The 71,425-nt window shown below is 39.2% G+C and overlaps 3 protein-coding genes, 1 long non-coding RNA gene and 1 pseudogene across 16 annotated transcripts in view; 4 read left to right on the top strand and 1 right to left on the bottom strand.

Annotated features, from left to right (window-relative positions):
* YBX3 (Y-box binding protein 3) overlaps window positions 1-4,563 on the top strand; it is a 22,491-nt gene extending 17,928 nt beyond the window's left edge. For 2 of the 4 annotated variants that reach the window (XM_036457839.2, XM_036457838.2), the window contains 4 exons: window positions 301-398; window positions 2,104-2,275; window positions 2,930-3,029; window positions 4,001-4,563. In XM_036457839.2, the coding sequence (XP_036313732.1) occupies window positions 301-398; window positions 2,104-2,275; window positions 2,930-2,995 (336 nt within the window). In that variant the 3' untranslated portion in view covers window positions 2,996-3,029; window positions 4,001-4,563. Of the gene's footprint in view, window positions 247-300; window positions 399-1,159; window positions 1,246-2,103; window positions 2,276-2,929; window positions 3,030-3,979 lie in introns of those variants that run through there. The other 2 variants (XR_006742787.1, XM_036457840.1) reach the window with 2 other exon arrangements.
* Window positions 4,564-11,142: 6,579 nt separating this feature from the next.
* Window positions 11,143-52,474, top strand: STYK1 (serine/threonine/tyrosine kinase 1). Of its 9 annotated transcripts, XR_004991375.2 has the most exons (12): window positions 24,677-24,967; window positions 25,186-26,100; window positions 34,966-35,103; window positions 35,524-35,658; window positions 38,695-38,961; window positions 39,679-39,860; window positions 41,529-41,612; window positions 46,606-46,814; window positions 48,613-48,653; window positions 49,039-49,135; window positions 49,594-49,701; window positions 51,694-51,835. XR_004991375.2 is itself a non-coding variant. In XM_036457849.2 (11 exons), the coding sequence occupies exons 3-11, from the start codon at window positions 35,040-35,042 to the stop codon at window positions 51,896-51,898; spliced, it is 1,284 nt and encodes a 427-aa protein (XP_036313742.1). In that variant the 5' UTR covers window positions 11,143-11,159; window positions 12,559-12,616; window positions 34,966-35,039; the 3' UTR covers window positions 51,899-52,474. The 9 variants fall into 9 exon arrangements, 8 of the variants coding, with proteins under 8 accessions (XP_036313742.1, XP_045443708.1, XP_036313741.1 ...); XM_036457849.2 differs by lacking the exons at window positions 24,677-24,967; window positions 25,186-26,100; window positions 49,594-49,701 and adding exons at window positions 11,143-11,159; window positions 12,559-12,616 and having other exon boundaries at window positions 51,694-52,474; XM_036457848.2 differs by lacking the exons at window positions 24,677-24,967; window positions 25,186-26,100; window positions 49,594-49,701 and adding exons at window positions 12,854-12,885; window positions 21,207-21,265 and having other exon boundaries at window positions 51,694-52,474.
* On the bottom strand, window positions 45,255-46,295 carry LOC118728407 (annotated as a pseudogene).
* A 3,205-nt stretch (window positions 52,475-55,679) lies between the features above and the next one.
* On the top strand, window positions 55,680-64,001 carry MAGOHB (mago homolog B, exon junction complex subunit). 2 transcript variants are annotated; one of them, XM_036457877.2, is made up of 5 exons: window positions 55,680-55,866; window positions 58,442-58,500; window positions 59,405-59,515; window positions 61,356-61,438; window positions 63,647-64,001. In XM_036457877.2, the coding sequence occupies exons 1-5, from the start codon at window positions 55,773-55,775 to the stop codon at window positions 63,744-63,746; spliced, it is 447 nt and encodes a 148-aa protein (XP_036313770.1). In that variant the 5' UTR covers window positions 55,680-55,772; the 3' UTR covers window positions 63,747-64,001. The 2 variants fall into 2 exon arrangements, with proteins under 2 accessions (XP_036313770.1, XP_036313771.1); XM_036457878.2 differs by having other exon boundaries at window positions 55,711-55,866; window positions 58,398-58,500.
* LOC118730142 lies at window positions 59,522-60,616 on the top strand. The gene is made up of 2 exons (XR_004991376.2): window positions 59,522-60,442; window positions 60,517-60,616. It is a non-coding gene; the product is annotated as an uncharacterized LOC118730142 (long non-coding RNA).
* Window positions 64,002-71,425: the final 7,424 nt, after the last annotated feature.

Genomic DNA, 71,425 nt, shown 5'->3' with positions numbered 1-71,425 from the left:
CAGTTGTTTTTTTTTTAAAAGAGATGAATGGAGCACTTTAAATGTTAAATTAATATTGTGAAATGAAATTAGTTGCTCTGGAGTAAGGCAGAATACTGTTATAAGTGGGAATGAGTTTTTCTTTTCTATCCTTCATGAAGATCTAGTCAGAAAATAGCTTACTGTTACAATTAGTTGATAGTTCCCAGCTTTGTAAGGAAGCATTTTTCTTACTTTTCAAGAATTCTGAATACAGCCGTGTGCTCTGTGTTTCCTGTATCCTGTAGCACAGCACTCATTTCCAGCCCTATTCCCTTCTAGGCTGGTGAGATTGGAGAGATCAAGGATGGAGTTCCAGAGGGAGCTCAACTTCAGGGACCGGTCCATCGAAATCCAAATTACCGTCCGAGGTACCGTAGGTACGTCACATTTCACGAAGGCGTGACCCGCTGAAGGACTGGGGAGTGACCGCAGAATGTGTGAGGATGTTGTGGGTCTGTTCTGAGGACTTATTATGTAATGGAAGATGTGTCCAAGTTGAGGGGAGACTCTGCAGCATATGTTTTCAGATGGCCTGTGACACTTGCTCCTTCCTTAAATAATAAAACTTATAGTTATCCCTGTACCAAACCATTAGTTGTATTTGATAGCATTCTTATGTTTTAATTATAAATTAATACTTATTTTCAAATAATATTGAATGAAATAAGCAGAAATTAATTGATGAGTAATTCACTGGTAGTGCTACAAATGGAGGAAGATTGAGTGCCACAGAGTATTTGGGATACTACATATTCTGTTAACTGAGCCAGTCTAGTGTAAGAGTTAAATCAGGCTATGGATCAAGTTGTCTGATTCAATTCCCAACCTGCAGATGGTAGCTATAACTCCTTTGACAAGTTTCTAAACTTTCTAAGACTTAGTAGTAGGCCTATAAAATGGACATTAACGGCTATTCTACAGTTGTCATTAGGGTTAAATGTATAAAGAAGCATCTGAGACAATTAGTATGTTTGCTGGTATAATAACTGCTCAGTAAATACCACTACCCATGATGTTAACATTAGTGAAGGAGCGGATTATTTTGTGTTCTGTCCCTGCAAAGATTGCAAATTGAAATAGATTTCCTAAGATCCTTTTCAGCTTTTTGTATTATAAGCCTTCCTGTTTGTTTATTTGTCCTGTCCTTGAGGTAAGTGAAGAAGCATTTCATTCCTAAATCACAGGGAGACCACCTTGAAGTTGGGCAATAGGGGTTGATTGAAAGGAGAGTATTAGTAAGTGTAGAATTTGGGGAAAGGATTTGTGCCATTCTGCATCCTTTCTTCTCACAATTCATTCCAGTTTTAGGCATAATCACTCTATAAGAACTGATTACTAAGGACTTTCAAATAAGGGATATTTCATAGAAATGTCTTCATGAAAACTGAGGAGACAGGAGCAGTATTTGAGTCCAGCTCTGTCGATTCCCAGCTGTGTGATCCGGGCAGAGTTACAGTTCATGAAAACTGAGGAGACAGGAGCAGTATTTGAGTCCAGCTCTGTCGATTCCCAGCTGTGTGATCCGGGCAGAGTTACAGTTGACCTTTTTTGACCTATAAAATCAGCCACCCCATGTGATTCAAACAAGTACTTACTCTCTCTGAACCTGTTGGCTTTCTTACTGCGAGGCTCACTCACAGAATTGGTGTTGAAATTAAATCACTTCACGTGTAAACATTCCAGCACAGGCTCTGGCACGTGGTGGCTGTTTTCTTCCCGTGTTCAATCCCCATAGTCTCCACGAAGCTCTGTTCCTGGAGGGCAACACTAGACCACTTTCCTTCTTTGGTTTTCCTCTTAGAGCCTGTCAGAGTGTCTGGTAGGAGTACAGTATGTGTTCAGGGTATGTGTATGCACTACAGATAGGTATTCAGGTGAAAGGGGAAAAGGATGGGATTTTCCCCCCCCCCCCCCACCAAAACTTTGTTCCACTTGTTTTATTAGCCTGTGCATAATTCTAGTAATAAGTACCTACCTGGTCACTTGGACTCTTTAATTTCTAGAAACGAACAAAACCTATTTTCTTGAGAGTCCCTGTTGCGTTGCACTTTTTCTCTCTTTGTTTTGTGATCTCTGTTCTAGGGGACCTCCTCGCCCACGACCTGCCCCAGCTGTGGGAGAAGCTGAAGATAAAGAGAACCAGCAAGCGGCCAATGGTCCAAACCAGCCGTCCGTTCGCCGTGGATACCGACGCCCGTACAACTACCGGCGCCGTCCCCGTCCTCCTAACGCTCCTTCACAAGATGGCAAAGAGGTAAATGCAGCCAGCCGGAGGGGGGTGGTGCCGGATCATTCTTCATCATGTCAAATGTCAGCATCTATTCTAAGAGTGGTTTTATAGTGTGATAGTCTATACTTAAGTATATGTATATATAAAAATATGTATCTTTACATATAATAGTTTATGTAAAATGTCATTTATAAATAAATTATTTACACATAAGATTTTATATATAAGTAGTATCCACATATATTTTTATATATCTATATTAACATTTTGCTTAAGGTCCATACATATATAGAGTATTCTCTGCACGTCACACAAACCAAATATTTGAGTTTTAATTAAATTGACATTTGAATGAATTACCCACTCTGGCGGGGATTCAGAGCCAAAAACGTGTAGGGCTGTCCAAGTAAAGGACAGCATTTACAGAGAGGAACCCGCCTGTAAGTGTGTGGAAAGTAATTGTTTTGTTACGGAGAGTGGCCGGGTTTAATTTGCTATTTGGAAGTCATTCTTTGTGATACTGATTTTTGACTCATACTTGAGAGTAGATAAAATTTTGTACGGCGATTTGCTTCCATAGGCAAAAGGACTCCAACTTTTGAGACTTTTTAGTCTTGAACTTTCCACTGTCACCTGAATTGCTTCATTTCTGGTTTGTGAATGTGTTCTGTGTTTTAGAGCAAGGCAGGTGACGTGCCATCCGAGAACCCTGCTCCGGCCACCGAGCAGAGCAGTGCTGAGTAACATCAGGCTCCTCAGGCACCTTCACCATCACTAGGTGAGAGCTCGGGCAGCCCAGGCTTACGTGGGTATTTATTTTAATTTTTTTTAATGTCATTGATTTCTCAACCAGAGCACAAATCAGTCTGAACTATCGATAGTTCTGTGATTTACCTGGACCATTTCCTCATCTCCATTGTGATTTTGAAGAAAGTGGTTAAATATCTGAGATTTACTTTTTTTTTTTTTTTTTGCTAAGCTTTGGGGACATAAGCATTCAGACAGGTAATGAGAGCCAAATTCTTTTTTCTAGACAGACAGGTTATTTTAGACAGACAGTTTTTAACTATTACAGTATTAATATGGTATACTAATAAGAAAGTTTGGAAATTTTACTTTTATGACACCTAGTGGCCAATTTGATCATTTTCAAGTGCCTGACCAGGCCTTACTTTAATATCTGGAGACTGATTTGTAGAATAAATTAGAGGTTTTGTGTGTGTTTTTTTCCCCTTTGACAAGCAACATGATTCACTTGGAGGCAGTGGGGACAATGTGTAGGAGCACAAAGGCCTCTACAACCAGTGCGGGATCTGCTGCTCATTTGCTCGGTGATCTTGAGCAGTTCGTTTACCCTCTCCCTCGGCAATGTCTGCTGCTGGGGAAATGGGAACACCAACAGACTTTATCCACCAAGGTCCTTGCAAAGATTTAATGAGATAACACCTGGGAAGTGGTTAAACAGCAGTAAAGAATAACCTCTTTGTAAAGGTAGCTTGTTAAGCTTCATTGTGGTTTCATTATTATGTACTGACTGTTCTCATTTATAAAAAATATTTATGGAAAAGAGTTTTCATTAAATCAATGCACAGTTTACAAATCTAGAGAATATAAACATGTACATTTTGCTTACAGCTTTTGAAATACTTTTTTTTTTTTTTTCAAGAAAACAGGCTATTTTTGTCTTTTTATTCTTTAACTCTTCGTCATTTTGTCACTTTTTATAAGTTCGATTTTAATTTTTTCCAGGTGACCTAAAGAATTAATGACCATTCAAAAAAAAAAACGAAACAAAAAGCAGACATGACCTTACCAACACCAAAGAAACAGCCAAGCAATAAAGTGGAAGACTAATAACCAAGATGTGGACATTGGAATGTTTACGGATTATTCTTTACGAAACAAGTACAAAACGAGAATGTCAGCCAATGTTTCCAGCAATTTTTCTGGAATCCCTGCACAGAAAGCAAGAGAGCAACCTCCCCAGTTTCGGCAACCACTAGGTTTATATTTTTTTCCTGGTTTTTACTGTTTTGGTAATATGAATTGAAAGAAGAAATATTAATACCACATGGGGAGAACCCCAACCAAAGAAATCTGAAATATATAGTAAATGCTTTTTTGTTCCCTTTTCTAGTTCATTTTGGATGCTGGTGCTAAACTTCCAAGTGTCATGATTTAAAAAGAAATTTTATGCTCTTCTTATTTATTTCTAGATGAGGGGAGGATAACATTTTTGCTTTCTTATGCGACTCTCTGAAAATGTGCAGCATGAAGTTCCTCAAAAAATAAAATTTTTATCCTTGAAAGGAGAAGGTGTATAACTGGAGTATGTTTTCCTGTCTCAGCGTGTGTTTTATCTCTCCCCCCCCCCCCCCCCACCTCCCAGTTAATTCACTTGACTTAATAGTAAGCTCAAAACCAAACTAAAGATGCTCTCACGCTATTTAATAAATATTAGGTATATTCTTTTGCGATGGTGGTAGTTGTGATTGGAATGTGGGTCGGAATGAACAAGTTGGTGTCTGAGTTCAGCAGTTGGGCGTCCTTTTGTTTCTCTGGTCCTCTGTGTCTTTGGAGTAATCTTCACTGAGGTGAGTGGATGGCATGCAGGTTAAACGGCTTCCTTTAAATATTTTTTTTTTTAATTGATTTTTCACAGAGAGGAAGGGAGAAGGATAGATAGTTAGAAACATCGATGAGAGAGAATCATCGACCAGCTGCCTCTTGCACACCCCCTACTGAGGATGTGCCTGCACCCAATGTACATGCCCTTGACCGGAATCGAACCTGAGACCTTTCAGTCCGCAGACCGATGCTCTGTCCACTGAGCCAAACCGGTTTTGGCTAAAGGGCTTCCTTTAGATCAGTGGTTCTCAACCTTCCTAATGCCACGGCCCTTTAATACAGTTCCTCATGTTGTGGTGACCCCCCAACCATAAAATTGTTTTCTTTGCTACTTCATATGAATTGTAATGTAAACATCTGTGGTTTCCGATGGTCTTAGGCGACCCTGCTAAGCAGTTCTCAAAACTGCTGCCTGCACCAACCCCACTCACAGCTAGTGCCGGAGCCACTGTTGGCACCCACTGCTGTCCTGATTGCTTGGCACGGTGCTGTGAGCAGGTACAAGTGGTGGCTGGCTGCCCTGATAGCCCCTGAGGAGTGATCGCTGCCACTTGCACCTGCTGAAGGTGCAGACCCCTCATCCCTGCCACTGCTGGTGCCAGCCCCAATTGCTCTGCTCTGTCAGAGCAGGGGAGCAGGCTGCAGTGGGAGGGGCAGGCAGGGGCGCAGAGGATGGACAGAGACCTGCCCCTGTGCCCACCACAGCCTCATGGCCTACAGTTCCTTTCAAGGTGCACGATTTTGTGCACTAAGCCCTGGTTACGGTATAAATGTCTTGTTTAATAGGAAAATCAGGAAAGGAAATAGGTGCTGATATAAATCTCTGAAATAAGTTGATCTTGTCAGTGTCAAGGGTAAGACTTCATCAACTTTGTCTTTTCCTGGGGTTTTATCTGGTAAACTAGCTTGATTTCCTTCTGCAATTATTTCAGGATTTTAAAAGTCTTTACATGGTAAGATTTACTTATTGGAGAGATCACTATGTCAGCAATATGAAAGCTAAGACAGGAATGGAAGCCATTTGGAAGCCTGTTCTCCAAAGAGGACATACAGATGGCCCATATACATGCTAAAAGATGCTCACCATTATAATCATCAGAGAAATGCACATTAAAGCCACAATGAGATCACCTCACACCTGTCAGGATGGCTGTCACCAACAAATCAACAAGCATTTCAAAGATTGGAGAAAAGGGAAGGAACTCTTACGCACTGTTGGTGGGAATGCAGATTCTTGCAGCCACTGTGGAAAGTAGCATGGAGTTATCTCAAAATATTAAAAATTAAAAATGCCTATGACCCAGTAATTCCACTTCTGGGAATATGTCCTAAGAAACACAAAACACTATTTTGGAAGAATACATTCACCCGTATGGTTATTGCAGTGTTATTTATAACAGCCAAGTTTTGGAAGCAGCCCAAGTGCCCCTCAGTAGGTGAGTGGATAAAAACCTTGTGGTACATTTACACAATGGAGTACTACTTGGCTATAAAAAAAGAAGGAAATCTTACCTTTTGCAACAGCTTGGACCTGAAGAGTATTATGCTAAGTGAAATAAGCCAGTCAGAGAGAGGCAGAAACCATGTGATTTCGATTATATGTGCAATCTAATGACCAAAATTAACAAAATAGAGATACAGAGAACAGAAGGACAACTATCAGGAGAGGGGAGAAGCACAGGGTGAAAAAGGTGATGGGGATTAATAATGATAATAGTAATTATAAATATATAAACCCATTGGTGATTACCAGAGGGAAAGGGGAATAGGGGAATACCTGATCCCCAGTAGGGAGTGTGCAGGAGGCAGCTGGTCAATGTTTCTCATCAATGTTTCTAACTATTCTCTCTTCCTCTCTGTAAAAAATCAATAAAATTACATTTAAAAAAAAGAGTAAATGGTGGTAGAAAGAAACTGGACTTCAGGTGGTGAACATATAATACAACATACAGATGATGTATTATAGAATGTATCCCTGAAAATCATAATTTTATTAACCAATGTCACCCTAATTCAAAAATATTGGGTCGGCAACTAAGTAATTGCTGGTTTCACACATGGCTTCAGTTGAATTTTTAGGTTTGCAGATGTAGTACAAATGTAAAACACATTTTGTTATTTGATAGTTGGCTATTCAGCTGTTAATCAGTAAAAAAATTTTTTTGATCTGTTTTGTAGTTTTCGTTTGGCGTTCGTTGAAAAATGGAAAATCAAAAGGAACATTTTCGTCATATTTTGCTTTTTTATTTCCACAAAGGGAAAAACGCATCGCAAGCTCATAAAAAGTTATGTGCTGTTTATGGTGACGAAGCCTTAAAAGAACGGCAGTGTCAAAATTGGTTTGCCAAATTTCTTTCTGGTGATTTTTCACTCAAAGATGAAAAACGCTCTGGTTGTCCAGTTGAAGTTGATGACGCCCTAATCAAAGCAATAATCAATTCAGACTGTCACAGTACAACACGTGAGATTGCAGAGAAGCTTCATGTATCATATACATGCATTGAAAATCACTTAAAACAACTTGGCTATGTTCAAAAACTCGATACATGGGTTCCTCACGAACTGAAAGAATCACAGTTAACGCAACGCATTAGCAGCTGCGATTTGCTAAAGAAACATAATGAAAATGATCCATTTTTAAAACGACTGATAACTGGCGATGAAAAATGGGTTGTTTACAACAATATCAAGCGGAAAAGATCGTGGAGCAGGCCAGGTGAACCAACTCAAACAACATCAAAAGCTGATATTCATCAAAAGAAGGTTTTGTTATCAGTTTGGTGGGATTACAAAGGAATTGTCTACTTTGAACTCTTACCACCCAACCGAACGATCAATTCTGATGTCTACATTGAACAACTAACGAAATTAAACAATGCAGTTGAAGAAAAGCGGCCCGAATTGACAAATCGAAAAGGTGTTGTATTCCATCATGACAATGCAAGGCCACACACATCTTTGGTCACTCGGCAAAAATTAATGGACCTTGGTTGGGATGTTTTGCCACATCCACCATATAGTCCTGACCTTGCACCATCTGATTACTTTTTGTTTCGATCTTTACAAAACTCCTTGAATGGTAAAAATTTCAATAATGATGATGATGTCAAATCGTACCTGATTCAGTTTTTTGCTAATAAAAACCAGAAGTTTTTTGAACGTGGGATTATGATGCTGCCTGAAAGATGGCAAAAGGTCATTGATCAAAATGGGCAATACATTACAGAATAAAGTTATTTAGTTCCATGAAAAAATTGTCTTTGATTTTCTTTAAAAAATCCGCAATTACTTACTTGCCGACCCAATAACTACACACACACACACACACACACACACACACAAAAAGCCTATTACCAAAATTCAGCCAAGAAAAGGGAGTGAACTCGAGATAATATTGATAGAAAAGAGGGATGATAGAAATTTAAAAGAAGGTCTTCCCTAGGCTTATTCGATGGGACATCAGCCTGAAGACTGAAGGGTCCCAGGTTTGATTCCAGTCAAGGGCACGTGCCTCGGATCCAGGCTTGATCCCCTGTCCTGGTCTGGACTCATGCTGGAGGCAACTAGTCGATCTGTCTCACAGGTATGTGTCTCGGTGTCTCTTCCCTTCCCTTCCACTCTAAAAATCAATGAAAAAATATCCTTGGGTGAAAATTAACAAACAAAAAAAATAAAAATAAAAGGTAGAAGGACTATACTTAATGCCATTTGATGGGATAGAATGGGCTGAAAAAGTAGTAAGTGTTGATGCAACATTTCAGAGCTTTCTAATGTGCAGTTAAGTGGATATACTCAGCTTGACGCTTATAGCCCCTTAGGGAGATAAATAACTTTTCTGAAAATCATACTAAGAGTATTAATTAGTATCAATCTTGAGAGAATTATTTAATGGCATAGATTAAAGCCCTGCTTTTATTTATTATTATTATTTTTTTTTTTACCATTATCAACGAAGTAGGTAGACTTTTAAAAAATTAACTCGTAATTGACCATACTTCAATAATTTAGCCAAAAAGGTCAGAGATTTGATTCAGGATTATTATGGCTTATTTAGTTTTTTTTTTTAAATCCTCATCTGAGGATATTCTTTCCATTGATTTTCAGAGAGTGTGTATGTGTGTGTGTGTGTGAGAGAGAGAGAGAGACAGAGAGACATAATCAATGTGAGAGAAAAACATCTATTGGTTGCTCTCCTTATGCACTTAACCAAGGATTGAACCTGAAACTGGGTATATGCAGAAATAACTACCTGTCAGGGATGGTGGAACTGAAACATTGCTGAAAATGAGTCAGGGGGCTAGAAATTTGAGACAGAGATAATTATTGAAATTATAGGGAAATGAACACTTAGAGAGAAAAGAGAAGCAACAGATTTCTAACCACCGTATTCATTAGTGTAATGTGTGGGGCCTCCTGTTTATATCTTCTGTTGAACTAGCTCTGTATTTAGTACGTACTTAGTTGTTTTCTGTGTCTTGCTATTTCCAGGGTTTTCTCTATCTCAGAAATGTAAAAATTCATCATTTGTTTGAAGTGCTCAATAAAATTTAGGGAGTAAAATTTTGCCTTTCCCTTTTGGTTAAATATGCATATTTTTAAAAAAGTTCTTATGTCCTAGAGGTCATAACTTCTATCATTATGATGGCTCCTTGATAATATCAAGATTTTTGAATATTTTGTGTATCAGAATGGCTATCTAGCAATATGCAATTACAAAAATGAGTAAGCCACAATCTCTGCCCTCAAGATTAGTGCTTGAGGAAGTAGAGTGGGAGATCACATAATTTAGAGGTCCTACCACTTCATCTGGCTTTTATTAATCAGTTATGACATAAATGATGGGAAGAACAATTGACTGATGAGACCTCACCATTCAAAAAAATTGAGGTAAAACTTATGTATCAATAATATAACAGAAAATTAACCAACAACCATTTTAAATGTACAATTCAATGACATTTAGAACCATGCATCCCGTTTTAAAAGAGCTCTAAACGAAATAAACATTTTGATAGAGAAGACTAGAGAACTGAAGAACCTGAGTCTCTACATACTCCTCATTACGGTGTACCCTAACTTTCTCTTCTAGTGGCTGCCCCTTTCTGCTTGGTATGCTATCAGTGCTCAATCCTGTACTTCTTAAACTGAACTTGTTTTATGGGTTAATACCTAACTTTTTTAAAGATGAGAGTTTTTTTTTTTAATATATTTTATTGATTTTTGTACAGAGAGGAAGGGAGAGAGATAGAGAGTTAGAAACATCAGTGAGAGAGAGTCATCAACGAGCTGCCTCTTGCACACCCCCTACTGGGGATATGCTTGTAACCAAGGTACATGCCCTTGACAGGAATCGAACCCGGGGCCCTTCAGTCCCCTCCCCTCCCCTCTTCTTCTCTCTTCTCCTCTCCTCTCTTCTCATCTCCCTCTTCTTCTCTTTCCCCCTCTTGTTCTTTTTTAGTGTTTCCTGTGATTGTAACTTCTATGTGGGCAGGTAACCTAACTACCTTGCTCACCTCTGCACCCCTGGTCCGGAGAGTATTTCAAAAGCACGTGTTAATGATTAGTTACATAATTCTGGGGTTTATTTTATTTTATTATTTTATTTTATTTTGTTTTGTTTTATTTTATTTTATTTTATTTTATTTTATTTTATTTTATTTTATTTTATTTTATTTTATTTTATTTTATTTTATTTTATTTATTTTATTATTTCCACTTATCCCTCATCCATTCCCTCCTGCCATAGCAGTGGTCCAACTATTTGGTACACCCAGCAGAAACTCGGTTGCGATTGTCCCCGGGACGGGACTCATCATCAAGCTGAATGGCAGATCCTGACCATTTTCAGCTGCGCTGGGGTCGGACCTGAGGTGGCACTGTTGCGCTTTATCAGGGTTCAGCAGTTTCACCTGGACTGACTCTTGCTTTCTACCCGACCTCCTACCCCTCAGTCACTCGGGAAGGAAATGAGTGTGGAGGCCAGCACCCAGGCCAGCTTTCACAGCGCCAGCAGAGGCTGCCCGCGGGCTGGTGTGTGGTGAGCCCCAGAAACCGCAGTGCCCACAGACTGCCCTGGTGGGGGAGCCCGTTCCAACCCCATCCTTGGCTGGCAGCCACTCCCCTTGGGGGAGGAGGGAGCGAAAAGCATTTCCTTGAGGCTGGCACACCTTGCCCTACCCATACCGGTCATTTTTATTTATTTATTTATTTTTTCCTTCTCTTGCTTTCTTTCTGACTGGGCCAGTTCATCTGAAACCAGAGTGATCGGAGGAAGGACACGGTAGAGAACAGAGGTTTGAAGGGTACCAGGGTGAGGGCGGGTAGGGGTGGACATTGGCATGATTAGGAAAGAAAAAGGGGGAGGAGGCCAGAGTGGGATGGTTGTGAGCGGCTGCGTTGCATGTGAACAAACAATAATCACGAGGTGAATGAATCTGTGTTTCTTTGGAACAAGCATATCTTCTGGGGTTTTGCTTTCAATGTTTTTATGACGAGAGACTGAACTTGCCTTAGCGATTTTGGCAAGCAGCAGCCCGAAAGCCCAGGGGTAAGGGGCTTGGGTGCATTCCTGGGGAGGAGCAGTCGGAGAGGGGAGGTAGAGAGAAGCAGGCACAGGAATTACTGTCACAGGGCTATATAGCCATGCTCAGCTTCAGCTTTCTCATCTGTAAAGTAGGGTCATTGTGATGATCACTGTGAGTGAGATAATGCCTGCACAGTGTGGCAGGCTGTACCCTGTTGACTGAATTTCTGTTTTTTCTTCCTCTGTCTTTTTCTTTCTCTTTCCTTTTTCATCATCAGTCTTTCAACCTCGGCCGCATGTTGTCTCCTTTCTTCCCCTTTAATTTGAGTTTGTGGCCTCTTTCTGCTGCGAATCTTCTCCCCATCAGAGCTTCTCCTATATTTTAGCCCAGGCTTACTTTCCTCTACTTAGTGAGAGCCATCAGTGGTTGTGGAGATAAATGCTGCTGTAACCTGTAGCACACCGATCTCAAACTGCAACTGGAAACGGGCATTGTGCCTGCAGTCAGGGGAAGGAAAGGCCCAACAGGCCCTGATCTCAGGCCTAGGGACCCTACTGGAGGGGTCCAGATTGTGAGAGGGTGCAGGCCAGGCTGAGGGAAATCCCTCCCCCTATCCCCTCCCCCCTCCCAGTGCATGAATTTGGAGGTACTAGAAGCTAGGACTTCCAACATATGAATTTTGGGTCAGCACATTTTAACCCATAACAATGCCTAGTTCTCTAATTACCCACATGCTGAAAGTTAGTTGAGCGTCACATCTATTTCAGGTTTCTTCTGCAGAAACTTGGTTTTCCCACCTTTTGCAACTCTTCCCAACCAGCTCCTGCAAGCATGTGCTCCAAACTCCTACAGGCAGCTTTGCAGCTCTGTTTTGCTCTAACCTCAGCGAGTTATTTTCCTGTTCTTGCATTAACAAATTACCACAAACTTGATGGCTTCCAACAACACAGATTTTGTCTTACGGTTCTGGCATACATAGGCAGGTCTGTGTTTCTTCTGTTGGCTTGAGGGGAGAACCTATTTGCTCGCCTTTTCCAGTTTCTAGAAGCTGCCTGCATTCCTTGGTTCATGACCCCCTTCCTCCATCTTCAAGCAGCATCAAGTCTTTCTCACATCCCTATGCTGACAATACTTCTTCCTTCTCCCACATTTCAGGATCCTTGTGGGGACATTGGACTCAATGGAGAACCCAGGATAACCTTCCTATTTTAAGGTCAGTTCTTTAATCCATCTGTAATCTTAATGTCCTGGTGCTAGTTTAACACTATTGAAAACCAACGGATTCACAGTTCTGAAGATTTGGACATAGACATCTCTGGGGGCCATATCTGCCCGCCACGCTGAGCTGTCAGTAACTAGGTTTTCTTTGTTGGGTTTACTGTTCTGTTTTCACTCTGAGGAGTCAATATTTTGCTTGCTATGTATAGTGCTGACCAGGAGTGCTGACCAGGACCTGGGGCCAGAGAGGAGCCTGCAACTGAGGTATGTGCCCTTGACTGGAATTGAACCTGGGACCCTTCGGATCAGCAAGCTGATGCTCTATCCACTGAGCCAAATCAGCTAGGATGTGATTGCATTTTTCAGTCCTATATTTTCATACTTTTGTGGACTAAATTACTGGCAAGAATTATAAATGAAAAGGAAACCCATTTTAATATTTCATTCTACAGCAGTTAACATAGCCTCAGCCACAGTAAACAGGCCCATCTTTATATATTTAACAGTGGCTCTTACAGTTGTCTGGTAACAAAATACATAGAAATATGGTGCTATTGCTATTTCTAGAACATTGATCTAAATGAAAATTATCGTATGTATTATATACAACTTTAGGTTGTGTGAGAATTCTACTAAGAACAAATTGTAGCAGATGCAAAAGGTGAAGGGGGGAAAATGTGATTCTAAAGGTACATCATTGTGGCTACAGGAAAATCTCAATAACACACATATAATACTCAGAATTTAAGCCAGGTAGCTTTCTGAAAAAAGCTTCAAAATTATCAGTTTTTGTCTTATAATCAGTTGTTGAGTGATTTAACCAGATATACTATGTTATTAGGTGAATAGAGGATATTATGTTGAGTGACTCCAGGAGATATAATATGTATTACATTGATATGCCTGCAACTGAATGATGAAAAATATTTGCCCAAGATGATAATTTGGAGTTCAGAGAAAATGATCCTACACACCTTTATTTTTCCTGATAATAATCAGCTATGAGAACCAAATGTATGTTGAAACCATGCCTACTGGTGTGTGTCATTAGAACCAACTTCTTCAGAGTCCCTTTTAAGGCAGATGGGACTGGCGGGGCCAGACAGGAAAGCTCCTGCTGATTCTTATCTCGGTGTTCACTGATGCCCCTTCCACCAAGCTCCAAATTAGTGCTGCCTCTGGCCAGCGAGAGGGAAGGACTTGCTTATCTGAAGAGTAGAAGTCACAGGCTTGGCTTGTTTCAAGGAAGGCCGATGCCTACATAAGCCTTGTCAAAGCCCTTTTCCTCCAGCTTCTTGCCCAGGACTTCACCAATGAGGGCCAGGCTCCCCACTGGCTTCCCCCCCATGGGTTCTGCCATGAAGTCTTCCTGCTTTTGGGATCAGGATTAATTGGCATTTCCAGCTCCCATAGTGGCTCCTCTAAAAAATGGCTTTTTGACATGAAGTTGAACTTGCTGTCTTTGCATGTCTTCTTGGAGCCCAAGCAGTTTCCATAATACCAAGTGTCCTCAGTTTCACTTTCATGTCCTCACGCACGTTCTACTCTTAAGATGAATGGATTCATAATCAGGAGGTCCCACATCCGATTAGATCTCTGATTTATTTTCCTGACCCAGGGCCAGTCACCTTTTCACTTAGATCGTAGTTTCACATGCAAGATGAGGTTGTTAAAGCAGCCATCAGTTATTCTGAAACAGCTTTCTATTATGAATTCAAAGATAGCTTTGAAAGCTAATTCAGTTTTGTGGAATTAAGAAAAAAAAAAAAAGAAATGTACCGTATTTTCCGGCATATAAGACGACTTTTGAAATGAAAAAAAGTCAACGAAAATCGGGGGCAAAAGACCAAAATTGCACAAAAATTACCTGCAGATCTTGATGGCAAAGTAAGTCTTTTCTTTGAAGTGGGGGGTAGTCTTATACAGCGAATATAGGCCTAAACCTATGTTTTAACTGTAAAATTAGGGGGTCGTCTTATACGCCAGAAAATATGGTAGATAAACCAAATGTGATTTTATAATGATCTATAAACCATCTCCTCTTTACCATCACCAATTTTATCTTTCTAAGTCTACTCTTCTTGAGCTGGTATTAAAATTGATTTTTTAATTCACTGAGTTAACATTGATTGAGAAACAGAGACACTCTGACTTAAAAAATGGAAGTATGAGCTTGGGTTATCTACAAACTAAGTAGCAATAAAAATTTTATAATATCAGCAAGACCACTGATTGTGAGTTCATAGATATGCAGATCAGGTGTGAGATAAATCACTCATAAAAAGAAGTTCAATGAACCCTGTGCTGAACACATAGATCTCTCTGTGCTAGCTGGAAATCCCCATATCTTCATATCTGAATTATGGGGTTCAAATATGATATTGGGCCAAAACCGGTTTGGCTCAGTGGTAGAGCGTTGGTCTGCGTACTGAAAGGTCCCAGGTTCGATTCCGGTCAGGGGCATGTACGTTGGTTGCGGGCACATCCCCGGTAGGCAGCTGGTCGATGTTTCTCTCTCATCGATGTTTCTAGCTCTCTATCTCTCTCCCTTCCTCTCTGAAAAAATCAATAAAAAAAAATGATATTGGGGTTTTCACATTTATAGCTTTTATTTAAACCTCAACCAAACATATTTTGGGTACCCATGGAGCAGTGATCTCTGTAGGTTATATATGTAGAAGCATTTAAATTGATAGAAAAGTGACAGTTTGGATATTCTCTCTAATTCCACCATTTCATGGCAACCTGAGAAATGCAGACCAAGGCTATCAAAGAAAACAAACTAGGTCTGATGGTTAGAGATACAAAATGTGGGGCTTTGCATACTTAATCAGGTGTGAAAGGGTCAGTGGTGGCCTTATATGATGCCCTGGTGCTAGATAAGACATGTCTGGCCAGTCTTTAGGAGGCATATACTGTCTAACTGATCTAGAACTGATTTTCTCAGGGACAGGAAAGTCTGTGGTATCACCAAATCGCACACCAACTCTTGTTTAATCTTTAAAGGTCCTGGAACTGTAAATGTTATCATCAACAGCAAATGAGACTTGTCCACCGGAAACTGCAAAGTATCATAGAAAGAAATTAAAGAAAATCTAAATAACTGGGAAGACAACCTGTGTTATTATGTAGGAAGACAATATTGGTAAGATGGCAGTACTCCCAGAATTTATATATAACATATATAATTGCCAAAATTCCAGGTGGATTTTTTTTTTTTTCTGAAAAAGGTCAGGCTGATTATAACATTCACATAGGGAACAGAAGAGACTTGGAATATCCAAAACAGTCTTCAAAAAAAGAACAAAGTTGGAAAACTCATATTGAGTGATTTTTAAACTTACTATAAAGCTCAGTAATTAAGGCTGTGCTGTTGGCATAAGGATACACATATGGACCAACAGAACAGAATTGAGAGTCCTGAAATAAACCCGTATGCCTATGGCTGTTTGATTTTTGACAAGGTGTCAACACAATTCATTAGGAGAAGAAGTGTCTTTTAACAAACTGTGATAAAAACAACTGGATATCCACATGCAAAAGAATGATGGTGAATCCCTGCCTCACACCATATGCAGAAATTAACTCAAAATTGATCAAGACCTACATCTATAAATTTCTTTGAAAAACATAGGTATAAATCTTCATGGTTTAAATTAAGCAAGTTCCTTAGCTATGACACTATAAGCACAAGCAACCCTCCCCAAAATAGATAAATTGGACTTTATCAAAATTAGAAATTATTGTGCTTCAAAGGATACTATCAAAAGTAAAACGCACACTCACACACACACACACACACACACACACACACTCAAAACCCCCCACAAAAAACAAACAGACAAAAATATTGCATAATGGTTTAGTATGTTTTCTTTTTAAAATATATTTTATTGATTTTTTTACAGAGAGGAAGAGAAAGGGATAGAGAGTTAGAAACATCGATGAGAGAGAATCATCGATCAGCTGTCTCTTGCACACCCCCTACTGGGGATGTGCCTGCAACCAAGGTACATGCCCTTGACTGGAATCAAACCCGGGACCTTTCAGTCCGCAGTCCGATGTTCTATCCATTGAGCCAAACCGGTTTCGATAGTATTCAGAATATATAAAGAACACTTACAGCTCAACAATAATAGACAAATAGCCCAATTTAAAAATGGGTAAAGGATTTAAATAGACATTTAGATACCCATTTCACATCAGTTAGGGAAGCTATTATAAAAAATTGAAGACTTGAATAGTACAAAAAGGCAACCTGTGATGTTCATCATATATATATATATATATATATATATATATATATATATATATATATAGAGAGAGAGAGAGAGAGAGAGAGAGAGAGAGAGAGAGAGACACTTCAGAAAGGAATGGAGAGGGGGAGAGAGAGAAAGAAACATCAATGATGAGAGAAACTTATTGATGGGTTGCCTCCTGCATTCCCCACACTGGGGATCAAGCCTGCAACCTGGGTATATGCCCTGACTGGGAATTGAACTGTGACCTCCTGGTTCATAGGTTGACATTCAACCACTGAGCCCTGCTGGTCAGCCATGATGTCGATCTTTATTGCCCTCTAACATTGGAGCCCCTGTTTCTCTGACCTTCTGACTTTAGGATTTAAATAGTGATCCCTGGTTCTCAGACCTTCAACCTTGGACTGAATTATGCCACTTGTTTTCTTGGTTTGGCAGATAGTGGGATGTCTTGGCCTCCAGAACCTCATGAGCCAATCCCTCTAATAAATCTCCTCATGACACATATCCTATTGGTTGGGTTTCTCTAGAGAATCATTATTAACACAATAGACGAATCTTGAAACCAGGTGAATGTGAAAGAAGCTACATACAAAAGGCCACAAATTGTGTGATTCAATTTATAGGAAATGTCCAAAATAGGCAAATCCATAAGGATAGAAAACAAATTAGTGATCACCAGAGATTGGGCATTGGGAAAGTGATTGCTGTTGGTACTACCGGTAGTTCCTTTTTTGGGACTGATGAAAATATTCTAAAATTAGGAATGCTGCTTACAAAACTTTGTGAATATACTAAAATCACCAAATCGTACATTTTAAAAGGGTAAATTTTATGGTACATGAATCATATCTCAATAAATAAAAACCTAAAGCAAAGTTAAAGATAATTCTAATTAAAAAAAAAAAAAAAAGTTGCCGAGACCGGTTTGGCTCAATGGATAGAGCGTCGGCCTAGGGACTGAAGGGTCCCAGGTTCGATTTCGGTCAAGGGCATGTACCTTGCATATCCCCAGTGGGGGGTGTGCAAGAGGCAGCTGATCGATAACTCTCTGTCATTGATGTTTCTAACTCTCTGTCTCCCTTCCTCTCTGTACAAAATCAATAAAATATATATTTTTTAAAAAAGTGTGTGGCTGCTGAAACAGCTCTTAAAAAAAAAAAAAAGTTTATGAGAATCTACCTGGGAAGCAGATTCTATAGCCATAGGACCTGGTTGAAGATCCAAATCCCTGCTTACTAGCTCTGGGATCTGGAGCAAGTTACTTCTCTTTGACCCAGTTTCTTTATATGTAAAGTGCTTAGAACAGTGCCTAACACATGGCGAGTGTTATATAAATGTTTGTCACTTTAACTGTATGCCATAAAATGTACTAAGCCATAGTGGGAAGCAAAATGCAGTATCAAGGAAGCAGTGCTGGGCATAAATGTCAGTTAAGGAGGAGCAGAGTAGGGGTGGAGCTTAACGCTCCATTTGATTTATTGTCTGAACTCTGCCCTATCTGTCTCATGGAAAGAGACTGGGTGAGTGGAAAAGAAGAGAGAAATAATGTGGATTGAGGGTACAATACCTTCTTAGCAGGGCACTGGCAAAAAAGGTTTAAAAATATGTTAGGGGATACATACAGAGGAGGAAACCAGAGCAAGGGGTGGAGAACAGCATTTAATATAATTTTTTTGTTCAGTTTAAAGTATTATTGGATGAAGATGCATGTCCAACTCAAAAACAACTTGCAAAAAGATTAAACAATTTCTGATCGTTTACAAGCAATGGGAAATATTTTAAAGGAAAGGAAATGGATGTTCTTTGTCTTTCACATTGAAATCACCACCTTTAAAGCATTTAAACCAGCATTCACAAATATCTTGAGATGGACCATGTTTACCATAAGCTTCCCTAAGTATACGATAACTTTCAGCAGCACTTTTCTTCAAAATAAAGTAATGAATTAAAACTTCCTTTAAATGCCCCCCCCCCCATTTTTTGGTACATAATTAGACATTTTTAAGCATAAAAATATCTATGATGTTAACACATTCAGAAAATTTGACATATGAAGTTTTAAAGCTTGCTATCAATACAACAAAATACATATTAAATCACATATATATCAATATATGTGTAATTCCATCTATTGAAAAAAATCTGCAATATAATAAATGATAAACCTGGTATTTGAAATTACATGGATGTAGAGGAAAATAAATTGGGGATTAGTTTATAGGATAGTTAACAAGACTATGTTCTTTCTTGAGTGTGGTTATAGTGTATTAACTCAGATGCATAGAAACAATGAACAAGGCAAAGATAAACTTTCTTAAGGCAAAGATAAACTTTCTTACTAAAGAAGTTATGTGCATGGGGCACCATTACCTGCCTAGTTAGGGGTTTAGGATCAGATCACCCTGTGAGGTTACTTTCCATAGAACTCCCATCCCCAACCACCACTTTTTTTTCATTCAGTTCCATTTTTTGATCATAAATCAATCTAAAGGATGCATTTAAATTCAAAAACTCTAAAGTAATTTATAAAAAAAGAACAGGATAGTTGAAAATTTAAGATTTGAAAGAAGCAGATACTTTACAGAGGAAGAAGAGAAAATTATAGTAGAAGCCCAGATAAGATTTACTATAAGGATGCATTAATCTTAGATCTCAGGAAATAATTACCTATTCCTGTGTGATATGTAGACTTACGAGTATCCTAATTATGGTATTATGTCATGACATTTCTGCTGCATAGGATGAAGTTCTTATCAAAAAAAAAAAAAAAACAAGGAGAGGTCATTTGAAGATGTCATAATTAGAAAAGGGATAATAATAATTATTACAGAATATTTTTATTCCTATACTTACAGAAATAATTACTATACAGTAGCTATTGTGTTTAAATATCATTTACTTTTTACACTGACTCTTCATGAGATAATATTGTAAACCTAGTTTAACAGATAAGAAAACTGAGGTTTAGGAGAGCTTAATTTGCTCAATAGTACATAGCTAACTAGTAGCAGACCTGGGTATACTGGGTTTCAGAAATGAACTGGGCTAAGCTTCTGAAACTTGTAATAAAAATGAAAGTGAACTGGATCCTAGAAATATGCCCTTTGGTCTTTATTGTGGAAGATATAAAAAGACCTTTAAAAAAAATGTCTGAAAATAGCATTTTATATGTATAAATTCGGAGCAGAGAAGTAGGAGCTAAGGCAGATGGCTGAGGTTGGCAGCTGTTGGGCTGCAGTGTGATTATCTACACTAGGGGTGTCGAACTCAATCAGAGAAGGGGCCAAAATCTAAAATCCAGCCTAAATTGCGGGCCGAATGGTTTACTGAACAGTCATAAACTGTCATTATGATGGAAACGCAGCGGAGTGCAGTGATGACAGCGTGGTGCGGGCCACATTGCAAGGCCTGGCGGGATGGATTTGGCCCGCGGGCCTTGTGTTTGACACATGTGATCTACACTAATAAAAGAAAAAGATGTAAATTGACCATACATTCGTAATGCCCCCAGCCAATCATGAGTGGGTATGCAAATAAACTCAACAAAGATGGCAGATTAATTTGCATACATAGGCACCAAACAGCCAGGGGGTGCAACACAGCCATTCTGCACCGGGCCAGCTGTTCCAAGCCTCTGGGCAGCGTGGGAAGGTGGAAAGGCAGCTCCAGGCCAGAGCAAAGGTGATGCCAGCAGCCAGGGGAAGGAAGTCCCATTCTTGCATGAATCTTTGAGCATCAGGCCTCTAGTATGAAGATAAGAAGCCAGCTATAATAGTATTGCAAATTTCTGCTTAAGAAAATACACACTAACACAACTCACACACCCACATCCACATCCATGAACATCCACACTGGTTCTGCACTTTTAGCTCATTGAATTTGTTTTCTAACTATTCTCTCAATATTTAGCTAGTCCATTGGCAGTTTCATTGCATTACACCTATTTTAAGAAGAAAGGGATTTTACCCACATTTATGCCATGATTTGCAGGAAAGGCACATCCCCTGGAGACCACTGTGATGGGGCAGTCATAGTTAAAGTTAGAGAACCTCCAGTACAATGTAATACTCAGAAACACTAAGTTGAAACCCTTGGTATGAAAAATAATTATGGCACACTAATGAATTCTTGCTAGACCAGGAATATGTAACTCTTACCATTAAAGTACATGTTTATTTTCTTATTAATTCTCAACAGATTCCTTTTTCAGGTAAGTGAACATGATTATCTTAGTTGTAAAAATTAGGAAACTAAGGCTTTACAAGGTTAAGACACATTCATCCTACATCTCTGACACCAGTCCCTGTGTTTTCTCTACCACAGCTTCCTGGAAATGATACATTAACTTTGTTCTTGGAAGTTTCAACTTGACTCTTTCCCATGTAGGAAGGATAATGCCTTTATCAAGCAACAGGAAGAACTTAACTCCAGGTCTTCACCTTGACTTTAGGACAACAGAGCCTTCTAAGAAGCCATCAGTCTTGATTTAGTGCTTCTTCCTCACCATTAATTCTGATCACTTTGTCTTTGGGAAGATTTCTTCCACTACCTTCTGTCTTCTTTGTCACCCTCAGCCAATTTTCTTCTTGGATGTCTCTGCTTTCAAACACTACGTTGGAGCCCTTGGTCTGAAAAGTGATTATGGTACACAAATGAATTCTTATTAGAACAGAATTCCTGTTCTACCTTCCAGCCTTTCTACCTTCCCATTTCCTTATTATGAAATAATTAAGACTTAAAAAAAAAAATAAATCTTTATTGTTCATATTATTACAAAAGTTCCTCATTTTTCCCCCCTCCACCAGGTTCCCACCCCACTCTCTGTCCTTTCCCTATCCCCCATTGTCCTCATCCATAGGTGCACAGTTTTTGTTCAGTCTCTTCCTGCATCCCCCTCTCCCCTTTTCCCTGAGAATTGTCAGTCCGCTCCCCTTCTGAACCTCTGATTCTATTATATTCACCAGTTAATATTATTCATCAGGTCTTTTAATTCCCTTGGTTTTTAGATTCACTTGTTGATAGGTACATATTCATAATTTTTATCTTTATTTTCTTCCTCTTCCTAAAGGACCCCCTTCAGCAATTCATATAATTCTGGTTTGACGGTGATGAACTCCTTTAGCTTTTTTTTATTAGTGAAGCTCTTTATCTGACCTTCGATTCTGAGTGATAGCTTTGCTGGGTAGAGTATTTTTGGCTGTAGGTTCTTGCTATTCACCACCTTGAATATTTCTTGCCATTCCCGTCTGGCCTGCATGGTTTCTGTTGAGAAATCAGCTGACAGTCTTATGGGTGCTCCTTTATAGGTAACTACCTGCTTTTAATATTCTCTTTTTGTCTTTTGCTCTTGGAATTTTAATTATGATGTGTCTTGGTGTAGTCCTCTTTGGATTCCTTTTGTTTGGGGTTCTTTGGGCTTCCTGGACTTGTAAGTCTAATTCCTTCACCAGGTGGGGGAAGCTTTCTGTCACTATTTCTTCCAGTATGTTTTCAGTATCTTGCTCTCTCTCTTCTTCTGGGACCCCCATAATTCTGATGTTTGTTCGCTTGAAGTTGTCCCAGAGGTTTCTTACACTATATTCAAATTTCTGGATTCTCTTGTCTTCTTGCTTCTGTGGAGGAATGTCCTCTGGCTCTTTGTGTTCCAAATCTTTGACTTGATTCTTGCAATCTTCCATTCTGTTTTTAGGACTCTGTATAATATTTTTTATTTCAGAGAATGTATTCTTTATTTTTAGTTGATCCCTTTTCATATCTTCATAGGTCTTGTTTATTTTATCGGCCTTTTCTAGGAGATTCTTGAAAAACCTTATGAGCGTGGTTTTGAACTCTATATCCAGTCGCTTTTTGTCCTCCATTTCTTTCGTTTGTGATCTCTTTCCTTGGCTTGGCATTTTCGCTGCTTCCCTGAGTTGGTAGGGTGGCAGGATCAGATGTATCTATGCCAGGAGACAGCCTTATTTGACTAGACTTGGAAAACTGCAAGAACCTCTGTGTTCAGCTTGGATGGGATGGAGTTTCAGGGTGGAGCCTATAGCCTTGGCTTCCGGTTAGCTCCAACCTATGAGGTTCCTGAGTCTCAGTGTCCCTCAGTGTCGTTTGGTACTCGCTGCAAGCACCTCTGAGAGAAAGGTGCCCTAGAGTTTTGCTCACTACCAGACAGTCTAGTCTCTCCCCCAATGAGCCTGCAACTAGGGTTCAGTGCAGTTGGAAGTGGGGTTCAGCACAGTCCGGAGCTTATGTCTCCTTCCCGTTAGGGCAATCCAGCGGCTCAATCAACAATCTGTCCTCTGTACGAAATGTGCGCGACTCGGGGGCTCTGCCTTTCGCCGCTCCCCTGAGCTTCCGCCTTATAGCCCAGATTCCCTCTTTATGTGTCTGGGTCCCCAGGGTCTCGCTCAGAACTGGGGTTCAGTGCTGTCGGAACTGGGGTTCAGCACAGTCAGGAGCTTTTATCTCCTTCCCACAAGGGAACGCCAGCCAAGCACTCAGCCGCCCATCCTCTCCGGCTCAGTCCTCTCCCCTAGTGCATGGTGTCTCCGTACCTTAGGCTTTTACAGCTCCTCTGATTTTCCTTCTGGTTTTCTCTTTCCTTCTAGTTGTAGAATTTCCAGTCAGTCGACTTTCCTGTAGTTCTGGATAATGTCCACTTTATATTTTAGTTGTATTTTTTGAAATTGTTGTGTGAGGCTGCAGTTAGGCAGTTACCTATGCTGCCATCTTGGTTTCTCTCCCGAAATAATTAAGACTTAATTCAACCATTCCTGACTGGTACAGCTATATGACTACCTCTCAGTATGGATACAAGTGAAGAAGGGAGGGAGAGTGGGAAAGACTGGTGCATATTGATTGTAATGGGCCTGGCACTGTGTTAGGTACTTTACATGAATTATCCTATATAACTTTTGTAGATTAAAAAAAAGGGGGGGGGAGCGTTCTACAAAAAGTAACCTCACAGTGTGATCTGATTATAAATTACTAACTGGGAAGGACATTATGAGTAGGTATGCTCCAGGTAAAACTTTTTAGTACAAGGTTTATCTTTGCCTTAATCAAGCCCTGTTCATTGTTTTAGTGTATCTAGGTTCACACACTTTTAAAATAAACCACCCTCGGGAGAACACATAACCTTAACTATTTTGTAATCCAACCCCTGCTTTGCTTTTTCCCTCTTCCTTAATTTCAAATGCATAAAAGAAATGGCAAAACTGTTCTTTCCTGGAGCATTTTAGGTCTTGCTTCCTGGAATGTGTCAGTTTGACCCATATAAACTCTTAACAATGCTCTACAGGTTTGGAATTAAAAAAATATATATCTATATCTATATCTATATCTATATCTATATCTATATCTATATATATCTATATATATATATATATATATTTTTTTTTTTTTTTTTTTTTTTTACAGAGAGAAAGGGAGAGGGGTAGAAAGTTAGAAACATCGATGAGAGAGAAACATCCATCAGCTGCCTCCTGCACACCCCCTACTGGGTATGTGTCAGCAACCAAGATACGTGCCCTTGACCAGAATCAAACTCGGGACTCTTGAATCTGCAGGGCAACACTCTATCCACGGAATCAAACTGGTTAGGGCAGGTTTGGACTTTTTCATGTCAATACTTTTAACAGTCTTGGGTGGTAATCCTCACATGAGGATCTTGATATTGCTTTCCAGAGAGAGTGGAAAGGAGAGGGGAAGAGAAACAGAAATGTCAGAGACACATTGACGGGCTGCCTCCCAGAGGCACCCCAATCAAGGGCAGGGAGCAAACCCATAACAAATGTGAGTCAAACCTGCAACCCTTTGGACAACACTCTAACCACGAAGCTACACTTTCCAGAGCTTGGATGGTAGATATTCTTGTCTGCACGTTGCAGAGGCTCAGACAGTTAGAATTCCTCCTACACAGTCATGATGACTGGCAGCACTCAGCTTTCAAACAGAAGCCCAACTCCAAAGCTCCTTCTCTTACCAGCACCCCTTAGGAAAGTATAGGCAGAGTAGGAATAGGAACAAAACCTTGCGAGATTCTGGGGCTGCCATGACATGGGTAGGAAGATGAAGAATTTGAGCCGAAACCAGTTTGGCTCAGTGGATAGAGTGTCAGCCTGAGGACTGAAGGGTCCTGGGTTCAATTCCAGGCAAGGGCACATATATTGGTTGCAAGCACATCCCCAGTAGAGGGCATGCAGGAGGCAGCTGATCAATGTTTCTAACTCTCAATCTCTCTTCCTCTCTGTGAAAAATCAATAAAATATATTTAAAAAAAAAAAAAAAGAAAAGAAAGAATTTGAGAGAGGCAAGGTGGAATAACTGGTTGAGGAGCCTGGTTGCTTGACCTTCCCTGTTCCGGTGTGATTCACTTCCTGCCGCTCTCCATGCTTCTTCAGTGCCCTCAGGTGTGCCCTGGTCCTTGAACTAGGAAGGGAAGGAACAGCAAAGGTCAGGTGATATGCCTCCAGACATTCAATGAATTACTTACCAAACTAGAACTAGAACTCAGAACCTCCAACTCGGTTATCAAAGCACCAGGTCAGCGCCCAGAGGTGCCCAGCTCTGAAGCAGGCACAATGGCTCCTGAGGGGGCATCTGCTGTTCACCCTTGGCTGTGCAGAATGAGCTGGTGAAGTGTTCCTAGAAGGGTCTTTCTTATCTTGCCAGGTATTTGTTTTTGTTTACCTGGGATCTCATTTCACGCTTGGAATCTTGGCAGGGGCACACCCTGTTTGACACTGGACCGAGTTAAACAGCAGCTGAGTGGATTTCCTGATTGTGAAATCCCCTGGCCATTTGTGCCTCCGCTCGCCTGGGTCTGCGATGCATTCATCAGAGAAGGAGAAACTGTGCGCACACACTGTGGAACTCGTGCCTGTGAGTGTGTGTGTGTGAGTGTGTGTATGTGTGTGTTTTTCTGAAATCATTTCCAGACTGTCTTCCGTCCTCCTCAGCTGGGGCCTCCTCTCTACGGAGGGCAGTTTACTAGAACAGGCTGGAGTAGAGGCCAGAGAACAAAATTGGTCTCTTTACTTAAGAGGGGAAATATCAAAAAAGTGTTAATGTACCAGAAATCCTCCTTTTAGAAGGAAAAGCCGAGCAGAGGGAGGCTGATCCCTGGAAATACAATGTGACTGACAACAGTAGGAGCAAGGTGCCTGAAAGAAGCCAGGAGAGCAGGAGAGCGGCACACGCAGGTGTCTTCTGGCGAGTTCCTCAGGTAGGAGGAAGGAGACACAGATGGGTCAGAGGCAAATCTGTGTTTTGGGGTGGGGGGGTGGGGAGTGGTGCTCTTTGTGTGTTCTTGACTTTTCCCTCTTCTTTTTAAAAAATATATTTTTATTGATTCCAGAGAGGAAGGGAGAGAGAGAGAGAGAGACAGAAACATCAGTGAGGAGAGAGAATCATTGGTCAGCTGCCTCCTGCATGCCCCACACTTGAGGATCGATCCCACAACCGGGGCATGTGTCCTGAGTGGGAATCAAACCATGACCTCCTGGTTCATAGGTCGACACTCAACCATTGAGCCACACTGGCTGGGATTCCCTCTTCTTTTTTTTTTTTAATTTATTTTTATTGTTGAGAGTATTACAGATGTCCCCCATTTCCTCCCCTTTGCTCCCCTCTGTGTGGCTCCCACCTCACCCCAGGCCTTCAGCTCACTACTGTACGTGCCCATGGCTATGCATACACATCTATAAGTTCTTTGGTTAATCTCCTTCCGCCACCTCTCCCACCTTCCCTCTGAGATCTGTCAGTTCCATGCTTCTATTTCTCTGGTCCTATTTTGTTCATCAGTTTATTTTGTTCTTTAGATTCCACATATGAGTGAGATCATGTGATAGTTGTCTTTCTCTGACTGGCTTATTTCACTTAGCATAATACTCTCCAGGTCTATCCATGAAGTCTCAAAGAGATCCTTCATTTTTGCATCTGCTTAGTATTCCACAGCATAAATGTACAACAGCTTTATTTATTTATTTATTTATTTATTTATTTATTTAATATATTTTATTGATTTTTTTGCCCCCTTTCCTCCCTCCCATACATACCCTCCCTCCCCAGAGTTTTATGTCCATTGGTTGTACTTATATGCATGTATACAAGTCCTTCAGTTGATCTATTATCTCCCCCAAATCTCCCTCCCCTCCCCGCTGTAATTTGACAGTCTGCTTGTTGCTTTACTGTCTCTATATCTATCTTTTGGTTCATCAGTTTATAATGTTCTTTATTATCCATAAATAAGTGAGGTCATGTGGTGTTTCTCTTTCATTGATTGGCTTATTTCATTCAGCATGATGTTCTCCAATTCTATCCAGGTTGCTACAAATGATGAGAATTCCTCCTTTTTTATGGCAGCATAGTATTCCATTGTGTAGATGTACCATAGTTTTTGGATCCAATCATCTGCTGACGTGCACCTAGGCTGTTTCCAGATTCTAGCTATTGTTGATTGTGCTACTATGAACTTAGGGGTGCATATATCCTTTCTGATTGGTGTTTCTAGTTTCTTGGGATATAATCCTAGGAGTGGGATTACTGGGTCAAGTGGGAGTTCCATTTTCAGTTTTTTGAGGAAACTCCATTCTGTTCTCCACAGTGGTTGCACCAGTCTGCATTCCCACCAACAGGGCATGAGGGTTCCTTTTTCTCTGCAACCTCGCCAACACTTGTCGTTGGTTGATTTGCTAATGTTGGCTACCACAGCTTTTTTTTATTCACTCATCTATTGAAGAGTGCTTGGGCTCCTTCCATATCTTAGATATTGTAAGTAATGCTGCTATGAATATATGGGTGCCTATATTCTTTCTGATTGGTATTTGGGATTCTTAGGAAATATTCACAGAAGTGGAATCACTGACTCAAAGGACAGTTACATTTTTAATTTTTGAGGAAACTCTATACTGCTTTCCCCCCACTGTGGCTGCACCAGTCTGCATTCCCAACAGCAGGGCATTAGGGTTTCCTTTTCTTCATATCCTCACCAGGCCTTGTTATTTGTTGATTTATTAGTCATTCTGGCAGGTGTTGAGCATTTTTTCATATGTCTATTGTCTATCTATATGTCCTCTTTGGAGAAGTGTCCATTTTTTTAAATTGGATTGTTTATCTTCTTGTTGAGTTGTATGAGTTCTTTATATATATTTGAAATCAAACCCTTATCAGGTGTATCATTGACAAATATGTTTTTCCACACCTGGCTTCCCTTTGCGTTCTAAGGATGGTTTCTTTTGCTGTAGAGAAGCTTTTTGACTTCTCTTCTTCTTGGCATCCATTATTCTGGGCTGGAAAAATTGCTATCAATTAGTAATCCTATGAATAGAAAATAATCAGAGGGAGAATGTCTAATTTAAGATATATTATTTCTGAGTCAGAGAAAGACAAATACCAGCTCATTTCCTTATATGTAGAATCTAAAAAACAAAATAAAAGAAACATAATACCTGGCATATATATTGTAGTTGTTCAGTATATGTTTATTGGATCTGAAAAAAAAGGAAGGATAGCTTATCTTCAGAATGTTGGAGATAATTCTGTAATCCTCTAGAAGAGTTTTTGTTTGTTTTTATTATTTATTTATTTTGCTTGTTTGCTATTTCTTTTGCTAGATAGCTTACGGGTAAAGTTGAAAAGGGGAGGAAAAATGAAGGCTGAGTGACTGAATGACTCTCATTCTGGGGGCTGCTATCTCCATATATTTTTACCTCCCCTCACATTACATCTTTGTGTCCTCTGCCCCATAGCCCACAGCTATTAATAACTACCTTAACCCAGGGTGGCATCCACCCACAAAGGTCAGTCACTTATCTAGGTAAAAAGCTAAGGCTGGCTGATACACCTGTGTGGATATGCAGGCAGTAAGGTTGAGGGTGAGGCTAGCATAACAGATTTAATGACGCCTTATGGGATGGGATCCGATGTTATACAGAGGTCAGCCAAGGGATTTCTCACAGCACATAGGCAGGTAGTGTACAGGAGAATGGATCTTTTTATTTTTTTAAGTTTTATCTGTAGGTATATTTTGGTAAGAAGAATTTCTTCTGGACACTCGTGGGTAAACTGTTGATTATGTCCGGGAGACTGCCTGTGCTGACTGAAGAGAAATGGCACTGTGAGAGTTGTGTTATAGTTGCAGATAAAATGCTGTGTGTGTGTAAAACAGATTTAGAGATGCATCATAGCCTTGTGCTTGCATTGTGAGCAGGTGTAAGAGTTTGGAGAGTTAATATTACTACTTAGCTCAATTCTAGTTATAATTATTAACTTCTGTGGTTTCTAGACTATATGTTTGCAAAGTCTTGGGGTGAATTGGACTTCCCATTTCACTCTCATTCTCTTCTTATTTGTATCTTAGTAAATTTTGAGTTAGCTGGGGGGGGGGGGGAGTAAGTAAATGGCAGAGCAGGGCTCTATATTTCAGTTGTTTAACTCCAAACCCATTACTCCATAAACTACTTTTCTACACCTAATTCTTTGTCACTCAGGTAGACAAGATTAGTGTCAAGAAGAATTTATGTCAGAAACCAAAAGAACCATGGAAACCATAATGTTAAAACCAAACTTCATCAACCAAAATACCATAAATTGGAACGAAAAGATGAGTTTAGTCTGCCTGCAAGTCATAGTGGAGCAGGATGCCTGCATGTGTACCTTCAAAATGTATTCTGAAGATAAGGGTGAAATCAGAAAATTTCCCCAGTACTCACTAAATTATGGGATCTTGGATCATTTTCTTTGCTCACTTCCCTGGTTCTGATCCCAATCTCATTTCTAACTTCTGCTTTTTGAATGGAAAAGCCTCATTTCTAGGACTAGCAATGTTTTGCTGTGAGCCTGAAGGGTAGGTAGGAAGGGGCTAGAACACCCGGAGGACAAAGCACTGGCCTAAGAATCAGGGTCTCCATGCTGGATCACCAGGTGTCCAGGATCAACCTTCCCAAGGAAGCAAACTTGTGAGAGGAAGAATGAATGGAAGAGGTGACCTTTAAATCCAGAGAATCAGACTTGCGTAGATAACTTGCTTTATGCCTGGTGATATCTCCCAATGTGCATGAAGCAAAAACGGAAGTGATTACAGATTGATTGTTTTAATCTTCACCCTCCCCTATCTTCCCAGGGACCCCAGACCTAAAACGCACTTTGAATGGGTTGGAAAACAAGCTCTCCTATGGTGGTTGGAATCCTGACACTTTTCAGAGAGATCTTTTTCTTTTTAAAAAAATATATTTTATTGATTTTGTACAGAGAGGAAGGGAGAGAGATAGAGAGTTTAGAAACATCGATGAGAGAGGATCATCGATCAGCTGCCTCTTGCACACCCCCTACTGAGGATGTGCCCGCAACCAAGGTACATGCCCTGGACCAGAATCGAACCTGGGGCCTTTCAGTCCCCAAGCTGACGCTCTATCCATTGAGCCAAACTGGTTTCGGCCAGAGAGATCTTTTGACACTAAGCCCAAGAGCCATAATTTTTTCTTCTTATTTTTAGCTGTCTGCAGGCATTCCTGAAACAAAGGTGATATACAGGACAGATGAGGAAGACTAATTTGTATCTTGGTTCCTCTTGAAAAGTTGGCTCTGTAAAGGAGCAGAGTGGTTGCAAGACAGACAGACCCCATATCATAAAAGTGCAGTGCCCACTAACACTACAAGTTACCTCAGATTTTAAGTATGATCATGTGGAAGAACACACTTCATTTCCTTTGAAGTGTTATACAAATTTAAGACATTTATTTGTTTTAGGTTTTTTTGTTTGTTTGTTTGTTTTTTTATTGATGTCAGAGAGGAAGGGAGAAGGAGAGAGAGATAGAAACATCAATGATGAGAGAAAATCATTGTCTGGCCACCTCCTGCACACCCCACCCTGAGGATCGAGCTTTTGACATAGACCAAAAAGGAAAAAAAGAAGTCCAAACAACTAAAGAAGATTAGCATGGGACCTCTGAAGGGGTCTTTAGAAAGAACAAATCCAACTGTAAACCACAGGGACCTGGCAGGTGGGGGTGGGTGGGCTAACTTCAGATCCTAGATCTATGCCCCCAGTCTCCCAAGCTCTATCTCTGGCAAAGTGTGTACTACAGCTTGGTTTGACTATTACCTATTGGATGCTGCTATGTTGCTAACACCACATTTCTCCTTGGCTGGGATTTTGATGGCTTGTTGAGGAATCTCTTTTCAGTATAATTTTTGGTTAAAGCATTTTGTCAATAACCACAGCCTTTGCATTGCTCCTTTAGGTGGATGTCCTATGAGGGAGATGCCGATGTTCTCTTTGTAACTGTGAAACCTGAACCTAATCTCTGGATTGAAATATCCAGTTGTCAAGTGTAAATACTGGAATTGTAGTAAAGTATGTGGGGCCTGGGCTGCTTTTCTGTATCAGACAAGAATCATCTGGAAATTAAAAAAAAAATTTAACCACAAAAATATTGTATATATTTAAAAAAAAAAAAAAAACCCTAAACTCTCTAAACTATTAAAAAATATATATTTTATTGATTTTTCACAGAGAGGAAGGGAGAGGGATAGAAAGCTAGAAACATCCATGAGAGAGAAACATCGACCAGTTGCCTCCTGCACACCCCCCACTTGGGATGTGCCTGCAACCAAGGTACATATCCTTGACCGGAATCGAACCTAGGACCTTTCAGTCCATAGGCTGACGCTCTATCCATTGAGCCAAACTGGTTTCGGCTCTTTAAACTATTTATGCACAAATAAAAGTGAGGTTGAGAATGTTTTTCAGTAAATGCATATTGTATCCAAAGGTGGGTGCTATAATGAATGTGCTCCAGGTGCAGGGGTGTAAACATGAGCATGAGACTTCGGGTGTAGGTATGTTGGGCCATGTGCCTATAGTTGAGAGTGGTCCATCACGAGCATCCTCTATGTGGGGATATGTGTGCACACTGGGCTTTAAATAGCTCCCTTCAGGATGTATTAGTGGGTGTGTAGTTTGGTTTCTGGGCAGAGCACATGAGTTTGAGCTGGCTGCTGACTGACCTATCTTCCACTTGCGCTCTGGTAAGACAGATTATGCTCACAGAACCTATTCCTCAGAGAGCCAAACTCATTAACCTGGCTGCTCCCTGAATGAAAATAATTACATTTGATAATGCACTGAGAAGGAAGTAAGAGGCAAGGAAAATAAGAATGAGGATGGCAGTGAGAAATTTTCATATGGCTTTTGAATTCTCCTGATTGAACATGTTTATTTTTAAGATCTTCTTCATTCTACCCTCACAAGGCTCTCTATTTTTTTTAAGTATTTTTCCTTCCATGTGGTCTTATGGAATTGTGGAAAATTTCTCAACTACCTTTCACCTTGCCTTTTTGGCTTACAAACTCAATGAGATGGACTTTGCAGTCTTATTACTCATTGACTTCACAGATCCCTTGTTATGTGCAAACCCACGGATAAGAATTTACTTTTCTTCTCTGCCAATTTTCTTCTTTGGGCTATTCCTCTGTTTACTTGGGCCTCTATCAACCAACTACACATCTGTCCGTCTTATAAGTTATAAGGAAATGGTTTAACTCTCATCCACCCATATAAGGTCACGGGGCTGCAGGAATAGTGAAAAGATGGTCTGGCTGGAGCTGAGAATCTCCTTTACCAAAAGATTCTGCCTCAGTAGATAGCACTGTTGTTATTAATACCAGTAATAAAACACAACATGTAATGAGGCTAATGTAACATGTGTATAATATTATATGTCATATAAGCTACAATTCTAGTTTTTAAAACTCTGCCTTGTTATCAAATGACTACTAAAGTAGACCACATACTTAGGATTACCTAAACGGTGGAAAATAATTTTTCTTTCAGATCAATAAGAATTTTCTTTCAGATCAATAAAAATTCAATAAGTAGGCTTTGATGACCATAGAGCCAGGGGAGATTCTTGTTAACGAAGATAAAGTTTGTATGCCGAAACCGATTTGGATCAGTGGATAGAGCATCAGCCTGCGGACTGAAGGGTCCTGGGTTTGATTCCAGTCAAGGGCACCTACTCTGGTTGTGGGCACATCCCCAGTGGGGGAAGTGCAAGAGGCAGCTGATCGATGTTTCTCTCTCATCAATGTTTCTGGCTCTCTATCTCTCTCTTTTCCTCTCTGTAAAAAAATCAATAAAATATATTAAAACAAAAAACAAAAAACAAAGATAAAGTTTGTAGATATATGGAAGGGTGGTAACTGCCAGTTATATCAGAAAGGAAGGTCCAGGATACTGGAGGAATCATTTTAAGTATACTGTATACTTATACAGAATTACCATAGAAGTGATTCACATGAAGAATCTCTATTATAACTATAATGTATTTGAAGGGGAACTGGAAACTGGACAAATGGAGAGGGGTGGGTTGAAAAAAAGATTTTTATAGTATGTTATTTTATACTTTTTACTTTTGAACAATAGATATATATTTTCTTTTTTTGTTTAATCATTTTTAAAAAATATATATTTTATTGATTTTTTACAGAGAGGAGGAGAGAGGGATAGAGAGCTAGAAACGTCGATGAGAGAGAAACATCGACCAGCTGCCTCCTGCACACCCCCCACCGGAGATGTGCCCACAACCAATAGTACATGCCCTTGACCGGAATTGAACCAGGGTCCCTTCAGTCCACAGACCAATGCTCTACCACTGAGCCAAACCGGTTTTGACTCTTTTTTTGTTTAAAAGGGAGAGAGAGAAAGAGAAGATGGCTAGATACTGACCCTCCCTTGAATCTATTTAGTGGTAAGAATGAGTGTCTGTATTTGTCTGTATACCAAAGGGCTAGTGCAAAAAATTCGTCCGGGGTGGGGGGTGTTCCTCAGCTCAGCCTGCACCCTCTACACTCTGGGACCCCTCTACACTCTGGGACCCCAACAAGGCCCATTTAACCTTGTTGCCCCTAACTGCCATCCCCTGCCTTCCTGATCCCCCTAACAACCCTCCCCTGCAGACCTGGTTACCCCTAACTGTTCTCCCCTGTAGGCCTGATTGCCCCCAACTACTCTCCCGTGCTGGCCTGGTCCCTCCCAACTACCCTCCCCTGCTTGCCTGATAACCCACAACTGCCCTCCCCTGCTGGTCATCTTGTGCCCACCTGGGGGCGGCCATTTTTTACCACATGGGGGTGGCTATCTGGTGTGTTGGAGTGATGGTCAATTTGCATATTATGTCTTTATTATATAGGAGTGTGAGCAAGGGAGCTCAGAGAGCTCAAAGAGCTACAGAATTAAATAGCTTTTATTGATAAAAGTTGATTGTTCATTGGTTGTGAAGGAAAGCAAATGCACAACTCTTCCTTCTTGAAATCTATTTATTCATTGTCTTCATTAACATTGTATATAAATGAAGTGAAATACAGGATGGGGCAAAGTTAGGTTTACAGTTTTGAGTACACAAAACACAGTTTATTCTTGTATTGTTATTTATTACTAATTGTATAATTTTCCATATGAACAACTGTAAACCTACTTTTGCCACACCCTGTATTTTATTTTAAAATTAAATGAAAAAGAACATTAGACCTGCTTGAGGACTATATAGGAGGCAGCTCTTCCCCTCATAACTCATGTACTTGAGCGCTGGAGAAGGGTCTTAAGTAGGAAGGGAGCCTTCAAAAATATTTTGAGAAACAATGGCCTGAAAAGGTAAGAGATCAGGGTTGTACTTGGTATGTAAAAGAGAAAAATGCTAGGAAAAGAATAAAATTCTTGCCCTGGCTGGATAGCTCAGTTGGTTAGGGTGTTGTCCCCATATGCCAAGGTTGAGGTCGCCACACATACAAGAATCAACCAATGAATGTGCAAGTAAGTGGAACATCAAATCAATGTCTCCTCTCTCTCTCTCTCTCTCTCTCTCTCTCTCTCTCTCTCTCTCTCTCTCTCTCTCTCTCTCTCTCTCTTCCCAATCTGTCTAAAAATAAATAAATAAAATAAAAAGAATAAAATTATTCCAGCCCAAATATCAAGTACATTGACAGAGAGGAATGTATGGCTCAGAGAGTTCCAGGTAGCCATGAATTTAATATCCAGTGATCTGTAGATGTGTTTTAAAGTTTTCTGTGTGTTCTATTTTACTTTTTCCAGACCAACTCAATCCTTGTGAATTATTCTCAGCCGTGTTCTGTGGATCAAGCATAGGAGTGGACAGCTGTGTGGCAATGGGAGAGGAGAAGGGCAGGACACAAAGTCTAAAGGGATGCAGTCTCAGTGACAAGTTGTGTAGTAAGTACACATGTTTGTGTTCTTCTCTTAGAATAATGAATACTAAGGTCTGGATAGAATCTAGGAGGGGAATAATTTGATTTGTAGTAGAAATGAAGACAGTATTGATAAAGAAATGGGCCATTGTTTTTTTTAAAAAGTGCCAATCAGAGGTGAAGATGCTGCATTCGTCATCTCAGTAGGAAAAATAAGAGAAGAGGCACAGAGCACACTTGCAGGACTAAGAAAGAGGGACATTGGTGGTTGTAATGAGAGAGTTGCTCCCAATAGGGTTTCCACTGAATGAAAATGGAGTGGAAGAAAGAAGAGATGACCATTTATGTATGATGAGCTGAAGATTGGTGGGTAGGAGAACTTGTGTAGACATCAGGCTAGGCTTCTTCTTTAATCCCTTTTCTTTCTGTTTAATTTTCTATCCAGTTATCTCACACCAGCAGTATGAAATCATCATCATCCCAGTCTTTCTGGTTGGTGGCTCCCTCATCATTCTTGGGGTCATCCTGTGGCTTTTTATCAGAGAAAAAAGAGCTCAACAGCAGACACCTGGACTCCAAGGTAAAGCTCAAACTGGGGCTGGACAGAAGCTCAGGGAAGACAGAGATTGCAAAAAACAAAACCCAAATCTCAGTGGGTCCAAGTCTACAGTAGAAGTCTAGATTCCTGCAATGCAAAAGGAGGCATGAGTCCCCTCCTGCGGAGTTTAGAGACAGGAGAAAGTAGAGGTCTCATGAGTAGAAATTCCACATATGCTTGTTAGCTGATAGCAGAACAGGAAAGAGAGGTCTCATGTAACCTGTTTCTGTCCTCTTTGTCTTATTGCACTATCATATGACCACATGAATGTCTAAGGATCTGGGAGGAAAACCTAGCAGGTTTTGTTATCAGCTTTGAAGGATGACATCTTATTCTATAATACATTTCAGCCCTACTCTGTGCCCCTGGAATATATGATGAAAAGGGATAGCTTTCATAATAGTCTTTGAAGAGTTAGGTAGGAGATGATAACATGTTGTTCTGGAATACCACTGAGCATATAATGAAAGATAATAAGCTAGAACAAAAAACTAAGAGTAAAAATAAGGGGGAAAAATATCTGACAGTAATATGAAACTTCATAGTGGCTGATCACCAATTCCTTTCCAAATTTTATCCCAAGACTCTTATAATTCATTCTTGTTGAAAACCTTCCCAAAGAAATTGTTTGAACTCACTCTCGAGAAGGCCAGTTACCCTTCAATTCCCAGTCAGGGCACATGCCCAGTTTGCAGGCTCAATCCCCAATAGGAGGCCTATAGGAGGCAGCTCAAAATGATTCTCTCTCATCACTGATGTTTCTATCTCTCTCTGTGAAATCAATAGAAAACACACACAAAAAAATCCTACCATATATTGCCCTGGCTGTTATCACTCAATGGATAGAGTGTTGGCCTGCACACTGAAGGCATATACCTGGGTTTTAGGTTCAATCCCCAGCCCCAGTCAGAGTGCATGTGGGAGGCAACCAATCGATATGTGTCTCTCTTACATTGATGTTTCTCTATCTCCCTCTTCCTCCAAACCTCCTTTCTCTCTAAAAAAATCAATGGGAAAATATCCTTGAGTGAGGATATTTTAACCAAAAATAAAACAAAACAAAAAAATTAAACTCACTCTCACTACCACTTGTTGCATTCTTTTTTGAATATACTAAAATACAGCTTTCAACCACACTACTCCACCAAAACAACTCTTTCCAAGATCACCAATGACAGCTGTGTTGAGTCCTTATCTTCTGTGACCTGTCGAAATATTTTGTACTTCTTTCTACTTTTTTTTTCTTTAAATCTCTAGTCACTTTCTAAATGATCTCATTTTAAATATATAGATTCAAATGCTTTCTCTATTTTAATTATAGTCTCCCTTGAATTTCAGATTTTTATATCAAATCACCTATTTTGAAGTTGGGATCTAATACACATCTCATATGTAATTTGTCCAAAGCAAAGGTACTGAAATTCCCTCACAAGATATCCTCTGCCAATAGTCTTCCTCTATCTTAGTAAAAGGCAAACACAGATTTCTACGCATTCAGTCTGAAATATTAAAGGTGTCCATCGAATCCATTAATAAATCCTTTTACTCTACTTTCAAAATAATGTATACCACTCTGACCTCACATAGAACATTCTAATACGTGCCTAACTGGGTTCCTTGCTTGTAATCCTATACCTTCATGGTGTATTCTCCCCAGAGAAGCAGAATGATTCTTTTAAAGTGTAAGTCAGTCTTGTCAATTCTCTGCTTGGAAACTCCCCAATAGCTTCCCATCTTAAAATGAAAAAAGATGAAATTCTTTCTATAGTCTTACATGATTTGGGCCCGCTCTGGCCTCATCTCCTATAATTCTCCAGTTATTACACTTGATTCCACTGAACTGACTTCATTACTCTTCCTCCAGTGTGCCAAGCATGCTCCTTCTTCAATACCTTTGCACTTCTCGTTCCTTTGTCTATAATACCCTTCCTGATACCAGGATATAGTTTACTCTCTTATTACTTCCAGGTTATTTCTCATATGTCATCACAAAGGCCTTTCCTGACTTTTAAATATGCTTCTCTTTTCTCCATAACACTCAAAACCTGGTATGTTATTATCTGCTCCTCTCTCCAACTACTGGAAAATAATCTTCAGAAGAATCTGGACTTTACCCAAAAGTTACAACAGTGCTTGGCATGTAGGAGGTGATATTTGTTGAATAAATTAATGAATTAATGAAAGAATGAAGATTTAATACAAAGAATGAATTTCTCTATTCCAATAGAGAAAAGTTGGCTAAGGAAGGGAGAAAATACCAGAACACCTTTTGAATAATAAAACTAAGAAGAAGTATGGAATAACATGATCCTGGTCACAATTTGAAGGAGGAAGAATAACTATAGCTTAGAGTTAAGTAGTTATCCATACCTCCCCTCCTCTTTTGGGAGCCATTTGATTGACTTAAATGATATTCCCTACTAGCAGTTACCACAACCTTTAGGTATCTGTGGTTTTAAGTATGTTTTTTATTGACTTCAAAGAGAGGAAGAGAGAGGGAGAGAGAGATACCACCTTTACGTATCTGTGGTTTTCAATATGTTTTTTACTGACTTCATTGATTTGCTACCTCCTGCATGCCTCACACTGGGGATGGAGCTCACAACTGGGGCATGTGCCCTGACTCGGAATTGAATGGTGATCTCCTGGTTCACGAATCAATGCTTAACAATTGAGCCACACCAGCTAGGCTAGGTATCTGTGGTTTTAGTAACTATTCAGGAACTTCCTCAATTGTCTCTATATTATATTTATATTGAACTGTGATTCTGAGAAACAGAAAAGAAATTCCATTACCACTTTCAAGAGGCCATTTTGAGTTGTCTTAGAAGTAATGGAATTATAAAAGTTCTAAAGGTTGGTATTGATGCTGGTTCACAGAGAAGCATCAGAAAATACCCCCACAACAGGTGGCAAAAAAATTATTAAAGGAACTTTCCTGCCAGTTTGTTCCAAGCTCTGCTTTCCTGGAGTCTGGAGGGTAAGAAAAAGGTGGTTGGTCTCATCTCTTTGTTCTAGGCACTGCTCCTGCGCCTCCAGTTAGGGGCCAAAACGGGGAAGCAGGAGGGCGTGAAGGAAGTGTATTTGTGCCACTTAAGGAGACATCGGTGGAAAGCCTTCTACAAACATCCACACGTGCCCTGGCTAAGCTGCAGATACCTCGGGATCAACTCTCTGAAGTTCTGGAGTGGATCTGCAATGGTAGTTGTGGGGCCATCTATCGAACCAAGATCTACCCCGGGGACCCAGCGAAGTCCAAGGACGTTGTCCTCAAGGTTTTAAAAGGTAAAACTTGGTTACACCTCCCTTTCCCTTTTTAACTTTCCTCTGTGAGCACCCCTAACAGTAAATGCTAATGGGCTTTGCAGACATTAAGATGTTAATCAGTAGATAGTTGTGATTACAATTGTGTGCAGAATAAGAAGGGCTGCGTTGAGGAGAAATTCAGCTTTTAAACTTTTGTACCTCAAATTCAAGAAGGGATTAGAAAGTGAAAACGCAAGACAGATGTTTTCCTGGGGTCTTCCTTTCCCATAGCTCAACCTTGCCTATCAAAACTGTTACTTGGATGAGGATGATGAGGTTGATTCTTCATTTTTCTCCTCTATATATCTCACCCTGACAAGACTGTGTTTCTTTTCTTTTCTTTTTTTTTTTTTTTTTTTTTTTTTTTTTTTTTTTTTTTTTTTTTGCTGATGCTCATATGGATGCATAGAACAAGGATAGAATAAACAAGATTATTAATCCAAAGGCCTAGACTGTGATGACATTTTAATGTGAACACACTTGGCCATTTAGTTGTACGCTCTATAATTTTGTTACCTTTGACCAAAGATCAGTGAGGATCATCTTCTAATTGGTTTCCTTTCTGTTTACTTTTTGTCTATAGTTACTCCCCTTTAGAGCGTTGAGAATTACCATCTGAGGATGCTTCCCGCCTCAAACTTCCCATTTTCTCTGAACTGTTCTGACCACTGTCCATGGCTCTTCTGTTCTCCACAGAACCAGCTAGGCTCCATGAGATTCAGGATTTCTTAGGACGAATCCAATTCTATCAGTTCCTGGGGAAGCACCAAAACCTGGTACAGCTGGAAGGCTGCTGCACAGAAGGAGAGCCGCTCTATATGGTTTTGGAGGATGTCGCCCAGGGGGACCTGCTCAGCTTTCTCTGGAACTGTCGCCGGGTGAGTGGTAGGGTAGACATGTTAGAAAGGAAAGGCTTTACCTGGCTGATTGGCTGTTCACATGAGCCTCACAGGGGACAAAGTAAAGAGACATTATAACAGCATAACAGAGTGATTGAGTATCACCATCCAATGGAACTTTTTATGATAGCAGTGTTTTATATCTGCCCTGTCCACTATGGTAGCCCCTAATTACATGTGGCTACAGAGCACTTGAAATGTGACTGATGTGACTGAGAAACTGAATTTTTTGTTTTATTTTATTTAAAAATGATACACATGTAAATAGCCACAGGCTACCATATTGGGCAGTGCAGATTTAGAGTATGGACTTTAAGTTCCTACTAGCTGTGTGAATTTGGGCAAGCCACCTCTCTCAGCCGGATTTTTCTGAATCTGTAAAGTGGGAGTAATAATAAAATAAATTATGTATGTAAAAACACAGCAGTGATTGGTATAGAGCAAACAGTCAAAATGGTAGCAGTTGATAGTGATAATTGCATAACAATATAATCATCTAGTATTGATTGTAATTTTGTTGTAACTGTTAAGTGTGCTTTCCATTCTGTAACATCATCCTAGGTATGCCAGGACTGAGTTGAGGAAAAATTCAGGTTTAAATTTTTGTGCCTTAAACTCATATTTTCAAAAATTAATTTCCAGATTAAAGAGCAAATCATTTTCTTTAGTTTCCCTACTTGTTCATAAATTTCTCTTTCTCAAGCACTATATGTTTCCTTAGTTAGTTCTTTGCTTGCCAATGAGCAAGTTCAATATTAAACAAGCCTCCTCAATATGCTTATTTTTACCATTAAATGTGTATGAAAAAGGGACCCTGCTGGCATCTTCCATCCAGTGTTACCTAGAGACATGTGTTTAAAATCTTTTAAAGAGCTTATCTAAATATAACTTGTTATTTGCTCTAACTTCACTAGTTCTTTTCTGTTTTTAAAAATTGCTATGCTTCTCTATTTTAGACCACCACCCCTCTCTTTTCTCATTACACCAAACTTCTCCATTCTTTGCATAGTCAGTGCCCACTCATTCTTCAGATTTCATAAAAAATTTTCTTGTTCACCAACTGAATCATATCTCTTTCCCCCACCATCATATACTTTCTTTTGCATTTCCTTCATGGTTCCTATAGATATGTAATCATACATTTATATATGATTATTTTATTCTGATTTATATGTGTTTGTCATGTTATAAACTCTAGAAGGCAGCAAACACATTTATTTTGTTCACTCTTACAGTCTGTGTTCCTAAGATGAAATCTGGCACATAATAGGCATTCAATAAAAATGTGTTGAGTTAATCTGCTTAATTAATCACACACACACACACACACACACACACACACACACACAGACACACATTGATGCTTTATCCAGTGGATAAAGCATATACTTGTCTTCTGTCCTTGCTCTTCTGTTCTTCCTTCATTTTTCTATTTATCTACATTCTTTATTATTTTTTCCATTCCAGTAAATTATTGTATTTACCTTCATATTTGAGAACCTGTAATATTATTCTATCCTTGAACCTTTCAGTTCTATGCTTGTTTTCTTAGCTTTGCTATATGCATTTAAGAATATCTCTGCCCATATATTTTTTTCAGATCTGTTCATACCATTTTGATATAATGCTTCTTTTCTGTCTCTGTAGGATGTGATGACCATGGATGGCCTTCTCTATGACCTCACTGAAAAACAAGTGTATCACATTGGGAAGCAGGTTCTCTTGGCTTTGGTAAGCTGAGCAAAATGATAACAGATAGTAGGGATTTTCTTATTAACTTGGTATTTGATGCTGTATTTTTTATATTCCTAAAGGGTATATATTATAAAGAAAATTAGATGGAAGTTAGGGGGCAGAAACTCAAGCACTGAAAAATTATTTTCAGTTCTTTTTTTTTAATGAAAGAATTTAGAGTAGATACTACAGGACTGGTAATTCTGGGCAGAAGGTAGTCAATTTAGGGTTTTTAAACAGAACAGTAAGGATTTAAAAAGGTTTCTCAGAATTCATAGCAGGGCTAAGAGCTCTGTGTCCACTTGTTTAATACTTTTATTTCCCCATGTATACTAATATTACTAGATGTAAAAGGGGCAAATAGGGAAGGAAATTGGGAGACTATATGAGAAGATTAAGCTGATTGGGTAAAAGGTTACAGAACCAGAAAGAAGTAAACCATTTTATACCCGAAAAACAAGAAATACCAGTTCAGAACATGTTTTGTTGGAGACTTGCTTTGATATTGAATGTGATAGGAAATACATATACTTTAAAAAGAAGGAACAAATGCAAGAGAAGGAATAAGAAGGAGCAATAGATCATTCCTTTATTTTAAACCAAATCAAAGAGGTGAGACAATAAATATTTTAAAAATTAATACATAATAAAAAAGAATTAAAAAAAGAGGCAAGAGAAAGAACTCAGGGCTTAAGAGGAAAAAAAATACCTTTACTGTAATTACTCAGAACATTTAGATGACTATGCCTATGAAATTATTTAGATAATTTTATTTAAAATAGCATTTGTTTTAGAAAATCAGGCTCTGTGAAGCTTCCACTTTCAGGTGTTTTTTGTTTTGTTTTGTTTTTTGTTTTTTAAGTGTATCTTGCCATCTGGATGTGTGAAATATACTAGGTATCTAAATGGAATAAGGAGAAAAAAAAAAGTAGTGAGATGAAAAGAAGAGCAGTAGTAAAAATTGAAGTTCCTATGGGGCAAGGGAGAGAGAACATTGGATTAATGAATATTATCTCTGGTTTTGGAGGGCCTAGTTGGTATAGTTCCTTGACAAAATTAGGGTGTCAGGATACAGCCTACCTTGCATTCTAAGTCATAATTGCAGAAGTGCCCCAGTGGGATATATTGATTCCATGGATGCATTCATCAGGGCTCTAGGTTACCAGTTATAATAAAAATTACTTTTCACGACCTCAAAGTTACTACATTCTTTAATTCTCCTTATTATAGTATAATTTATTTGTTTTAAAACTCCACCAGAGAGGGGGTAGGAATTAGGTGGAGATGGAAAAGGATACAGGGGGGGAGAGGTAAGTGATTATGGAAAAGAAATAAAACTCTACCAAAGACAGAACAATTGCTAGTCACTATTTCCTTCATCATCAATGACTGGAAATTACCACCTTAATCTTTTATTTTTTTCATACAATTTCATTTGATAATGATATATCTCAATCTCCAGTTCTTTGGTCATGAATTTTTTCAAGTTCTCCATATGCCTTTAAAAATGTTCTCAAATGCCTTGATGGCTATGCTTAGAATTATTTCAATACTTGGTTTTTATTTTTAAAAATATATATATTTATTGATTTCAGAGAGGAAGGGAAAAGGATAGAGATAGAAACATCAATGATGAGAGAGAATCATTGATCGGCTGCCTCCTGCACGCCCCCCACTGGGGATCGAGCCCACAACTTGGGCCTGTGTCCTTGGCCTCAATCAAACCTGGGACCCTTCAGTCCGCAGGCTGACACTCTATCCATTGAGCCAAACTGGCTAGTATACTTGTTTGTTTTTTTACATGCATTTATTTTATTATTTTTTATTGTTGTTAATCCTCACCCAATGATATTTTAATTGATTTTTAATGATAGTAGAAGGGAGAGGGAGGGAGAGAGAGAAACACTGATGTGAGATACATCAATTGGTTGCCTCCCACACGCACCCCAACCAGGGCTGGGGAACCTGCAGCTAAGGTATGTGCCCTTGACTGGAATCGAACCAGGGACCATTCAGTCTGTTTGCTGAAGCTCTATCCACTGAGCCAAACAGCTCGGGATTAATACTCCTTAAAAATATAGATTACCAGGTCCCTCTGCCTAGGTTTCAGTTAAGTAAATATGGAGTGAAAACCTTATGTTTTCAGAAAGCTCTCAGGCTATTCTGATTTTTCAGTCTGGCTTGAGAATTATTAGTATAATTTGTAGTTCCTCCTATGAATTAAAAAACCATGTACTACTGGTCATTACCTCTTAATAAATGTTGTGGCCTGTGTAATCACTTACATTTATCTAAATCCCTTAATTCACTTCATCTAGTTATTTTAGGGACAAAATATAGTGATGTCAAACTCCATATGAAAGCATTATTATGACACTCAATTTTTCAGTGTACATATTACCTTATTTTGGGGACTGCTGTTAGAACCTGAAACCTACTTGCTTTTCCAGTTGCCAGCTGATCCTCTCAGAGAAAAAGGTGAAATCAGGCAGGGCCAGGGCTTGACACACAGTGGGTTAGTAGACATTCCAAACCCAGTATTAATGTTATTTGGATCATTTGCTCAGTTTAGTAGTCCTAAACACTGCCCCCCCCCCAAAAAAAAATGGAATTATTTACTAAGAACTATTTAGTTTCTGAATAAAAATCACCAATTGTTCCTCATTGGGTTTTTAACACACATCTGTTCTCTCGGAATTCTCCTATTCACACCAACACTTTACAAAAATACAGCTCTTGCCATAACCGGTTTGGCTCAGTGGATAGAGCGTCTGCCTGTGGACTGAAAGGTCCCAGGTTCGATTCCAGTCACGGGCATGTACCTTGGTTGTGGGCACATTCCCAGTAGGAGGTGTGCAGAAGGTATCTGATCAATGTTTTTCACTCATTGATGTTTCTAACTATCCCTCTCCCTTCCTCTCTGTAAAAAATCAATAGATATATTAAAAAAATAAAAAAAAAATACAGCTCTTATTAGCACCAGGAGGGACAGTTAAAGGCAGTGAGGTATTTCCTTGGGTCTCAGCATCTGGAGGGCTCATGGTCTCCCCCTTGAAAAAATGTACATAGTAGGCACTTTCTTACGTTGGAAAGGCTGTCCCTGAAGAAAACAATTATGCAGAAGAATACAAATTCAGTTATATTTGGTCAGTTATTTGTACCTGATAGCTTTAAAATAAAGTCCCTTTGTTCATAGTCATCAAAGGCTTGCTGGTTGTTTTCAACTGTAAAAAACTGGAAAAAGACAGTGGGAAAGAGCAGGGTCTATAATGACAGTGCTGAGTCTGGGCTGTGCAACCACCTGAGAGCACACAGTCATTTGCTTTAAAAAAAAAATCCCACAGTCGGTGTCCTGTATCATTTCAAATCAAATTCCTCCTTGTCCTTAAACTACCCAAAACATCACTGCACTAGATCCTCATTTTTAATGTGAGGTGTATGTCCTCAGAGTCATGCACCATGTGGGGAGGGGGAGAACACACAAAAAACCCTAGGACTTGATTTATTAACAACATTAATTGCTTTTTACCACAGTCAGTCTGTGCTGTTGTAAAACTCAAAGGTGATTCAGAAGTAGGACAGTTGTTGCTCCATTAGGGATAGACTCCAAAAATGACTTTTCAGAAACCAGGGCTGACTTCCGCAGACCCCAACCAGACTGTGGGTTGCTCTGGGGGATGCAGGCCAAGGGCAGCCTGCCAGCTAGATTCACAGCGATTCTGGTTTGTCTGTTTCTGTGAGCAGCCACACGTGGGGCGGTGGGTGGCCCAGATGGGCCCTCCGCTGGGCACACCTACACCTTGTCATTGAGATCAGGGTTCATCTTGGTGACATATCCTAGGTGATTTCAGTGGTGGCCCTGTAGTTGACCAGGAAAAAGCAGATCTTCTCCAGGCACCCCTCCTCCCTCATGGTCTGGCCCTTAGTGAGCACTTTTAGGAAGTCGAACTTACAGGGTGTTGCATACAGTCCTGGAAAATCTGCATGATCCAGCTGTGATGCTTCTTGAGGGCCAGCTTGTAGTCTTTGGTGGCATTGATGTGGATGAGGTTGGGGTGGTTCTTGGCTGACTCCCTATCACAGATCTGGAGGAAGACATGGATGAAGCAGAGGCCTCTTTAGCCACATCAGCACCAGCCTAGCCCCTCTTTGGACCACTTTGCTCCATACATTTCCTTCTTTGCCTCCAGGATATTCTATATGGCCAGGTGGTGTCAATCACAGCTTTAATTTTCATAATGTTGGCACTTAGGTCTGCCTTGATGGGTGTAAACACTGTGGACTCAAGGCAATCAAAGGAGGGTGGCAGGTGGGACACCATCTAGAGCCGTGGTTGGCAAACTGCGGCTTGCGAGCCACATGCGGCTCTTTGGCCTCTTGAGTGTGGCTCTTCCACAAAATACCATGGCCTGGGCGAGTCTATTTTGAAGACGTGGCAATAGAAGAAGCTTAAGTTTAATAATTTTGACTCTGTAAAGAAATTTTAGTCGTTGTACTGTTGATATTTGGCTCTGGTGACTAAGAAGTTTGCAGATCACTGACCTAGAGGAAGGGCCCCATCATAATCTGCTTGTCCTTGGGCAGTGGCTTCAGCAGATACTCAGCCATTTCAGGGTCAAGGCCAGTGTCGATGCCCCAGCCGGAGCTATGAGTGTCCATGCCACCCCTCCTGCTATCTCTGTCAATACTGTGGATGTCACTGCTGCTGCCAGCAAGAGACTCCATAGATGCCCTCGAGTGGAGCCAATCCTAAACAATTTTACTCCTAAAAAAACAAGAAATATTACTTTATTATAGAACATGTTTGGTTGGACTTGCAAAATGTTTGATTCATTATCATGACTTGGAAGTGATATGCCAATATTAGAGAGACTTGCTTGGAATAGAAAATGTCCTTATGTTTTTTATGATCCCCAGCACTGCTTCTCCTTGGGTGCGACCCAAGCTGTGACCTCAGACAGCTGATCTACCTTTGATCTTAAATTGATAGGAATTTCTTCAGAGTAAACATCTGTTCCATGGGGACGTGGCAGCCAGAAATATTCTGATCCAATGCGACCTTACCGCTAAGCTCTGTGGACTGGGCCTGGCTTATGAAGTCCACACCCAAGGGACTATCACCTCTACTAACACCGTGCCCCTCAAGTGGCTTGCCCCAGAACGGCTACTGCTGAGATCAGCTGGCATCAGAGGAGACATGTACGGTTTGTTCCTGCCCTTGGGATTTCTGCCCTTCTTGACCCTCATGAATGTCCTCTAGTCCCTGACCATGACAGCATCTGTTGTCAATTATGTCTACTTAGAAATCAAACAGACTCTCATGAAGAAATGCGTATTATGCGACAGAGCTTGTATTTGGCATCTGACTGCAATATTTTTTAATGCCTTTTGAATTATTCCTTCAGTATTAGATTAGCAACCTTAATTAGAAAAGCAAAAGAAAAATGAAAAGATTGTTCACACTGATATCTTGTAGCGTCCTTTTAATTTGAAGGATGTGGGCCCACTTAATCAAAAGTTTGGTTAAACCAGAAATTATTAAAATAAAAAGAAATATGCATACAAATCATTTATTTTAACAAAAACATATAAATGGATATATATTGATTGATCTTTTGGAGAAGGGTCAAGAAATTTTTCATGAGGATGAAACTTCTAAATGACGCTACATCTTGTTTCTTGTATGAATAGTATTCGTCATAAATTATTTTTGAGTTTCAGTTTAAATTCTGAGTGAGAAACTTGAAAAACAGTTGTGAAACAATTTGACCACAGACATTTATTGTTGTTTTTCCTAATTTTTTTTGCATTTGTGTCACTCACACAATTTAATACCACTTTCTTTTTAGAAGCTTATTTTTATATAATATTTTCAAAGCATTCAACCTACTTTTCAGGGAGCTAATATTTTTTTGCATTCATATTTAATTAGCTTGCATATATTTGATTACATAATTATAGCTGCATGTATGATTGGTATAAACAGGACTGTAAAGAATCACAATTGAATTTTGATAACCATATAACTCAGCTGCTTGGAGAAGTACATAGGTGTAACATTGACTATCTTACTAACTATAAATGTCATGAGCAGCAGAGAAAATTTAGAATATTGATTAATATGGTTAGTCAATTAAGAGACTTCCATTGCTGCTTCACTGACATTGGATTCTCAATAGAAGTCTGGGAGCAGTAAGCTGAACTAGGAAATATTACTAATTGAATGATGATGTTATAGAATAGTGAAATATACATCTCTCAAATTAGGTTGCACTAGAGGCTCAGTGCATGAAATTTGTGCACAAGTAGGTTTCCTAGCAGCTGCCAACTAGGGCCTCCCTTCCCTGGCAGCCTGCTGCCAGCTGCCAGCTGGGGCCTTCCTTCATTCTGCACCACCCCCTGGTGGTCAGTGTACATCATAGCAAGTGATTGAATCCCCATTCTCCTGAGGGCACAATTTGTATATTAGGCTTTTATATATATATAGATAGATAGATAGATAGATAGATAGGGGAATATGTATTCCAACTATGTATAAAGCTTGTTCGGTTAATATTTTTCCTAGGTTTGGTCAATTAGATATACTGAGGAAATAAATTATAACCCTCACTTGGTCTTGTGCTAAAAATAAAGGCTGGAATTTTAGCAGGAAGGAATGGAAAGAATGAAAAATATGCTGAGGGGAATTTCTTTATGTTTGAGTGAATGTGTTTGCATAAACACACCCATAATTTAGCCAATAATAGTTAACATCTGTTAATATGAAATATAGAAAAAAAGTAGACATGAATCTAGTCCTCAAAGGGATTGCACTCTAATGGGCTTGGATAGAAATGCTTTCAAATGGCACTCTTACTTGGCTTATTTTATCAGATACTCTCTGTTCCTTTTCTTTGCCTTCTTTAGAGGGCTCTTCCTGAGGGCCTCTAATATTTAAGTGAGTTCTCTTTAGGAAAATGAAAAACAGAAATTGAATAAATGACTGTTTCTTTTATAGCTGGTCCTTTGGTATCCTGCTTTATGAGATGGTGACTCTAGGTATGTACCTGTATGCAGGTATGTTTGAGTGATGGGTGACATATTCTATGAGAAGGGGTTTCTGTTGAATCTCTGAGGTTTGAACTGAGCTGACATGAAATCCTTCTACTCCTTTTAATTTTCTTTTGCTTTCTTTCTCTTTTCCTCAACACTGTATCAATTCCAAGGATATTTTAAAATCCAAAGGATAAAGAATAATTCCAAGAGTGATCTTGCATAAACACAAAAAATTTTGTCATCAGATTTGTACAATAGTTTGTATTCTAGAGGACCCAATGTCCTCTTGCTACTCTCCTGAGGGCACAATTTGTATATTAGGCTTTTATATATATATAGATAGGGGAATATGTATTCCAACTATGTATAAAGCTTTTCCTACCAACAGGGGCACCACCATATCCTGAAGTCCCTCCTACCAGCATTCTACAGCATCTGCAAAGAGGGAAGACCATGAAGAGACCCAGTAGCTGCACGCAAACCATGTAAGTGGCTTTTAAGGCCTACTCTTCTCTCATTCCAAATATTTTTTTGCTCCCTATCAATCATGCCTTTTTAAGAGATCATCCCCAGCTGTCCTTTATGTGCTAATGTACACCCCTATATCAAACTTATGCAGTAAAACACATCTGCTCACATGTCATATATATCATATGTGCATATGTGTATGTGTATGTATACATGCACACACAATGTTGACGCAACCACTGAGAAACTCTGTTAGGAATCCAAATTTGTTTTAATTCCTTTAGAAGCTTCCAAAATAGGTATGAAGCAGACCAAATACAATGCTAATGTTTTACTTGTCTAAATGTCGGTCTCAGTCAGAGACTGCCAGCCTTAGTTCTAATTTAGCTGTCATAAAATCTATTGCACCAGAATTATTAATTGGCTCTTATTTAGTACTTAACTTTTAAAAATTACTGACTATTTGTTTTTCCAGCTATGAGCACATTAGAAGTCAACCAGTAGAAGGAGGTAGGAGGAAATTTTAAAGACAGGAGAAGAAGGAGCCAATATTGCCAGCAGAATGAGATAGCTGGTGAACCATGTAGGTGCAAAAAAATAAAAAAAGTAAAAATTACGCTCAGCATTTTATGACTAATAAAGTACAAAAAGGGATAGTCATGGAACATACAAAAAGGTTAAATTATTTATAAGAAGGCAGGAGAGAATATAATATACTAATATACAATTCCATGAAATTTTTTGCTATTTTGTAAAATTTTCAGCACTAAATGGTAAATTCTAAGTAAACATTTACTGTATCAAGCAGATTATAAATGTCATCTATCATAAGTATAAATATACAGAGTATTGTGATACTGGGTGGGTATACTAGAATAAATTGCTGACAAATATATCTTGCAGGCTTTCTATGCATGAAGGGCTGTCTCTGATCTGGAGGGAGACACTTAACTGATAAGATTGCTAATCTTGAAGAATTTAACATTGGATGAGGAGATATCTGAGATATCAAAAGCTCAGATTCATCTTAGAGTCAAAAAAGACATAAGTTCAGTGCTAACCTTGCTACTTTACCATATATTATTTACTTACCTTGAAATAGGTATGATGATAATCCTACCTCAAAGTTATTGTGAGGCTAAAATGAAATAATGCATGCTACGTTCCACTCCAATGTTTTATGTAATAAGTAAGCTCTTGGTAAAGGTTAGCAGTATTATTAAAGTAGCATCTTTTACAAAGTCTCATGGTTCAACATGAACAAGTGTGGGAAATAAAGAGGCACTGAGGTCCATAAGGGAAAGCTTCAGAGAGGAATTGTGATTTAAATGATGACCACAGAGAGCATATTCAAGGAGCTGGGAACAGCATGAGCAAAGACAGAGTTGGGTGCTGATACCCACATCTATGGCATAGCGAGACACTGACTTGGCTGGAGGAGGGGGCTTCAGTTAGGCAAGGCCTATGTGGTAGAGAAGCTAGGGGGTAGGATGTCAACTTCATATGGTAGGCAGTGGGAAACCACTGTAGGTTCTTCAGCAGGAATGGGACATGATGAAAGTGTTTGAAAACAGACAGCATTATACATTCTCTAAACTGGATTGGAGAAAAGATAAGTGAAAGGTGGTAAATACTTTATCTAGATTGAGGCAATTTCCTGAAGAAGGTAAATTATAAAGGGGGGAAATGACCTGGAATCATGGAAGAACAAACCCTATTACACTTTCCAAAATTAGGATAATATTATTCCATAACTTCTTATATATTTTTTCAATAATTTAAAAATTTTTCAATTACAGTTGACATACAATATATTAGTTTCAGGTGTACAACATAGTGATTGGATATCTATATAACTAATGAAGTGATCACCTTGATAAGTCTAGTACCCATTTGGAGCCATACATAATTACAATATTATTGATTACTAGTAGCCCTGCGCATAAATCCGTGTGCCAGTAGGTTGCTGCCACCCTCCTGTAGCTCCTCCCTCCCTGCCCCATAGCTTGTTGCCCTGCCTCTTCCGGTAGCTCACTGCCCCATCCTCCTGCAGATCTATAATCTGGTCCTTATGTTATTGGTCCTTACTCGATTGGTCTTTATGCCTCAGGGCATAACGGGTAATTAGCATATTCCTCTTTTATTGTATAGGATACTCCCTATGCTGTACCATGACTTCTTATTTTCCTGGTTGTGATATACCTTTTATTGGTAGATAAGTTGTACCAATGGTTTGAAATGCTGCAAGTTAATAACATTTAAAGATCAGAACACAGCTTCTGAAAGAGTTTTTGGCTACAGAATGGGGATGGGGTGTGTTCTGTCATAATGATTGTACCCTGAGAAATCTTCAGTCATTCCTATTATTTGAAGGGCCCCGTTGAGAAGATATTAAGAGATTTAGATTAAAAGCATAAGAGAATGTTAATCTCTGGGAAGGATATAAGAGTCAGGACAAGGAGAAGCAAACTAAAGAATTTTAGGATTGTTGTTTTTTTGTTAATATTTGTTAGGTGAGGAGCCATGTTTCTCAGACATCTGCCTTGTCAGTAAGTTTCTCTTACTTCCCTTTCAGGTATAATCTTATGAAATCCTGTTGGCGCTGGAAAGAGGACAACCGCCCTTCACTTAGAGAATTATGCTCATGCCTAGAAACTGCCTCTAGAACTGCAGATGACAAAGCTGTGTTGCAGGTACCAGAGCTGGTGGTGCCTAAACTGTATGCAGCTGTGGCAGGCATCAGTGTAACGAGCCTCTCCTACAGCTACAGCATCCTTTGAAGATCCTGGGGCAAGAAGCATTTATGGGTGACCACATACTCTGGGAATTCCTCTAAGAACAGAGGATGGACTTTCCAGTGGGACATAAAGGAAGAAGTGGGACATGGAGCTGGATCTCCCCCTATATATTTTCCTAGATATGTGAAATGATGCTGGGTGAGACTTTACACAGCAGAGTAGAGAAATACAGTTTCATTTATGTTGTCCCAACCATAAAGAATCAGGGTAGAAGGGGCAGATAATGTAACAGCAAAGGAGGTTTTATAAATCTGAAAAAAAATTTTCTGAGAGGGTCAAGGGAGGAGAAATCATGGCACAAATAAGCTGGTACATCCTACCACTGGCTAGTTTCTACCCAAAACATGCTTTTATCTAGACTATTATAAGGTCCAGAGAAATTAGAATCAAACAAAGAAATAGAAAGCCCCAAAAGGAATTGATGAGAAAGAAAATTAAAGGTTCTATTTGTTCAGGGATGTAGATGTGAACCAAGGTCATGCTTCAATGAGAAGGTAGAGGAAAGTTTTAAAGTTCCACAGTAATGATCCCTCCATGTAGGGTTAGAGGAGAATCAAGGAGGAAAATTTCTGAGTTGCCCCTGGGTATAGATAAGAGAAAGATGGTCCCCTTTTATCTAATGCTGAGGCAAGTGAACTTTGTTTATACTTTTTTTTTTCCCAGAGAGAAAGGGAAAGTGACAGAAAGCTAGAAACATCGATGAGAGAGAATCATCGACCAGCTGCCTCCTGCACACCCACAACCGGGGATGTGCCCGCAACCAATGTATGTGCCCTTGACTGGAATCGAACCTGGGACCTTTCAATCTGCAAGCCGATGCTCTATCCACTGAGCCAAACCAGTTTCGGCTGTTTATACTATTTTTTACTAGAAGATGGAGAGGTCATTTGATGATTAAGAACATTCAATATATATTGTTCACCAGGCTAGCTTCCTGGTCCCTATAAGATTAAGGAGACTGAGCGTAGAGTCAGTTAGGAACATGAATAATATACTGTGTGTGTTTAAAAATATGAAAGGTGGAAACCAAGCAAGAATGCTTAGTAGGCCAGCTCTTTATCAAGACCTAGCAAACTATATCCAAGTCAGAAGGATAGTAATTTCTGATTTTCAATTATCCATTGATACTGTGAAACTTATTCCATTAGAATAATATTTATTGAGTGAAAGTAGGCTCTTCAGATATAAAATTGCCAGAATCTCTATAATAGGAAGGAATAAACGTGAATGGAAGATAGACAAATTAAATAGATAAACTACATTGTCTGAAAAAGGATGGAATGGGTATAATACTTACCTCACAGGGTTGTTGTAAGGACTGAAGGAGAATATGTATTTGTATGATATCTGGCATATAATAGATGCTCAAGAAGTGTTAGTTTCTTTTCTTTCCCATTACGATTCCAGAATCTTTTATATCTTTTTCTTTTAAAATCTACTGTAGCCAAAAAGGAAACATCGGTCACCAGTCATGCTGATGTAGGACATGCCTAAAGACAATGGTGAACTACCACATGACTAAAATGTTGAAGTCATCATTTTTATGTGAATTTCTGGATGATGATAGTAATCTCTGACTACTGCAATGTAATGAAAACATCACAATGATAACAATTCAGTTGAACATGTGATCTGTGATTTTAAAGAATACTCACTCTGGGTACTCTGGAAAGGCCATCTAAGGCTGGTGTAGGAAAGATGACTGTCTGTTGAATATTTTGTAGAAGTTAGAATCCTGATGGAGTCAGGATGAATCATCTAACTAAATAATGATTCTTGCATATGTAAGAATACCACAATGGCTTGTCAGAATTTAAATTAAGTGGAAGTAGAGAGAAGGAAGGTTGAGTGGCTTGGTACTACATAATAAAGTCTTATGGAAACTCATTGCTTCTAGGTTCTTCATTTAAGTCAAATTTACACAAGATTTCTTTAATCATTCAAATACAAATAAATATTTTAAATTGAGTGTTAAGGACAACACTACTAAACATTGCGCTAGGTGATGAATAAAAGAAATAGAGAGCTTTCCATTACAGTCTGAAAAGTAAGATACAAACATATACATATTTGTGTGAGAATTCTTAAATTACACATTTTGGTAAGTGCTACGAAGAAACATAGGCCCGGCCTGTGTGGCTCAGTTGGTTGAGCATTGGCCCATGCACCAGGAGGTCACCAGTGCTGTCCTGGTCAGGTCACAGGCCTGGTGTGCAGCTTACATGTGCAGGAGGAAGCTGATTCCCATTGATGTTTCTCTCTCTTCCTCTCTTCCCCTCTCTGAAATCAATAAAAACATTTTTTTTTTTAAAGAAACAAATTGGACAGAGGGGAATATAAAATGGGGAACTCCCTGAAGATATGCTGTTTAAATTGAGACCTTATCTTCTGTCATCTTATTTGATCCTCTCAATAGTTCTATGAGCTTGGCAATGTCAACTGCAGTATAATAATTTGATTTATGAACAAACAGGCTTAGAGATAGTGACTTAACCGAGGTTAGGTAGAGGGAAGTGTTGGGAATGAGTCTCAAGTCTTCTGACCATCACTCATTTTACTAAATCCCATTGAAAGTCAAAGATAATCTATAGACAGGATTACTCTGTGTGTTGGTAAAAGTATGATCAATATTATTTGAAATATAGACTGTAAAAGCTCATCCTGTCTTTCCCCATCCTTCAAAACCCATCCTACACGGGAGCATTTCTCACTTCCCCAAGGTAATTCTATCTGGTAGGAAACAAGGGCTAACCCATTTGACTTAAGTCACTGCCACTATTCCACAGGCCACTAAAGATGAACCCTTACTGATGGAAGGAAGCTTTATTATTAAAAGGAACTGTTTTCATCCTAGGACTGTCGGGATTTTTTGTTTCAATGTGCTTCCAAGATTTCAGATCTTCTGTGTGATGGATTCTTTGTCTCTATTATTTATAGGCTTTGAGTTGGCTGATAATTCTCATTGTCCAAAGGGAGAGCCCTGTTTTAGGTAGAAATCCAGCAGGAGAGTCATATCTGATGTGGAGCGAACTCGAGTGAATGACCACTGCAGTCCAGACCAAATTAAAATTTAGGGAGCCTTTATTAGCGGGCCAGCCACTGCTCTGCCTTTCTCCACGCAGGAAATCCAGAGAGCAGCCCCGACCCTTTGTGTGGGACCCCTTTTAAGCATATTAACCACATCCTGTTTTTGCAGGGCAAGCAACCCAAAACAAAACAGTTTTTATTTTTCCCAAGCAAAGTCAGAGGCATGCCACTGACGACCATGTTAGTCACAGGGTCACCCTGTTCTTCAGAAAGCTGACAGTGTTCTGTGAAAGAACGCCTACGTGCTGGGAAGGGGCCCTGAGGCCCTATCCAGGCCTGGCCTGGTGTCTGGCACTGACAACTCTGTCCCGGGCACAGTCCACGGCCTCAGTAGTGCTCAAAAAATGCCCATTCCCCAGCAGTATTCAGGTCTTACATTCCCATTTCGGGCTTTAGCTTGACTCATCCCACCAGTTAACGGGGGTTAAGGCCACGCCCAACTCATCACAGGCCTCGGGGCCCCACAAGGAAATGCGACTTGCAAACCTTTGTTCCAGGGCCATGACCAATGCGGTCCCATGTGCACACATCCGTGCTTTGGTTAGTACAATGTGACATTTACGTAATCCTGAAACACAACATGCTTCCGCCCACACGAAAGCAAAGCTGAGCTCCCGGCTCGGGTCTTTCTCACGACAGGCGGCCCGGACCCGCAGGCCGCGGCGGCGCGCCCGCAGTGACGCGCGGCCCCGGGCGTGACGTCACTGCCAGGCGCCGGGCGGCACGTTGGCCGAGCCTTCGGCGGGCTTTCTCGGTGGAGGTGGGAAACATGGCTATGGCCAGCGATTTCTACCTGCGCTACTATGTAGGGCACAAGGGCAAGTTCGGACATGAGTTCCTGGAGTTCGAGTTCCGGCCGGACGGTGAGCGGAGGGAGGGGCGGCCCGGGCGGGCGCGGGGCCGGGGGAGCGGCGCGGGGAGCCCGCGGGGAGGCGGGGCGGCGGGGCGGCGGGGCGGGGCGGGGGTGCGAGCGGGCGGGCGGGCGGCCGGCGGGGGCTGCGGCCCGTATCCTATTCGTATCCGTAGGAGCTGGAGAAGGCAAGGGGCATACATTGGTTTTGTGACTAAAAGGGAATGAATCGGTGTCAGTTCACTCGGAAAGGCTGTTCCTGGCTGCTGAGAACTGAAATTGAACCTGCGCTAATGAGCATTCTGGAGTCAGCTCACCCGGACAGGGCCTCAGAGGACCCTTCTGGTTTCTCCACCGAATGCTTGGACGTTTTTAAGAGCATCCCTGACATGCGGTGGTCCAGTGGAGGCTTCAAACCTCCCGTTGGCTAATCTCTGGGCTGCCCATTCATTCATTGGATTCATTCTGGCGCCCTAGGTTGAGAGCCTAGAAAAAAACACACGAGCGAGACCCGCCCCGAAGGGGAGGAGCGCAGCCTGTGGAAGAATGAGCCTCTGTCATGATGTGTTTTGGCATCTTCCCTACGGGATACATTAAGAGCACAGAAAAGGGGAGTGCTTAGTTCTACCAGAAGGAGCAAGGAAAGCTTCCTAGAGAAGGGGACCCCGTTGAAATGACTCTCGAAATGGATATTTTCTTAGTTTCTGCAGCGAGGGGGGTGGAGTGGGGGGAGGGATGCAGGGTAGTGTGAGCAAAGGGCGGGGTAAAACTGCCTGCTGCCCTTGAGGTATGCATTATTTTTTTGCCTTTTGATACCTTTTGATTCTTTTTAGAGAATGTTATTGTATATTGGGCGAGAGTGTTACTGTATCTTGAACCCTTCTTGCAACAAGGACAGACCAGCTGCTCCGACGTTTCTTTTTATGTGTTGGGCGACATGTAAAGACAAACATCGAGGGTCAGTAATGAATAAGACTTTAGTTTCCCACGAGGAATTATGTCTCTTGGTGGGTGACACAGACATGACTGACCATAAATCAGTATTGGATAGTAAGCACTGTGCTCATGTTTTGGACAAAGTTCTGTGAGCGGATGGAAGACAAATTAGGAGAGGAAAACATAATAGGAAAGGGTAAAAGCATCGGGCATTTTAGGCAGAACTCCTGGTAAGACAACCCTGCGATTACTGAGAAACGGTAATCATCTCATTCTCCCTGTGTTTCTTCTACATTTAGCCGAGGAGCCAATTTATGTGAATTCTCTGTTCTTTTTTTTGTTATGTGATACTGTTTCCAGTGCCTTCTTCTATGAGTAGTTTTCAGTTTGTCCATATCACCTTTAGCCAGTCACATAAATTAAGTAGTCTTAATATTATTAGGGAAATTTCATGCTAGAATAGTGGTTCTCATTTATTTATTTATTGCCACAACATCCTCAGACTTTCATCAAAAATAGTGAGTCACAAACCAGGGATTCCTAAGGGGCTCACCTCATTAGGTTTACCTATCATCTTATTTTAATTTTACCTATCACTGTATTTTATTTTTATTTATTTGTTAAATATATTTTTATTGATTTCAGAGAGGAAGGAAGAGGAAGAGAGAGAGAGAAACATCAATGATGAGAGAATCATCATTGATTAGCTGCCTCCTGCACTGCCCCCTTCTGGGGATCAGCCGAACTTGGGCATGTGCCCTGATAGGGGTACCAACCATGACCTCCTAGTTCATAGGTCCATGCAGCACCTGCAAGATTTTACCTTTCATTTTAAAGGATCAGGACCACATTACATGTTTACCTGGGCAACTGACTAGCCATGAGGAGGGAGTACAAGTCATGATGGATTAAAATTAAATATAGATCAGTTAACAAACTGGCCTACTTTTATCTAGGAGCAGCATGTAGTTTGTGTGCTTCCTAATCACAATTCTAAAATATTAACATTGTCATTATACGAACATTAATTTAAAGGAAAATGATTAAAAGAACATTTTTGAGTAATGGGGAAAGCATGAGTATTGGAAGAAGGTAGAGCTAGATCTCAATTTTGTGTGTCCCTAAGCAAGTTACTCAACTGGGAGTATGTGGGAGAATAAAACCTATCTTTTAAGGTTGTTTTACTGATCAGGTTAAATGCTCTAGCTAATCAGCACTGATACAGACATAAAAATAAACTTTAAAAGAAATGTTTGTTTCTTTGTCTATGTCTAGATCAACACATAGCTTAAGAAAATGGGCCCTTAAAATGGTCTTCCCATTATATTGAAAGCATCAAATATTTAAAAATTATATTGAATATTTAAAAAATTTATATTGAGTATTTAAAAATTATATCCAAGTCATGGAATATTTAAAAAATTGACTAGCTTTAACTGCAGCCAACTTACCAGCAATTTTTGAATGTCTACATTCTGGCATTGGTCATATGCTAGGATGGAAGAAATATTAATATTAGTAGTCATATAAAATGGTGTTTATCTTCAAAATTGCTTACGGTATCATCTTTATTTCTTTCTTTTTTTTTTTTTTTTTTTTTTTTTTTAGCAGTTTTTGCTGTTATAGATTGAATTTTTTTCCACTCCCCACAGGAAAGCTTAGATATGCCAACAATAGCAATTACAAAAATGATGTCATGATCAGAAAAGAGGTAAGTTCTTTTGGAATGTCTAATTTGTTACAGTTAGCCATTTTCCTGTGTCTGTTGAATTTACAAAGTATATATAAGGCTGTGTTGTAAAGAAGAAGCTAATTTATATGTTGAAAGGAAATTCTTAAATTACGTAAACTTGTAGCATCTGTAACAATAAAAGAAGCAATTTGAATTATTAAACTATAGTCTCACATTTGAACATATCATTTAATTAATTTTATAATTTATCTTTTTGCTCACTATTTAAAATGATAAATATGATTTAAGCACACTAAAAATTTTATTTTTTATTTAAAAAAATATATATTTTATTGATTTTTTTACAGAGAGGAAGGGAGAGAGATAGAGAGCTAGAAACGTCGATGAGAGAGAAACATCGACCAGCTGCCTCCTGCACACCCCCTACCGGGAATGTGACTGCAACCAAGGCACATGCCCTTGACTGGAATCGAACCCGGGACCCTTTAGTCTGCAGACTGATGCTCTACCATTGAGCCAAACCAGTTTCGGCCACACTAAGAATTTTAAATGAAAGGTTTAAAAATTAGGGATAAGAAAAAGTTCAAATCACTATGATGTATACTTAATCTCTGTTCAACTCATATATTTTTTGTTGTTATCATTAATCACTTGGAGAGATTTGAGTCCCATGTTACCAAGGCAGAATACAGATTTTAAAAAGGGGCTAAGTGATGTGAAGAGTGAAAAGAAAGGGCAAGAGAATGAAGAAAAAGGATAAGGATGAGTGATTCTATCTGATGTTACACTTTGGAATCAATTAAAATTTTCTTTGATATTCTCTTTTAATATTCAGGATTTGTAACTCCATTTTATCATTTCCTTCTGAGTCGTGGGAAGAAATAGAAAGGAATCATGACATTTTGTTACAACTTATTTTCAGGCTTATGTACACAAGAGTGTAATGGAAGAACTGAAGAGAATTATTGATGACAGCGAAATTACAAAAGAAGATGATGCTTTGTGGCCTCCCCCTGACAGGGTTGGCCGGCAGGTTTGTATTTAGTGATTCCTTAAATGCATAAATACTAAAATTGATACTATCATTGTTATGTTTCTCCTTGTTTATTTATAATAGACACTCATTGATTCCTTAGTTTTTTATTTAATTGGGTATCTGGTAAATTTTATTTTTCTTTTCCTCATTTTCTGTGCTACTCCTGTAGTAAAGGAGTTGATATGTAGCTCTAAATCTAGACATCTTTCTGAATAGTCTTCTGTAGCCACCCCACGTAAGGTTAGATGTTTTCACACTGTTGTGAGTAATTCCTATTACATATTAATTTTTTTTTCCTTAAGGAATAATATAGGTATCTGTTAAATTTGAGACTTGAGATTTTCACTGACTTTGTAAAGTTTACCTTATAATTTAGAAAACTATTGCATCTCTTGCCCCAGAGAGGGATTTGATTGGCTTCTTTGTTCAAGCTGACCACTGCGTTTGCCTCTCATACGCTCTTCAGAGTAACTGATGTATCTCAGAGGCCTTCTGACGAGTTCTGAAGGCTGATTTCACTCAGTAGAAAGACAGTTTGATTCCTGAATTAGGCTTTTCGGAGGAAAAAACATTTAATTACATTTGTTTGTAAACCCTTCAACTAGAAGAAAATGGGGAGAAATGTTAACAGATATTGACCCTCTATTGCAGTAATTTAATTTCTATCTAATCAAACATTATTTAGGAAACAAATATAATAGTTAATAGTACTTATGCACTGCAAACACTTTTTAAAAGTAAATTTAGATCTGTTTGTTTTATGCATATGTGCATATGTACAAAAAACAAGCAATAAGTAGTAAGCTGTTTATCTCTTTTAAACTCAGGGAGAATCTAGTTTACTTACCCACTTGAGAATATGGTCTTGTGTTTGGTTATTGAAGAGGATTAGACATGCTTCAGAAATTGCCTGTTGGTCTTTAAGTCAAAGATTTTATGATTGTTTGAGAATCTTAGTTAATTCTCCATTTTGTGTGTGCTATCGATGGCATAATCAGGTCTTCTGATCAGTTTTCAGTGGCATCTGTTATTTAACTTGAAAAATGACCACAGGTGTAGCCTTTTAATTGTTGATTTTAGGTTTGCAGGTAAAATATACAGAAAAATTTATACAATAATTGTGGCACACTGGGAACATCTACATTATGCTATGTTTAATTTAATAGTTTTTAATTTTAATGTTTTGTGAAGTCAAAGTATATCAATCTTCAGTCTTACAGTCCAGGATTCACATATCAGTTCATAAACAAGTTTTTTCTGATGCTTTCTGAGTCTTGGATTTCCTGGTTGTAAAAGTCTAATAAAGCCTATTTGATAAGTGTATCTTAGGGATTACAGATAATATTTGTACTAAAGTAGTACTATTATTAATGTAAAGCATTTTATTTTTAGAGCCTGGTAAAAAGGGTAAATGTGCTTTTATTTATTATATTATAAATAAGTGTACAATATATTATTTTTACAACATTGTGCTTCAAAGTGATGTCTTTAGAGTTTACTTGACATAATGAGAAACAATTGTATGTCACTCACTTTTCAGTATGTTTATTAGCTCTCTGGGTAAGAGATCTAATAAATATACTAATGTATAATTTATATATAATAAAATACAATTTTTGTTAAGTCATAATCCTGGGGGACTCCTATGCAGGTGTTTAAGTTTTTATTATAGACACAGTTTATGTCAAACAGATTATGCCCCACCCTGCCCCTTCTCTGTTATTGTTAGAAAACCTGCAGCTAAAATTGGGACCCCCATGTTATCAAGAATATAGATATTATATCTCTGGGATGGATTTTTATATTAATTATATTTATTTTCTTTTTTTTTTTTTAGGAGCTTGAAATTGTAATTGGAGATGAGCACATTTCTTTTACTACATCAAAAATAGGTTCTCTTATTGATGTAAATCAGTCAAAGTGAGTATGATAAAGCATTTTCTCTATAATAGATAAAATTTATTAGAGAGGTTCATTTTAGAACTATAGCGAGTTTGCTAAGATTATTTCATTGGCACCCTGTCTGTTTATTATACAGATGTAATTCTGATTTTTATGTCATTAAAGACTTGCTGTCAAAGAAGGTAACTGTATTTATTGATTTACAAAAAAAAAAATCTTTTTTTATAATAATATATTTTATTGATTTTTTACAGAGAGGAAGGGAGAGAGATAGAGAGCTAGAAACATCGATGAGAGAGAAATATTGACCAGCTGCCTCTTGCACACCCCCTACTGGGGATGTGCCCGCAACCAACATATATGCCCTTGACTGGAATCGAACCTGGGACCTTTCAGTCCTCAGACCGATGCTCTACTGCTGATCCAAAAAAAAAAAAAAAAAAAATCTTAATCGGATAACTATGAATAATAATGCCCTACTTAAAAAAAAATCTGGACACTCATAAAATTTAAAAGAAATTCTTATTGGATATCAGCCTCAGCTTCACATCACATCATTCTCCTCCTTGGATTTAATCTTCAGATGAATAAAAAAACAATCCAGTATAGTTTAATGGCTTTAGCTGTGTACATCTTCCCAAGTTGTGTTTCCCTGTCTGTCTCCTGAAAAAATCCCTCTGCCTCCATTTCTTCCCACTCTTTACCTTTAAAATATCCTCCTGGTGTCCTTTTGTTCTTATCACTCTAAATTGTAATAACTTATTTGTTTGCTTTTCTGATTTGTATGTAAGCTCCATGAGAACTTTGTATATCTCTAAAATTAGCACAGTGCCTGGCACATAATAGAGGCCTTATGAATATTTATTAGAGGAGAGAGGAATGAGTGCCTAATAACTATTGGGTATTAAAGGCTATGTTCATAAAGACTGATGAGATACTTTTAAACTATCAAATTTATTTTCTCATAGTTGATGAGAATGTGACATTCATACCCTACTGGGATTATAAATTGGTACATGTTTTTTAGAAAGCAGTTTAATAATTTACTACAAAAGCCATTAATATTTTGTTAAATTTTCACCCATCTTCACTATAGTAATTTCATTTCTGAGTGTCTATTCTACAAAGATATTCTCAAACTAGAGGCCTGGTGCACAAAATTCATTCAGTCGGGGGAGAGGGGTGCCTCTCAGCCTCACCTGCACACTCTCATAGTCTGGGACCCCTCGGGGGATATCTGCCTGCTGGCTTAGGCCTGCTTCCCATGGGGATTGGGCCTAAGCCAGCAGTTAGGCATCCTTCTTGCAGTTTAGGGCTTTTGCAGTCCAGGACCCCTCGCTCTTTACTGCCCGTCTGCAGCGGAGCACACTGACCACCAGGGGGCAGCTCCTGTGTTGAGCATCTGCCCTCTGGTGGTCAGTGTGCATCATAGCGACCGGTTGTTCTTTCGTTCGGTCAATTTGAGTATTAGGGTTTTATATAGGATAATGAAAAAGCTTTATTATTTATAAAGATGGTCATTGAACCCTTATTTATAATTGGAAAAATATCCAAATGTTTAATAAGGAGATAATTGTTAAATTGATTAAAAATTATTTGAGAGTTCTTTTTAATGTGATGGTAAAAGTAATATTAAAAAGGGCACAGGGAATAATTTGCCCTAGCTGGTTTGGCTTAGTGGATAGAGCTTCGGCCTGTGGACTGAGGGTACAGGGTTTAATTCTGATCGAGGACATGTATCTTGGGTGCAGACTTAATTCCTGGCCTTGATGTGTAGGAGTGTCTCTCTCACATCCATGTTTCCCTGTCTCTCCCATCCTTCCACTCTCTAAAAATAAATGGAAAAATATCCTCAGGTGAGGATTAACAACAATAAAAAAGGGCACAGGGATTATTTTAATTTGTAAAGAAAATAGAGAAACACCAAAATGTTTATAGTTACTCTGTGAAATGTGATATCATATAGTATTATGAATATTATTTTTTTCCATCTTTATAATTTTATCTGCTTTATACATTTTTGTAATGCATTGCTATTATAAGAAAATAAACACTTTAAGAATGAAATGAATACTGGTGAAGAAAATTTTTATTTTTCTCTTACAGAAAAGATAGAGATGCATTCCTCTAATTGTTTTAGATTTTTTGTTTTGTTTTAGGAATTTATAGAATTATGTTGTTGCATTTTAGAAACAAAAAAGTAACTTTTATCTTTTTCAATTTTAGGGATCCAGAAGGCCTTCGAGTATTTTACTATTTGGTACAGGACCTGAAATGTTTAGTTTTTAGTCTTATTGGATTACATTTTAAGATTAAACCGATCTGAATTATGTTTTTGAAGCTATTTTTATATTTAATTAAGGGATGAATAAGGGAGGGTTTATTTGTCATTTATAATATTGGGATTTTTATTAATGTGAAGCAAACATATTTTTTTTGTATGCGAACTGAAAATAAGAAAAATACATAAACAGTACTTTTACTGTGTCCAAGAGAGTTGGACAGTCCCCACACACATTGACTTCTGTAAATAAAAGCCACCTCTTGTTGAAATTTTGCTTCAATAAAGCTTACCAACCTGGATGGAGAGTGATTTTTTTCAAGAGACTATGTCTATTGCCATTTAAAGTTAATAAAAAATTGTTGTAGGAGGTACGTATATTGGCAGAAAGTAGGAATATGCATCCACAGGCAAAAAATTTAAAATAATAAAAGAATAAAGGCAATTGTAGATCTTTCCTTATTTCTTTCATACCTGATGGGATTTAAGGTTTTGGTAATTATAGAAGTTGTTCACAGAAGGCTCTGGTTTTTTGTTTATCACAGATTCTTCGGGATTATTCACAGTAAATGGTTTTGGTATAAGGAGTGATTTCCTCAAGGATTACAAAGGTAAAGTCAGTACTCCATGTTAGGCACATCTTTTATTATGCCCTTATGCCTTATTTCACAAATATATATTTTGTGTGTCTGTTGGAACTAAATGAGTCCTTAGCTTTAAAAATTATTAAAAATTTAGACTTAAATGTGTACCTATATATTTATATTTTAATTCCCAATGAGCACAGGTCCCACTCATATTTTCCAGTTCCCTTCAACCTCTGCCTAATAGACCTGACCTTTCCTTTCTCCTGTCAGTAACCATGCCTAGTATTCTGTTACTCTTTAAAAATGTGTAGTCCTGTTAGAACCAACTGCCCTAGGAACCAGTCAGGCCTGACCTTAAGGTGAAGAATGAGTCTCAGCAGTCTTGCCAGGACTCCTGAGCAGTCGATGAGAGCAGCTCTGTCCAGTAAACTTCTCTGAGATTATAGGAATGTTCTCTGTGCAGTCCAGTAGTGACCACTTGCTACTACATGTGGCTACTGAGTACTTGAGATTTGTCTAGTGTAACTGAGTTTATAGTCCTATTTAATTAGAGTACATTTTTTCCATATTGTGTTATGAAAAATTTCAGACATAGAATTATAAAATGAACTTCCATATACCAATTTAGATTCTATAATTGAATTTTTAAAACTGTAATAAATCTTGTAATAAATCATACCCTGTTGCTGATTTTTCACTTAAGGATAGAATAATTGGTGCCAATAGATGACTTTTCTTTAGTGCTATTTAATGTTGGTTAAATTTAGTCACATGTGGTTTGTGGCTCCCCTTTGGACAGTTTAGCTAGAGCATGGCTTGGTAGCCTGTTTGCTATGGAGTGATTGCTGGTTCTTTTTTTTTTTTTTTTTTTTAAATCATTACATATCTTTTTTTTATTTTTATATATAATATATTTTTATTTATTTTTTAACAGAGAGAAAGGGAGAGAGATAGAGAGCTAGAAACGTCGATGAGAGAGAAACATCGACCAGCTGCCTCTTGTACACCCCCTACCGGGGATGTGCCCGCAACCAAGGTACATGCCCTTGACCGGAATCGAACCCGGGACCTTTCAGTCCGCAGACCGATGCTCTACCACTGAGCCAAGCCGGCTTCAGCTGATTGCTGGTTCTTTACATTGCATGAAAATGCATGGTCATCTGCACAGTTGCCATGGAAAGTCACCTGATCTGAGCTGTGAAAGACCACTTTATTACCTCCTGGTCCCTTACATGAAAATGAACATTTCTGCTCAAGATGTAGACCTCAAGACTTCAAAAGGGAGTCCCACTGCATGTTGGCCACCAGCATGCCATCCAGACTAAGGAAGACCTAGAAACTTCGGGGCCACGTGAGCCATGGCCACAGCTGCATTGGCAAGCACAGGAAGCACCCCGGGGGGCCGAGGTAATGCTGGTGGCTTGCATCATCACATGATCAATTTCAACAAATATCACCCCAGGTGACTTTGGGGAACTTGGTATGAGACATTACCACTTAAAGAGGAAGTAGAGTTTCTGCCCAACTGCCAACCTAGATAAACTATGGACCTTGGTCAGTGAGCAAACTCCGAAAATGCCCAGAACAAGACTGGAGCTGCTCCTGTCATTGATGTAGTATGATCAGGCTACTTCGAAGTTCTGGAGAAGGGAAAACTCCCTAAGCAGCCTGTCATTGTGAAGGCCAAGTTCTCCAGCAGAAGATGAAGGGTGTTGGTGGGGCCTGTGTCCTGGTAGCTTGAAGCTACTTAGAAGTTCATTAAAATTCCACAAGTGAAAAGCAAACAAAACATGTAGACCTCAATGGATATGGAGTATAAAATCATTTTATGATTCTCTTAACACTTAGCTGTCAGGAAAAAGGGAGAAACAATCACTCTTTGAACCACGGGTAGGCCCACAATTTTTGGTTGCTCCTAAAAATAATCTTTATTCTGTGGTTCCAGTTGAATAAGATGATCCACTCAAGACTAAGCAGGGTGGGGGAGAAATACTTCTTAATTAAAAAAAATATTTTACATATTAACATTTTGTCCCCATTCTCTAACTTCTCTGTAGTGCTGATTTATTTATATTCTATCCCCACTGCCTACTAAGTTCTTATATTTACAGGGAACTCATACAACTTAACAAAAGGAAAATAACCCAATCAAAAAGTGGGCAATGGATCTAAGTAGATACTTTTGAAAAAAGACAGAAGGAAGGCCAAGAGCCATATGAAAACATGCTCAAAGTCACTAATCATCCGAGAGATGCAAATCAAAACAACAATGTGCTACCATCTCACATCTGTCAGAATGTCCATCATCAACAAACGACAAGTGCTGGTGAGGATGCAGAGAAAAAGGAACCCTTGTGCGCTGTTGGTGGGAATGCAGACTGGTGCAGCCACTGTGGAGAACAGTATGGAACTTCCTCAAAAAACTAAGAATCGAACTTCCATTTGACCCAGTGATCCCACTTCAAGGAATATATCCCAAGAAACTAGAAAGACCAATCAGAAAGATCTATGCACCCCTATGTTCATAGCACAATTTACCATAGCTAAGATTTGGAAATAGCCTAAGTGCCAATTAGCAGATGAGTGGATTAGAAAACTGGTATATCTACACAACGGAATACTACTCTGCAATAAAAAAGAAGGAATTCTTGCCATTTGGAACAGCATGGATGGAACTGGAGAGCATTATGCTAAGTGAAATAACCCAGACAGTGACAGAAAAATACTATATGATCTCATTTATGGATAATAAAGAACATTATAACCTGATGAACAAACAAACAAAAAATAGAGGAGAGAAGCATTGAACAGACTGTCAAATTACAGCGGGAAGGCTGGGGAGTGGGAGATAAGAGATCAACCGAAAGACTTGTATGCATGCATATAAGCATAACCATTGGGCACAGACAACAGGGGCAGTGAAGGCAATAGTGGGGGGGGGCAATAGGGAATAAGGATACATACTATGTAATATTCTAATAAAGAAAAAAATTGTTCTATCAAAACACACACAAAAACAACAACAACAACAACAAAATAAACCAAGATTGGTCACTAGCATAAATGTTTTATATTGTCTCTGATTTTCGTATACCTGTTTGAACTGGCTCTTCCTTGATTGTAAGCTGCTGGTAGATGATGATCATTAAAAATTGAATTTTGTGTAACGTTAGTTTTATGAGAAACGATTTTTTATAATACTTGGGTCAGCAGATACTTGTCCCCACCCCAATGTCCCATAATAAAGAGGACCTTTGCAATAAGCAAGCATCTATTCCAAGTGTTGATTCAGCGCCCCCTCCCTCCTTTTGCTCCTTCATGGGGTAGAGTGTCACTACTCAGCCTCTAGCACAGTCTTTTCCACATAGTAATGCTTTACAAAAGTTTATTGAACTGGTTGTTTTACTACCTTCACATTATTTGTCTTTGTAACTTAGTCTGAGATGGGAGATTTAATTTCTATTGCTATGGAAATCTTTTAATTACCATGAATTTTGCATATGTGCATAGTTATACTGCATATTCGAACACACTGGACAAGGTTATGTCTTGAATGTGGCCTAACTGTGATCCTGATTTCTCATGCATAGTGTCAGTAGAACAGTTTAATCTTGGTCAACCAGAGCAACAAATACAGCATAGCAAAGAGGGCTGGTGAGAAATTAGATGATCTGGCAGGCTCTACGCTTCTATTTTATTTGTTTATATATTTTTATTTTGAGTTTCTGGGTTTTGTGCCTCTGCTTCTTAAAACAAAGTGCGGGCAGACATTTCAAATTCATATTTTAAATAGGAATATAAATGAAATCTGAGATCATCCTATATATCCTATATAATAAAAGACTAATATGCAAATTGACTGACAGAGGAATGACTGGTTGCTATGACATGCACGGATCACCAGGGGGCAGACACTTCATGCAGGAGCTGCCCCCTGGTGGTCAGTGCACTCCCACAGGGGGAGCACCACTCAGCCAGAAGCCCTGAGCTGGGCTCACAGCTGGTGAGCGCAGAAGTGGTGGTGAAAGTTTCTCCTACCTTTGCAATAGCACTAAGTATGTCTGACAGCCATCAGTCAGACATCCTCTAAGGTAGGGGTGTCGAACTCAATCAGAGAAGGGGCCAAAATCTAAAATCCAGCCTAAATCGCGGGCCGAATGGTTTACTGAACAGTCATAAACTGTCATTGTGATGGAAACGCAGCGGAGTGCAGTGATGACAGCGCGGTGCGGGCCACATTGCAAGGCCTGGCGGGACGGATTTGGCCCGCGGGCCTTGTGTTTGACACATGTGCTCTAAGGGCTCCCAGACTGCAAGAGGGTGCAGGCTGGGCTGAGGGATCCCCTCCACTAAGTGCATGAATTTCGTGCACCAGGCCTCTAGTTTTACAATATATAACCTATTAGACTACTTTATTTTGATTTGAAATGTGTGAGACTGTGAACATAGGTTATGCTATAAGTTCAACCTCTGATCCATATGATTTATTTTAAAAAGACTTTTAAAAAACTTGGAGCAGTTTTAGCTTCACAGCAAAATTGAAAGGAAGGTATAAGATTTTCTGTATACACCTTCTTCCCCACATATACATAGTCTTCCCCATTATCAACATCTCCCACCAGGGTGATACATTTGTTATAGCTGGTGAACCTTCACTGACACATGATGATCACCCCAAACCCACAGATTACACTAAGGTTCATTCTTGGTGTATAATCTATGGGTTTGGACAAATATATAATAATATGTATCTCCCATTATAGTATCATAGTGTTTTCACTGCTCTAAAGTCTTCTGTGTGACACCTATTCATTTCTCCCTACCATCAGCCCCTAGCAACCACTGATCTTTGTACTGTCCTCATAGTTCTACCTTTTCCATGATGTTATTTAGTTGGAATCATATGGCATATTTAGATGGATTTTACACTTAGTAATTTATATATATAAAAGCCTAAGTGACTAAATGACCAAACGACTGGTCAACTGGTCACTAACACACTTACTGACCACCAGGGGGCAGATTCTCAATGCACAGGATTGGGCTCCCTCTTGTCTGGATCAGGCCTGTGGGGATTGGGCCAAAACTGGCTATCTGACATCCCCTGAGGGGTCCCAGATTGCGAGAGGGCCGAGAAAATCCCCACCAGGGCATGAATTCACGTACTGGGCTTCTAGTATACATATAAGTTTCCTCATACCCTTATGGCTTGATAGCTCATTTCTTCTTAGTGCTAAATAATGTTCTGTTCTGGATTTATCACACTTTATCCCTCCATGTATGAAAGGACATTTTAGTTGCATGGTTGTTTCCAGATTTTGGCAAATGTGAGTAAAGCTGCTGTAACCATGCAGGTTTTTGAGTAAATTTTAAGTTTACTGACTATTTTAACAATAGGTTTTCTAGCATTGTGTGGTAATGAGCTGGAATAGACACCCCCCCCCAAAAAAAAAAAAAATAAACAGGAAAGGTAAATGAGTGCTTTGAGGGTGAGGTTAGCATCTGAACTATGTGATACTTTGGCAAGAATATTGAAGAATCAAAATTCTTAATTATGGCACTGCTTCACAGAACTATTTTTCTTTTCACTTGTGAATAGGATCTATCCCTTAGTTGCACAAAACCCAAATAGTCATTTGAAAATCCCTTTGTCCATTGTTGTTATTATTTTTTTGTTAATCCTCACCAAAGGATATATATTTTTTCCATTTTAGAGAGAGTAGAAGGGAGAGGGAGAGAAGAGAGAGAAACATTGATGTGAGAGAGATACATCAATTGGTTGGCCTCTTCCTCCCTGATGCCATGACCAGGGATCAAGCCTGCAACTGAGGTACATGCTCTTGATGGGAATTGAAACTGGGACCCTTCAGTCCTCAAGCTGATGTTCTAGCCACTGAGCTAAATTGGGTAGGGCTGACCATTATTTTTCCATACTTACTTCTTGAGGTTGCCCTTTCATTTAGCTATTTAGAAATTGAAGGAAAAATGGTTGTTTGACTGCTAAAGGCCAGGTAGGACAATTTAGAGGATTTTAATTCTCCAGTAGTAAAAAAGCATTTATTTATTTATTATACTTTTAATTTTTATTTATTGAATTAATTGTAGGTGACATTGATGAATAAAATAATACAGGTTTCAGGTACACAATTCTGAAATGCATCTTATGTATATTGTGTGGTCACTACCTCAAATGAAGTATCTATCATTTATCCCCTCTTTGCTTTCTACCTCCCCCAACCCTTTCCTCTAGTAATCACCATATTTGTTGTCTGTATCTATGAGGGGTTTTATTTTTTATTTGTTTGTTTAATCCCTTCAAAGACAAGAAGGACAAAGGAAGTAGCTGATTACGGGAACAGGAAACCTCAAACAAGAGGTCTTTTGAGGCTTTTAGAGCCAGGAAATTTAGTACTGCTCAGTGGCTTAAAGGTCAGGTATTAGTATTGCTCAGAGGCATAATGATTAGAGCCAAGAACTTTAATATCGCTCAGTGACATAAAGGTCTCACCACGGAGGTGAGAACCTGGCTAGATGAGGCTGCTGCTCCCAAAAGAATGATGTACCATCTTTCCTGAGGGAGCTGGTGGATATTCTAGATATTGTTTACTTCAGCCTAGGACAGGAAGACAGCATGATGCTGTGAAATGATAAGCCACTGAGGTCTGAAGGTGACCACAAAGCTTGAAGATACCAGTATAAGCTATGTGCGCTTGATGAAGTTAACAACATGAGGCACAAATGTGCAAAACATGTGGTTTCCCAAGTGAAGAAGAATCTTTACAGCAAAGCAGCCATTAAATAAATAAATGAAAGTTTTATAAACTCATATTATGTTTGTATAAATGTGTTTTGCACAAAAGTGAATTTGGAAGACAAAGTATGAGAACATTTACAATATTCTTGCCCAACCAGCGTGGCTCAGTGGTTGAGCATTGACCTGTGAACCAGGGGGTCACGGTTCGATTCTGGTCAGTGGGCTCAATCCCCAGTAGGAGACATGCAGGAGGCAGCTCATCAGTGCGTCTCACTCATCATTGACTGTTCTCTTTCTCTCTCTCCTTCTCCTTGAAATCAATGAAAAAATATATAAAATAAAATATTAAGATTCTTCACCTTTCTGTTTTATTAACAAGTGGT

Source organism: Pipistrellus kuhlii, unplaced genomic scaffold (genome assembly GCF_014108245.1).
Source record: "Pipistrellus kuhlii isolate mPipKuh1 unplaced genomic scaffold, mPipKuh1.p scaffold_m20_p_3, whole genome shotgun sequence".
NCBI lineage: Eukaryota > Metazoa > Chordata > Mammalia > Chiroptera > Vespertilionidae > Pipistrellus > Pipistrellus kuhlii.
The sequence above is the reverse complement of the archived record's forward strand: the minus strand, read 5'-3'. Positions and strand labels throughout refer to the sequence as shown.

Bases quoted from the DNA above. Each gene is read 5' to 3' on its own strand.
- STYK1 (XM_036457849.2), top strand. From the start codon at position 35,040: ATGGGAGAGGAGAAGGGCAGGACACAAAGTCTAAAGGGATGCAGTCTC. The intron at 35,104-35,523 runs GTAAGTACACAT...TTTTCTATCCAG, and splicing joins TCTCAGTGACAAGTTGTGTA to TTATCTCACACCAGCAGTAT. The intron at 39,861-41,528 runs GTGAGTGGTAGG...CTGTCTCTGTAG, and splicing joins TTCTCTGGAACTGTCGCCGG to GATGTGATGACCATGGATGG.
- MAGOHB (XM_036457877.2), top strand. From the start codon at position 55,773: ATGGCTATGGCCAGCGATTTCTACCTGCGCTACTATGTAGGGCACAAG. The intron at 55,867-58,441 runs GTGAGCGGAGGG...CACTCCCCACAG, and splicing joins GTTCGAGTTCCGGCCGGACG to GAAAGCTTAGATATGCCAAC. The intron at 61,439-63,646 runs GTGAGTATGATA...TTTCAATTTTAG, and splicing joins ATTGATGTAAATCAGTCAAA to GGATCCAGAAGGCCTTCGAG.